General features: G+C 40.4%; 4 protein-coding genes across 4 annotated transcripts in view; 2 read left to right on the forward strand and 2 right to left on the reverse strand.

Annotated features, from left to right (window-relative positions):
- Positions 1-6367: 6367 nt before the first annotated feature.
- On the reverse strand, positions 6368-7128 carry LOC115415869 (extensin-like). Its single transcript, XM_030129528.1, has 2 exons — positions 6886-7128; positions 6368-6835 (listed from the first exon to the last, which is right to left on the reverse strand). The coding sequence occupies exons 1-2, from the start codon at positions 7126-7128 to the stop codon at positions 6368-6370; spliced, it is 711 nt and encodes a 236-aa protein (XP_029985388.1).
- Positions 7129-19379: 12251 nt separating this feature from the next.
- LOC115415879 (chondroitin sulfate synthase 2-like) lies at positions 19380-31260 on the reverse strand. The gene is made up of 4 exons (XM_030129534.1): positions 30798-31260; positions 27426-27990; positions 23317-23499; positions 19380-23141 (listed from the first exon to the last, which is right to left on the reverse strand). The coding sequence occupies exons 1-4, from the start codon at positions 31085-31087 to the stop codon at positions 21879-21881; spliced, it is 2301 nt and encodes a 766-aa protein (XP_029985394.1). The 5' UTR covers positions 31088-31260; the 3' UTR covers positions 19380-21878.
- An 8200-nt stretch (positions 31261-39460) lies between these two features.
- On the forward strand, positions 39461-56869 carry LOC115415887 (pyridoxal kinase-like). The gene is made up of 11 exons (XM_030129552.1): positions 39461-39722; positions 41033-41087; positions 47662-47766; positions 51682-51765; positions 51861-51895; positions 53195-53280; positions 53376-53421; positions 53487-53598; positions 54818-54954; positions 55071-55137; positions 55503-56869. The coding sequence occupies exons 1-11, from the start codon at positions 39642-39644 to the stop codon at positions 55628-55630; spliced, it is 936 nt and encodes a 311-aa protein (XP_029985412.1). The 5' UTR covers positions 39461-39641; the 3' UTR covers positions 55631-56869.
- An 8010-nt stretch (positions 56870-64879) lies between these two features.
- Positions 64880-68464, forward strand: part of LOC115415870 (1-acyl-sn-glycerol-3-phosphate acyltransferase gamma-like) — a 4434-nt gene continuing 849 nt past the window's right edge. The window contains exons 1-5 of the mRNA XM_030129529.1: positions 64880-64962; positions 67706-67744; positions 67936-68090; positions 68173-68342; positions 68424-68459. Coding sequence (XP_029985389.1) covers positions 64880-64962; positions 67706-67744; positions 67936-68090; positions 68173-68342; positions 68424-68459 — 483 coding nt within the window. The remainder of the gene's footprint in view (positions 64963-67705; positions 67745-67935; positions 68091-68172; positions 68343-68423; positions 68460-68464) is intronic.

A 68464-nucleotide genomic window follows, 5' to 3' on the forward strand; every position in this document is an offset into this window, starting at 1 on the left:
TAACCTAACCCAAATACATAACTAACCCAAAGATAAGACACCCAAAGATAATACCTAACCCAAAGATAATAAACCCAAAGATAATAACCTAACCCAAAGATAATAACTTAACCCAAAGATAAGAAACCCAAAGATAATAACCTAACCCAAAGATAATAATCTAACCCAAAGATAAGAAACCCAAAGATATAACCTAACCCAAAGATAAAAACCCAAAGATAATACCTAACCCAAAGATAATAAACCCAAAAACAATAACCTAACCCAAAGATAATAAACCCAAAGATAATAACCTAACCCAAAGATAATAAACCCGAAGATAATAACCTAACCCAAAAATAATAACCTAACCCAAAGATAATAAACCCGAAGATAATAACCTAACCCAAAAATAATAACCTAACCCAAAGATAATAAACCCGAAGATAATAACCTAACCCAAAAATAACCTAACCCAAAATAATAATCCCGAAGATAATAACCTAACCCAAAATAATAACCTAACCCAAAGATAATAAACCCAAAGATTATAACCTAACCCAAAGATTATAACCTAACCCAAAGATAATAAACCCAAAGATAATAACCTAACCCAAAGATAATAAACCCAAAGATAATAACCTAACCCAAAGATAATAAACCCGAAGATAATAACCTAACCCAAAGATAAAAACCTAACCCAAAAATAATAACCTAACCCAAAGATTATAAACCCAAAGATAACCTAACCCAAAGATAATAACCTAACCAAAAGATAATAACCCAAAGATAATAACCTAACCCAAAGATTATAACCTAACCCAAAGATTATAACCTAACCCAAAGATAATAAAACCAAAGATAATAACCGAACCCAAAGATAATAAACCCGAAGATAATAACCAAACCCAAAGATAAAAACCTAACCCAAAGATAATAACCTAACCCAAAGATAATAAACCCAAAGATAATAACCTAACCCAAAGATAATAACCCGAAGATAATAACCTAACCCAAAGATAACAAACCCAAAGATTATAACCTAACCCAAAGATAATAAACCCGAAGATAATAACCTAAAACAAAAATAATAACCTAACCCAAAGATAATAAACCCAAAGATAATAACCTAACCCAAAGATAATAAACCCAAAGATAATAACCTAACCCAAAGATAATAAACCCAAAGATAATAACCTAACCCAAAGATAATAAACCCAAAGATTAAAACCTAACCCAAAGATAGTAAAGCCAAAGATAATAACCTAACCCAAAGATAATAAACCCAAAGATAATAAACCCAAAGATAACAAACCCAAAGATGATAACCTAACCCAAAGATAATAACCCTAACCAGAGATAATAAACCCAAAGATAATAACCTAACCCAAAGATAATAAATCCAAAGATAATATCCTAACCCAAAGATAATAACCTAACCCAAAGATAATGACCTAACCCAAAGATAATAAACCCAAAGATAATAACCCTAGCCAAAGATAATAAACCCAAAGATAATAACCCTAACCCAAAGATAATAAACCCAAAGATAATAACCCTAACCCAAAGATAATAAACCCAAAGATAATAACCCTAACCCAAAGATAATAAACCCAAAGATAATAACCCTAACCCAAAGATAATAAACCAAAGATGATAACCCTAACCAAAGATATACCCAAAGATAATAACCCTAACAGTAACAGTATGTATATTCATGAACAATATTAACAGTATGTATATTTATGAACTCAAGTCTGTTAAAAATAGTGCATTTTGGTTTGATAAATATTGGAATAAATACTGTTCTGTTGTTGCAAGAACATACTGACTAATGATATAATGACTTTCTTTATGAATAAGCTCAGGACCATAAGGTAGGTTTGGTTTTTTTTTTCACAAAACAAAGGTGCATTAATGATCTAACTTTTCATGTTATTTACACAAACTTTGTTCAGGACATCAGGTCTGGATAAATTGCTCCTGTTTCAGGAATAATTTTTATTACAACAATTTCTCCAATGACTTAGAACCAGGCCTGTAGAATGTGAATGGGTTATGTGAATAGACGATAAGGGCTTGGAGAGGGCTTGGAGAGCAGCACAACCACTTAGATCCTTGTGATGATGTATAACACTGGATATTACATTCGTTACATCAGATATAATAATAAATGTGGCAGCGTTTCGGGGCCAGTTGCCTAGTTTGGCTTTAGAAGAGATCATCTGTCAACTAGGGGGTAGCCCCCACTGGCTCCCTGCACCTATCCATAATCAATAGAATTTATTGGTGCATATTAAATGTTATGAAATTCCTTCAAAAATAGCTGGTTCAAAACTCACCAAGGGAGCTTGAGGCCAACTTGTGAATTGGAAATCCTTTTACAGCCTCGATGTGACAACCCAGTATCAATGAGCAGTAGCAGCAGTGTGCTTTGTACGGTATCTAATGGATGTGTCTGTTCTGCCAGCAGTCCTCTGTAGCCTCTGCAGCTGGGTCGCAGTTTGCTGTTGCTGCTTTTGTTGTTCAGATTTATTATGTTAGTGTGTTTTTTGCAGCAGAACACTAACCCAGATAGTGTTTGCAGTCTTATTGTTATCTGCATGTGACTACATAATCCCATAAGTGTGTTTTGTACTAGTTTTATTAGTCTTGTTGCAATCCTACTGCCTTTTTTTGGCATGCTAGCTCAGCAGCATGGCTCTTGGGATGCCAGTTAGCTGGTGAGTCACTGGTCAGTCCACTACTTTGTTCCAGAAAAAAATATTGCAATACTTACTAGATGGAGTCCTGTGAATGTACAGACAATGACAGTCCTGAGAGAATGAATTCTAATCCTAATGACTCCAAGTTGTTTGTCCTTGTAAGCCACTGTATCACACTCTTGTCCCTGCTGCTCTCATGGACCTGCTCTTTTTGATTACATGGACTTTCTGTATCCCTTGGCAGGATACTGCAAAAAAAGACAGTATTTGAGGGATTTCTATCAAATCTGGTGCTCACAAAGACACATAGATATGCAATGCGCCACCATGTGTCTGTTTTAAAGTATTTTATGTGTTCCACTCAGGACTCCTGACCCATGGTTAGGGTTAGGCTAGCCCTAGCCCAGGGGTGGGCAATCATGGTCCTCAAGGGCCGGTATTCTGCATGTTTTAGATGTTTCCCTCTTCCAACACACCTGGTTCACATGATAAGTCTATCCTCAAGCTCTACTGAAGCCTGATAATGACCTTCAGGTATGCTGGAAGAGGGAAACATGTCAAACATGCAAGATACCGGCCCTCGAGGACCAGGATTGCCCACCCCTGCCCTAGCCCTAGCCCTAGCCCTAACCCTAACCTTGGTGTTGGAGGGTTAAGGTAAGGCCATCCCTAACCCTAACCCTCTAACACTGTAGAAGCAAAACTGTGTTTTCCCAGATCCTTTGCTTCCGTATGAATATTTCATTGTCAGCCCCTTTCTCTATTGGATATCCCTGGAAAAAACATTAAGTTATTTTTATTCTTGATGTCTGGACTGTTGCACACACTGCAGAGTTGGAGCTTTTAACTTCACACTCAAACTATTTTGAGAGTATGATCTGTTCTTTTCTCCCAAATAATGTGCCAAGATTTATCTGGTGTCAGATCAATACTTTGAGATGGAGATTGAAATTCATTTGATTCACGGCTGAAGGGAAATGAAGCAGTCAAATAAAAACCCAAGCATACACAGCCTTGTGGTGAAGGCAGTAGAAGTCTATTTGTGTTGTTAATCCGTACAGATTCACTCCTCCCAACTTCATTTGACTGCGTGTTAATTAACACCTCTAAGTGACTGGGAAAGCGACTTCCACAAAACATTAACCCTGCGAACATTTCACAGACAGACAAACACACCTCTGCCAATTAATTGCAGCCCTGATGAATGCCTGTCATCAGAGGCCTGGGCAGTATGTTGTCTGCCACAAAGGGACTCATTGATTGGTTTTTAAAGACTTTCTAAATATGCCTAACGGGTGGAGCCAACATGCTCCATTTGTCAGTGCAATCAAGGACAGACGTCCACGACGGCCCAGGCGCCGTGGATGGAAGTGTCCGTCGTGTGCCTGGCTGCCTTCATTTGGAGATGAATGATAAGCTGTGGAGGGTTGTTCATAGCCGTGGTTCCTCATTGCAGCAGACACGGGTCACTGATCATTTTGTTTCTGATTGATCAGACTCATTTTCTGTTCTCCTCTCCAGGAACTGCAGATATCTGCCCTCCCAGTAAAATCAACTGTGTTGACAAAGCACTTGGTAAGAAACAATCTTCCTTCATTTCTTTTCTCATTACAATAGATTCCCCCAAAGGGAAATGGAAACACAATCAGTAAATATGATAAGGATTTTTTTCCCTTCGTAATACAAATACCTAGAGGTACTGTGGATATTTTGAAATGACTTTTCCTCATTGTGATTGAGTCCTTTGAGTTGGGTGGCTGCACCGTCTCCATTGTTGAACTGTTCTTATTAAAGTCTTTTCCTGCATATCTAAATCCACCACCTTCAGCCTCCACTCTGACCTCCAGCACACATCACCACTGAACAAAGACTCTTTGGTTTCAGACACATTACTGCCGTCACAGTCAAAAAGGACACTTTTATAGTCATAGCGGACATAGAAGTACAATTACAATTTCTCTGGCAAATAAGTGAGAAATTTAATTATGTCTCTTCACAGGATTCACCCCCTATTTAAACATGGATGAATGAAATCTTAGATATATCCACCAAGAATGGACCGTATTGGTTGGGTCATATTCCTGACTCAAATTGTGTGAATAACCGCTCCCTTTATCAAAAGTAATACATTAAAATACCATTTATATATTTAGATATTAAAGGTTTTTTTTGTGCCACTTCAGACAAAGAATAGCATCCGTCCTGCTCCTGCATCCAAGTAACCTAACTGTTGGAGTAATAAACTACATAAATCATCAGGTTATAATTACAGTTCTCCATCTCCCTGTTTTTGTCTGGGTTGAATGCATTTAGTGTTTCAAAGGAGAGACTGGGAAAAGCTATTTACTCTGCAGTTTGCTTCGTTGGCTTGTTTTTGGAGTTGGGATTGTGTAGTTCATGCCTGCATGTTAATTGAATCTGAATCCAGGTGCTTTTTGCTCCCAAAGTAACAATTACACAAGTGTACATCATTTATTCTCTTTGCAAATACAATAACTGCAGTGGCTGGCAATTCAATGATATTATTACACAAACAAATCATCTTGTATCTGTATCATTTTTGCAAACTATATTAAATAATGAATACACAGTGGAGTTTTTTTTCACCATGTTTACACAGTAGCCTTGACTGGATTTTACAGTCTAACCTAACTCCACTGTTTTGTTTCACATTTATATTATTGCCATGTTGTTCCCTCCTGGATGATTGAAACAAAAATGGCAGTAAAAGCAGAGCTAACATTGCACAGAAACCCAGAAAATAAATGCTAATGAATGCAATTGTCACTGTATCTTCTACATATGTATAGACAATTCCTTTGCAAAAACATTCTTCCTAACAGCTTGATGAGTGGGTTATGTCACTGTTGTATCACCAGCTTGTTGCAATGCCTAAAAAAGTCGCTAAAACAAATGAATGCTGCACACAGTGTGTTTATTCCTTGATCCAGATAGCTCCGGTGTTGCTTTTCCTTCCAGATCCTGGGTAGTTAGTCTCTTCCTCTGCAAATGATAGTCAACAGATCTGCATTGAAACTGAGCCGGTGTATATCCATTCAGCCACTGTTTACATGTTCTTCCAGCTCAGCTACAGAAGAACAGTGGGGATACCTGTCCATGCGAAACGCCCTGTAATCTCACCCGCTACGGTAAAGAGCTCTCCATGGTCAAAATCCCCAGCAAGGCTCTGCTCGCTACCTCTCCAGGAAATATGACAAGTCAGAGGACTACATCAGGTAGGTTACCGACCCAAACGTCCACCTTTAACCCATGAAGACCCAAACTTGAACCCTTCAAGACCCAAATGTCCACCTTTAACCCATAAAGACCCAAACGTCCACCTTTAACCCATAAAGACCCAACGTCCACCTTTAACCTTCAAGACCCAAACGTCCACCTTTAACCCTTCAAGACCCAAACGTCCACCTTTAACCCATAAAGACCCAAACGTCCACCTTTAACCCTTACAGACCCAAATGTCCACCCTTACCCTTAAGGACCCTAACGTCAACCTTTAGTATTAGTAGTAGTAATAGTAGTGGTAGTGTGTCAGTTTTTAACACTGTGCCTTGGTGTGTTTTCCAGAGATAACTTCCTGGTGTTGGATATCTTCTTTGAAGCTCTGAACTATGAAACCATCGAACAGAAGAAAGCCTATGATGTGGCCGGTTTATTAGGTACGATCATTTTGCTCCCTTTTTTCTGAACCTTTTGGACAGGGGTGCTGGGTGCTGGGCGTTGGGTGCTGGGTGTTGGGTGCTGGGTGTTGGGTCCTGGGCGTTGGGTGCTGGGCGTTGAGTGCTGGGTGTTGGGCGCTGGGTGTTGGATGTTGGGTACTGGGCGTTGGGTGCTGGGCGCTGGGTGTTGGATGTTGGGTGCTGGGCGTTGGGTGCTGGGTGTTGGGTGCTGAGTGTTGGGTGCTGGGTGTCGGGTGCTGGGTGCAGGGTGGGTTGGTGCTGGTGTTGGGTGCTGAGTGTTGGGTGCTGGGTGTTGGATGCTGGGTGTTGGGTGCTGAGTGTTGGGTGCTGGGTGTTGGGTGCTAGGTGTTGGGTGTTGGGTGCTGAGTGTTGGGTGTTGGGTGCTGGGTGTTGGGTGCTGAGTGTTGGGTGCTGGGTGTTGGGTGCTGAGTGTTGGGTGCTGGGTGTTGGGTGCTAGGTGTTGGGTGTTGGGTGTTGGGTGCTGAGTGTTGGGTGTTGGGTGCTGGGTGTTGGGTGCTGAGTGTTGGGTGCTGGGTTTTGGGTGTCGGGTGCTGGGTGTCGGGTGCAGGGTGCAGGGTGTTGGGTGCAGGGTGTTGGGTGCTGGGTGTTGGGTGCTGGGTGCTGGATGTTGGGTGCTGGGTGTTGGTAGGACATGAACGGTGCTGCTGTGGTGGATGCTGTGTGTTTTCAGGGCCAACAGGTACTTGTACTGTGCTCTGAATGCTGTGTTGATTCCAGGGGAACATCGGGTGGGCAGATGGGCTTGTTCATTGGAGCCAGTATCCTGACATTCTTAGAAATACTGGATTACATCTATGAGGTACGCTGTCACTCACTCTGACCACAGAAAGCCACACAACAATCCAAACACATCAGCTGGTGCCTAATCAGGTCTTTGTTTTTATTTTGTCAAAGTCCTTGTTTTTTTGTTTTGTTTTGTTTTGTTTTGTTTAGCGTGGAGGTTATTTGTGGCAGATATCTGTGTGTGCTCTTCCTCAGACAGACACTTTTGCCAATCTAAGGACTGGCAGTGCAAATGTTATCACTTATTATGCATGTGAGGAGGTTTTATTTGATTTCCAGGCTGGAGAAACTAATATCCGCTGGGGACGGAGCCCAAGACATGTTCCTAACACTGATCATGAAACAATCTCCTGCCTCAGCTGCATCCACTTTAAACTTTCTAAGCAGCTCGTCTGCTGCTGCCAAAAACACATGAATAAACCCAATCAGAGGCAGGTTTTCTAATGCACACATCATAACCAATGAACTCCTCACTGTGCTGCATCTCTTGTCTCCACCCTCATCTCCTCCCACCCTCCGCCATACGGTGGATGGAACTAGGTGATCAAACACCGGCTACAACGTCTGCTGAGGCCGCAGAAAGACGACAAGAAGAACAAACAGCAGACCAGCACTGTAGCAACAGTGGGTCTGGAGGAGATGAAAGGCAAAGGTACAGTAACGGCACCTGCACCCGCCTTCCACAAACTCCACCATGTTCCTGCAGAGCTGGGAGGGCCTCAGGGAAACACAAGGGCATCATTCACAGGGAAGCAAATTAATATTTGGCCTCTTCTAAAACATTAACGAGTGTAATGTTCCAAAGGAATGTCCTGACCACTGTCAACACAACATCCTAAGCCCAACCCTGGAGCCTGGTTTGGTTATTGCACAAGTTTATTGTGAAGTGGCTGATATCGCAACAATAGACCTCTGTCATTTATGAATTACACATCTATATTATAAAAGCCAAGTGGCCTGTGAGTGTGTGTGTGTGTGTGTGTGTGTCTGAGGATTCACACTAAGTCCCTATACTTGTGTATTTTTGCTCAGTGAATGAATATATATATTAAAAAAAAAATATATATATATATATATATATATATATATATATATGTACACACACACACATACACACACACACTTGAGGTCTTGTCTGGTCATTGGGGGCCATTTTCTTGATATATTCCTGGAGGTTTTCTGTTTCCTCCTGGACAGTAGCTCTGACACTTACTAGTCCTCAGTTTTGCGTACAGCCTCAGGATGCTGGACTTCAGCTGAAACCCTGCTTGTCTCCAGGTCTGGTACTTTGTTGTTTAGCCATGACAAACAGGAGGTAGTTGCGTTCCTGTACACTATGCACTAGTTGAGTCCCCCAGGACTTCCTGATCGTCTCTCAGGTCAGCTGTCCTTGTATTCAGTCTGTCTGTCTTTAGGGCTTGGTCCCCAATCTCCATATTTGGGGGTTATGGTGAAACAACCCCCAAGCTGACTTGTTGTCCCCCTTGCCGTAGCATCTTTGTACCGTGGATGAGGTCCAACGCTGTACCTCATCAGTCTATAGCTATGATAGAAACTTTTTAGTGCGGATATTTGAACACTGAGCTAACAGCTGTTTCTTAGTGAGGATGTGGGGTTTCGAAGATCTGACTCATCCTATAAAAATTCTGTTGAGTTTTAAGTTTGTTAATGTTGAGTTTTTACTGAGGTCATGGTCTGTGCTAACGCTAACATGCGAAGTTAGCCTGTATGCTATCCTGTGGTTAAAATGCCTTATTGTGTGTGTGCTAACACTAACATGCTAAGTTAGCCTGTATGCTATCCTGTGGTTAAAATGCCTTATTGTGTGTGTGCTAACGCTAACATGCGAAGTTAGCCTGTATGCTATCCTGTGGTTAAAATGCCTTATTGTGTGTGTGCTAACACTAACATGCTAAGTTAGCCTGTCTGCTGTCCTGTGGTTAATGCCTTATTGTGTGTGTTCTCAGAGCAGAGCTTGGCAGACACACAGTGTTCACAGATAAACACTGTTTTCTGATTGGACCACAGTCCTACAATAGGAAAACTCCAATGGTCCATTATCTATCTCCGTACCAGTCCAGTCCAATTACAGAATGAATAAACTGATAAAGTTAGCACCACTCATGGAAGTAGCCTATCCAAGCTAACACCAACCTTTAAACCTAAATGTCAGTTTTCACAGTAATACAGTCAGTCCTTTCATTGGTCAACTCCACTACTCAGAAGTAGAACACACACAACAGTACACACCGTAGTGACACAATGGGTGGGTGGGGCTTGTTTTAGATTTTCTATGCTCACTGTTGTTTGTTCCATTGAATAACATGACAGTGCTCAGTTCATTTGGAGCTATTCAGGCTTACATGAACCACATGATCACCGGAGTGGAACATCGGAACATCAAAGAATGTCGTAACTCTCTTTATAGGGCTCTGATCACAGACTGGAACTGTAGACCAGAGGCATGATGGGTAATACTGACCCACAGACTGGTACTGTAGACCAGAGGCATGATGGGTAATACTGACCCACAGACTGGAACTGTAGACACTAGGCATGATGGGTAATACTGACCCACAGACTGGTACTGTAGACCAGAGGGATGATGGGTAATACTGACCCACAGACTGGTACTGTAGACCAGAGGCATGATGGGTAATCGCTTTATCCACCTCTCTCCATCCCTCTGGACCAGGGTCAACGTGGACTCCTCAGACCACATGAGGTTTTTCCATTGAAACACAGTCCAGTCTTAATGCAAACTGATGGATGTTTAAGGAATGTGCGTCAGTTAAAGCAGTGTTTTCCAACCACTGTGCCATGAGAAATCATCAGGTGTGTTGTGGAATTTCACCTGACTGGTGTAAGAGCAGCGTACATAGGACAGCACGCACCAGTGATCCACCACAACAACACGCTCCTGTTTCCCTTTGCAAAATAAAAGTGAAAGTAAACCACCTCCAATGCAGTGTGTTCGGTTGATAAAGCCCCCCCTCACTAGTGATGCGCAGATTAGCAGGTTACTCACAAACCCCAGGTATCGGGTTGGTGCGGGAGAGATATGCCTCCCATACTATTATACGACGGACCTCAAAGCTGGGGGGTCTGTCCAAGGGGTCACAGACGCACCCCTATCAGCATTTCTTGTTCCAAACGCCAGTGCACCCCCCAGTGTGCACCCCCGTGTGCCGCGGCCCCCCCCCCCCCCCCCCCCCCCCCCCCACACACACACACACACACACCACACAAGGAGAGTGTCTAGTGACTGCTGCCAAGGAGTTCCCCATTGTGGAAAGCAAAGCTGCTGCGCTTGTGTTTCCTTTGACCATCCTACTGTATGTGTGTGAGGTGGACTCTAAAAACATGACTGATATAAAAGACAAAACAGACTCAGAGCTGTCGAGGAACATTCATGAGTGTCTTTGTTCAATTCCTGCAAGAATATCAGCTTTGTGTTCAACTAAACAGGCCCAGGTTTCACACTGAGGAAGTACACTGAGACCAGATTTGCATTATATTTACAGAAATAGACCTTTAGTGACATTTTTGTTTGGTGGTGTTCCTTGGGATTTTTCTAATGTAAAATATGTGCTATGGCTCAAAACGGTTGGAAACTCTGAGTAAAAGGGTTAAAGAAGTGTGTGCTCTGTCAAACCCAGGTGGGGTCTTTTTTTACACCACACTCTGTATAAATACGTCTACAACAGCGGAATAACCAGAGTGTATAAAATGAAAATTTACCCAAGGCATTTGGGCTTTCAGATTACTCTTTCAAATCAAACCATAGCAAAAATATTGGTTAATGCAAATTGTGCAAAATGGATTTAGAAGACCAGATGTGCTTTAATTAATGAGCCTCACAAGGATTTCTTCTAATATTTCTGAAAATATGATTTTCTGAGTCATTAATTCGGTTTTATCCTGTTTGTTTAGTTTGGAGATAAACAGAGAGTTAAAAGCCTCGTGGGTTTTAACTGTACCTGTTCACTATCCTTATCTACACAATAATATTCAACTATTACTTAAAATATGAGAATATTCTGAATTTGATATAAATAACTTATTTAATTAGTGCTTGTTCCAAATGTAATATTTTCTCAGTAAGACATGGGGGATATGCTGATATCATTCAGGTTTTAGGAACGTTCTTTCAACATGTGTGCAGTTTATTTATTTTAAGCCCTATTTGTATAGAACTAGTTTTACTTATAGATGTTTGTAATGTGCAATAATTGCGGGAGTTGTCTTTGATCTTAATCCCACGCAAATCGTCCATGTCTGTAATTTGTAAAGGACAAATTCCACCACAAATCCTATGTAATCTGTGCAATTTGATGGGATATTCCATTTATTTTGTATTCTCTGTGCATTTATTCAACTTATGTCCTGCTCAGAAACCATGAGGACTGTCCTGGAGATGATGAGTTCAAGTTTTAAAAGTATTTTGGTGCATATTCAGGAGGTTCATGTCATAAACTAGCATGGATATTCACTGAAAGAGCAAACTTAAATCCTCCAAAAAACCAACAGCTCAAAAGATAATGAGATGGATGACATGTACGTCAGCTACGGTCAGGAACATTTTTCCATCTTTCAACAGTTTCCTGTCAGTGGTGAGCCTGCCCTGGACATCAGAACTGGGGAATGATGTCAGTACATCCAAGTGAAAACAGACTTGCTTGTCCAATTCACCTCATGAAACAACAGAACGGGGTTCATTTCCAGGTTCTACCAGTCCCACATGGAGGAGGCTGTAATGGGGTGTTTCCACAGGTTGTGATGTACGGCCTCTTACCTATTTATGAGTTAGGGTTAGGGTCAGGGGTCACAGGGTCAGGGTTCAAAGGGTTAGGGTCAGGGTTCACAGGGTCAGGGGTCACAGGGTTAGGGTCAGGGTTCACAAGGTTAGGGTTCACAGGATCAGGGTTCACAGGGTCAGGGTCAAGGTTCACAGGGTCAGGGTTCACAGGGTTAGGGTTCACAGGGTCAGGGTTCACAAGGTCAGAGTTCACAGGGTCAGGGTTCACAGGGCCAGGGTTCACAGGGTTAGGGTTCACAGGGTCAGGGTTCACAGGGTCAGAGTTCACAGGGTCAGGGCTCACAGGGCCAGGGTTCGCAGGGTCAGGGTTCACAGGGTTAGGGTCAAGGTTCACAGGGTCAGGGTTCACAGGGTCAGGGTTCACAGGGTTAGGGTTCACAGGGTCAGGGTTCACAGGGTTAGGGTTCGCAGGGTCAGGGTTCACAGGGTCAGAGTTCACAGGGTCAGGGCTCACAGGGCCAGGGTTCACAGGGTCAGGGTTCACAGGGTTAGGGTCAAGGTTCACAGGGTCAGGGTTCACAGGGTCAGGGTTCACAGGGTTAGGGTTCACAGGGTCAGGGTTCACAGGGTCAGAGTTCACAGGGTTAGGGTTCACAGGGTCAGGGTTCACAGGGTCAGAGTTCACAGGGTCAGGGCTCACAGGGCCAGGGTTCGCAGGGTCAGGGTTCGCAGGGGTCAGGGTTCGCAGGGTCAGGGGTCACAGGGTTAGGGTCAGGGTTCACAAGGTTAGGGTTTACAGGGTTAGGGTTCACAGGATCAGGGTTCACAGGGTCAGGGTTCACAGGGTCAGGGCTCACAGGGTCAGGGTTCACAGGGTCAGGGTTCACAGGGTCAGAGTTCACAGGGTCAGGGTTCACAGGGTCAGGGTTCACAGGGTCAGGGTTCACAGGGTCAGAGTTCACAGGGTCAGGGCTCACAGGGCCAGGGTTCACAGGATCAGGGTTCACAGGGTCAGGGTTCACAGGGTCAGGGGTCACAGGGTCAGAGTTCACAGGGTCAGGGCTCACAGGGTCAGGGTTCGCAGGGTTCTTCTTCAAAGTAAAACTCAGTCACATATTTTGACATTTGGTCAAAATAACACTTATATAAGCCTTATAATCTTCTGCTACGTCAGCTGATAGTTTACATTATAGCTCTGTTAGCTTAGCTCTGTTAGCTTAGCTGTGTTTTTAGACTCAAACATCCACAGTAAAACCACTAATCCTCTGTTTTCTGTTGGTTTGTGTTGTCAATAACTGAACTAAAGATCTGTTTGAATCCAACAAACAAGGTCAGAACTGTCACAGTTTAGTCTGAACCACGGATCAACAAACAGAAACTTAGCAAAGATAAGAACATCCCATAATTACCGTGTACCTTCATCAGCCTCAGAGTCAAACTCACACATGTAGAAGAAACTGACATTTTCCATCCAACTCCATTCTTGTCACTTTCTTTGACTGTAAAGATTGTTTCTTAATGGTTCTCATCCAATTGGATCACTTTCTGATGCTTAGCTCAAAGGCCCTGTGGTGTTTGTTTTCATCACCATGGGAGACCGGCAGACTGACTCACTACTACCTGTAGTGGTCATATTCACTTCCTGTATGTACAATCCAATCCATTGGCATTTTTGGCAGAACTTCAGAACTATAAATTCTAAACACTAATGATAATTTTATGTATTTTTTTTAATATTTCAAAGTAGAATTACTACTTATAGCTGTAGCTTGTTTAATGGAAGCCAGAATATTAGTGGAATATTCATGTTCATTTGCCATTAGTAGGAATACTGTCTGTTTTGTAACAAGGGTCTAAAACAGAATATTTTGTTCAATGACTTTGTCTCATTATAGCATTGATAATAATAATACATTGGTTTTATATAGCACTTTTCGAAGTACTCAGAGACACTTTACAATAAGCAGCCAAGGGACGAACACACAACGTGGTAAAAACAGATACAGAGTTAATACAAAAGGGCAAACAGAGAACAGTCATATTGTAACCATATATTATGCTGTGTTCCAGGCAACCCGTAACTCGTGTTTGTCCAACCTTCTACCAGTGTAAATGCTCTGGAATGTTCAGTCAAACCTGGGACTTCCACTCGTGAACTCGTACTAGATCCATGTTCTCCCAGTTCTGAGTTCTGACATCATGTAGCAATGGTGCCCCCCCGTGGATGTGGTGTTTATGCAGATTGTTTATTAAAACAAGGTATTGCTCTGATATTATTTATCTGTAAATGTTCTGTATAATCAGCAGCTGCTCTAGTGTTAGCTAGTTTTCAGTCCAGTGAGTGACAGAATAAATTAATTCCAAATACGTATTCAAATATACAAATAACAGAACATCAAAGGTAGAACAGCTTCTCTTGCCTTATGCGCTGTTTTTTCTCCTCTGTTTCCCTCAGATAAGCAAAGAGCAAACACCTTTGGCGATAGAAATGATTGTAAATGAGCACGGTCCACCATGCTGGTTTGTTTACATCTAGCTTCCACAATTCCTTGTGCTCAGGCAGTTTGGCATGACTGGCCTGGAACGTTACAAAGTCGTGAGTCGTGGTTTGAAGTCGTGACTTACGGGCTCAAAAAACGGCCTGGAACGCAGCATTACTATAATATAACTGTACTGATGTTTGTTCAGCCTGATTTATCGTCGCTGTGTTTTCAACAGGAGCCCAATGACATGACGCGGAGTCATCCGGAGGGGGCGTACGCCAACACCATCCTGCCCATGAACCACCACCCCCACCCCCACCACCATCACACAGGGCACCATGGAGTGTTTGAGGACTTCGCCTGCTAGAGCCGACCATCATCTCCAGTCCTGGTGACACCAAAAGATCAAAGTGTGTGTGTGTGGTTCTCGCTAACAGAGCCTCGGCGTTTCTTGTCAGTCCTTTGTTGTCACCAGTGAAAAAGCTACAGCCAAAGTCGAACAATAACTTGTGCTGCTAAAAAAACCCACTTAAACATACAGTACGTAGGCACAAATTGGACACCGCTTTTTCCTTTTCTTCTGTCCGGATGGGACCCCTCTCAACTTCGCCCCGCTTTAAGTCGGGCACTTTGTGATTCAGGACCAGCTTTTGGTACGTGATCATGACAAGGGAACACGAGGAGGACTGCATGTCACCTTGATCCAGAAAAGGAAAACTATGATTTATTTATTCAACTAGCATCTCAGCTGCTAGATTTTGTTTAGTTTTTCTATCTGTATCCCCCGATTTACTTACCTCTTCTCCAACTATTCCTCCACACTGTACCATATCAAGCCATCACACATCATAAATTATGTAATTATTTAAAGATATGCTATTATCTACATGTTCTATTGTATACAAGAATACTTTGGTGAGCAAATCTTATTGGTGTCACATCCATCCATCCAGAGGGGAATAATTTAGGCTGAAATGTATGACATTAGAAGATCTAGCGACATCTTTCCACTGGTTCACTTGGTCTGGTCTGTGGTTAAGGTGTTAGAGAGTAGCATTGTAATTGTACATAAAGTCCAACTTTAAAATGAGAAAGCTCTGTTTTAATGTTTGTTGTTTATATTCAGTTAATATATAACTTAACAGATTATTAATTTAGCCATTTATACATTTTAGAAAAGAGATTTTATATGACAATAGCAATCACGATTGTAGCAATTACTGTACAATTACAATCTGCAGATATGTTAGACTGCCAAACATCTATACATTTGTCCCAGTTCAGGAAAATGGACTACTTTATATTTTCCATTTCCATATCTTTGTCTCCCTGCATAAACAACACACACTTGGTCGTGTTTACAGTTGTACTAAAAAGGACTCTTCGTAGTCATCCCTCTTGACTTCCCGTTTGCTCATACCACTCTTTACTTGGTTAGCATTTTGACTTTATGCTGACATAAGCAATAAGGGACTGGATTTTATTTTTGCTAAGTCATCTCTTCAGCTTTAAGCCAGCACCACTGTAAAAGTGTTGCAGCTATTTACAGTGTCGACTCTGTGTATGTGTGTGAGATACAGTATTTATTAAGTTATGGGGACATAAATCTGTATCACTTGTGGGGACTGGGCTGCATTATGGGGACGGATTGTTCAATTCAAGGTGTAAGCGTTCATTTTAAGGTTAGGGTTCGTCTCTGGGAAATGAATGTAAGTCAGTGTAACGTCTGAAACACACGGAAACCCAACGTGTTTGTGTGTCGCATGTGCACTTTAACATTTTACACACATGACTGAGCACGTTAGACTGATGCGGCTTAGTTGGACTGATCCATGACCAAAACAAGCGTCGGAGAATCGGTTAAAAGTGCAGCTGTTGTGGCTCGGCACTCGGCTCATTGCTCCGGAGGTCGGGATATTGTTTGAAGCTAAAAGGGTGGGACAAATGCAGCACAGTTTAAGAGCACAAGTTATCAAATAAAAGTGAAACACATGGACTGGTGTAGAGCCGCTGGGCTCAACTCGACTGTTTCAGGTCAGGTCACTCACTAGTACCTTTTGCACTGAAGGAACATCCTTTACAACCTGTGACCTTCACATAACCTGAACCTTAAAGACCTGGGGAGGGCGCATTCTTCTCTTTTCCAGCTGTATTGCACATACTAAGGTGTTTTGGATTTACACTGCTTAAATCAGACCGACTGTACTACACTTTTGTGGCGTAACTACTCCTACGTATGTTGTTGTTCCGCTGCATATGCTGCTGTTCCATTTGCAGAAGCAGTTGGGGAACAGACAGTGGAAGTAGTGCCGCTCCTATTGATTTCCGTTTGCATTTTCACCAGCCCCTGGGCACTGCTGAGGCCAGCACAAACTGATTTGGGCCCCAAAACCACATCCAGTTCCTTAAACCACTTTGTTTTTCTGTTGTTTTTTTGTTTTTTTTGTTTTTTTCAGTTGCTTCATTTCTTCCACAGAAAGCATTTTGATATTTTACTTTCTATAATCTTGTTTTGTGCTTTTTGTTTTTTCCAGTCACTGTGGAATCTCCTGGCCTCGTGTTTGAGTTTGGTCTGGCCTTGTCTGCCCAAATTATAAACTATGTTTAGTTAAGATCCTGCTATGGAAAGGCTTTATTAGATTGTCCAAATAACCCCTTAATTTCTAAGACGAGCTGGATGATGCTGCATGACTTGAGCTAATTTGTTTGATCTCAAATCCAACTTTTCTGAATTCAGTTCCAGTTTAGCTTCACTGAGGAGGAACTGTACAGGAGTGAGCTTTATGTTACATGTTCCTGTAGTGTTATAGGCCGATCAAATGTGCAGAACATGCCTCTTTAACAAATAATCCTACCGCTATAAATGCAATAAACACAGTCGACTAAATCCTAAAGTTTTGTTCAGGGTATGTGGTGTTTCCATATGTGGGCTTCATGTGTGTTCAGTGCATTCTGATCACTGTGTATTACATCCCAGGGAGATTCCACTGTCTTCCATCTGTCATATCCCCTCTTCTTGTCAAGTAATCATGGGCTTTACATGGCTGTTTAATATTCGTAATCATGTGTCACTTTGACATTTTCAAAAGGTTCCCAATCACAATCTCTGATGGCATCCTGGACAGGCTATGCATAACAATCTTCTCCTCTGTCATCAATAACTGTAGCTTTCCTCAGACAAGTCACCCGGGGACTGGAGTGTTGGGATGAATACAAGGCTACGTTTTAACCCTGGAGTTTTATGTGAATGTTACTCAGAGCTCCAAGGCTTTTTCATCCCCTTCATGCTGTACTTTAGCTACACTCAAAGATCGATCCTGGAAATTCTGTAGAAAAATATGTAATACCACCAGTAGCGACTCAAACACAGTTGGTTTTCGAGGCGTGTGCGCTTTGTCGGAGGTGTCACGGGGCTGTGGGCGAGCGGCAGGTCTGTTCTGTAGCAGATGGGACATCTTCCCAGCTTGACAACATGTAGCTGACATTCCTGGGATTCCTCCAGCCTCTAATCTCAGCTCCCCTCTTGCACAGCTCTTTGGGCCCGCCTTTTATAGCTCCATGACATTCTGTTTAGGTGCGCTTATTACATTACCCATGTAAATCCAATTGATCTCAACCGCCACTGATGTTACATTTTGAATATGTACTGTTTTGTCCTTTTTTTCAGCTGCATATTTTAGCTGAGGTCTGAGAGGTCATCTGAGAAGAGAAAAATATAGTAAGTGCAGGGTGATGCAAGCTGCTGTCAGTACTTCATATGAACAAATTTCATCTCCCATCTGGCAGAAATGGAAATGGACCGTCACTGCAGTAACGAGGAACGCTTACATTTTGTACAGAAGTGTGATCTTGTGATTATTTGCTCTGTTAGAACACATTTTATATATGTTAAATATGGTAAATACAATGACTATTAAAGTTTAGATTGGTAAAACCAGTGCCTCCTAAATCCAGAGCCTTTGTAACTCCGTGTTGCCTAGTTGTATTTACTACACTTACTACACCCACATCCAAACCTTTTCACACTCCCTTGGGCGTATACAGTATAATACAAAGACATTTCATACAAAATAATAAGAATTAAAAGCATCTCAGGCTTTTGTGAAGACCGTGTGGGAGTGTAATTGAAGAAGTATCATTATCTTGTTACAATAACACAGACGATAAAGACATTTCTGGCTGAAAAATGTGTTACTCTGCTCCTTAAAAGACTCAGTGCAGGTGAACCCACATTGTTGTTGTTTCTAGAAGTCTTTTCTTGACAACATGGAACAGCTCTGTTGCTGTGTGGGAGGAGAAAGTCCTGGGATCGTATGTAAAATGAAGTACAAAATAATGACTTAGAATTAACTCCCAGCTGCTCTGTAGTTATGTGGTTTTACAGCATGCCTCCGGGCAGTGCATACGGACCCTTGAAATAACTAAAGCTGTAATTAAGGTCGCAACGTTTTCCCTGTTTTTACCCAACCCAGACATCAGAAATACCTCAGGTCTGACATGAGGAGGAATCCTAGCAGCAGTCCTGCAGCTTATGTTAAGAAGTAAGTGAACATTACAACGTTTGTTAATAGAAATGTGATTTGTGGAATTGGGAACGCTGCTCCTGCACCTCGACACTCGGCTGCAGCTCCTGGATCTGCACTGCATGAGGGCAAACATGCTCTTCTGCTGACACCTAAAGGACAAAATGGAATCTGAAGCTACAATTAAAGAGAATAAAAGCAGAAAGTATTTGTTTTTATTTATTTGTTTTTGTAAAAAAGCTCTTTATTTAAAAATTACAATTCACAGTTCATTGGGAATTACAGCACATAATTGAATGTGATGAACAATAATTCAAACATTGCTTTGGTTATACTAATACCCATATGTAGAATATAAAAATGTAAACCAAATGGTCCAAACATTAGAAGAATTACATGTGAATCTATGCATTTACCTGTTTAAAAAAAAAAAAAATCAGTTACTATGTGAAAATAAATTTCAATTGTTTCAAGATCAAACAATACACAAAGTACAAAGTGGGGTACAGCATACTTCTCAACATTTCAAAAGCTAAAAAAGGCTTAAAAATGGACTTTCTATAAAATATTTATACTTAAACTGTCTTGAAAGCCTCTGTTAGTGCGGAAGTATTCGGAATCTGCATAATTCACAGAGAAATGACAGGAAAACATGGACAAAATACTTGGGAGGCTTCGCACAGTGACGGCGGCTTTGTTTAAGAGTATTGGGTGATTCATCCGCCATGCGCCCTCAGTTTTTTGGGATTCTTGTTTCTAAAGAGGCAACGGGAATGCAGATCCCCGCAGCACCTTCATATAGGAACCTCCGCCCTCCATCTTTCACAGTGGTTTGGGTTTATTCTGTTTCTAGCAATACACATCATTAGTGTAATATATAATAATAACATTCATATTATATCAAATAGAGCACTTTCATTAGACTGATCTCGTAAAGACAGAGATGCGTTAGAAAATGAACGACAAAAAAAGTCACCGACAACCTGACCTCCAAGGTCCGTGTTTACATGGCAAAAACAAAGTACAGCAAACACTGCGTAGGACCACCACAGTTAATATCACCTTTTCCAACATACACTTTAAGTCCAATTTCAGTTCAATAAAAAGATTTGCCTTAATCGCATGTGTTTCTAAGTTAATACATAGGTGAAAAGTGTCTCGTGTCAGCAAAATACATTAAAAAGTACTGTCAAAAACATTACAGTGTATTTACTCAATGTTAAACACAAAGCATGAGTCTTAAATTATGAAATCTGAACAGTGTTATCGTGTACATGAAGCTGTTCTCCCATATTAAAAGCTCTGTCCTCTCCTGGACAGATCTCCAGTTGTGTTTCTGTAATATTGCACATCATAAGTAACTTATCTTAATGCATTTCTTATGTCTAGTACTGCTAAACTCCGCCACCACTCAGTCATGTAGTAAAGGACTCCTGCTGGATTTCATTTGTACATTTGAGCTCAGCACATGGAGGACAATGAAACCGTTCAATAACTTATAGCATCTTAAACAATACAGTCCATAACACTTTGGAAAAACACAAATCTTTGAGTATAAAAACGTCTGGACCAACTGGTGATGTAGGAACATGTTGCATACATTCTTAATTTCATTTCTAAAGTTATTAGATTCTGTTTTACAGTACCATTTACTTCATGGAGGACTCCTGAAAATACTGAAACACCTGCATGGGCCAGCACATATTAAAGATATTTACAGAGGTGTTTCTGACATTACTCACAGTTCTCTTTGGCCTCCAGCATGTACATTTCTTAAAACATCAGCACTAATCCACTCTAGGTCCACAGGTACAGACATCATCTACACTATGACCTCTAAAATCCAACAGTGGGACTTCTATAGGACTGCCATTCTCTGCTTTTAGGCACTTGTACGTGTAGTTGGATGGGATCATGATAAATCCATGCCACCTTTAAAAAACGTAAGGTTATCTGACATCCCATTTAGCTCTCCCAACAACATAACAGAGTTTAGCCACAGTGGAACATGTCTGAGCCGCTCAAAACCAGTAACTATACAGTAATTGGACCAAATTCTAATGAAAAACATCAGCTGCACATCACGTACTGAGGTGAACGGGTACCAGGTCAACTAGAAGCACATGAAAACTCTTAAGGCACACGCTGTACGTATGTAACAATGCCTTTTATAAAAAGACTCCCATCAGTAAATATCAAAAAATGAAACACCCTTAATAAAAGGGTAAACTGTGGAGCAACGTACCAAGGTGTTTCTATATGTTATGTATTAAATATATATTCAATAGGTTAACATTAAATAACATCCTAGGATTTTGGATCCTGTAGAAAAGCTACGACCGTCTTCAGCCTACACTTGTTTTTCTGTTTTGGTTCAACATCCTCACACAAAACCATGAACAAACAAACCCAACACAAACACGTCTAATGCCAACTCCCCATGTGGGTATCAGTGGAAAGGAGGATCGCTTTTACAGGAATTGGAAACAAAACAAGGATAAAACCCCAGTGACTGTTCCACTGGCCAAGCGGACTGAAAGATCACCTGTTCCTTTGTTGTCCTGTGTTTGCTGCCCATGTATGGTGAACGCCTTAACCAGAGAAACTGGATAAGGCTCTGCTGCTGTCTCTGCTCTCAAGTGGTCAAAAATTGCTTGACGCCGCTTTCAGATTTCCCAAAGTAGCAAAAACATTGGACAATAACTGTAAACATTTTAGGAGAACTTTCTGAAATAGCCTGTGCTGAGTTCGTCTTTCTAAAACCTCAACCTTTGATGCACATTAGAAGATGGAGTGTCAGTCATGTGCATAACCACTTCTTGTTCATGGGTTCATTTTTAGCTAAAACAAGCAACAAGTGGTGCTACATGTGTTGCTCTTGGTCGTAGTCCAAATTCAGGATTGCATTAAACTCCCCTTAGGCGGTGTCAGGTGCTGTTTCCTTGCTCTTGCTCAAACAGTAGCATTGCGAGCTGAGAGCGAGAACCCAGTCCTTCCAAGTTGCTTTGGACACATCGGTGGTAGATGTCTTCGCTAAGTCGCGGGTTGCAGATCTGGTAGCGGTACTGCTGATGCAACGCTGGCTCCACCGCTCTGAACACATGAAGACCTGAATACTTCACAAACATTTCGTAGATATCCAGGGTCTCCAGAATCTCCTCATTCTCCTGGACGTCCGCCACCATTCGTGTTCGTGTTGCCATGTAGTCAGAGTTGTAAAAACATGCCTCTTCAAATGACATGCGGTCAAAATGTCCTGCGTCCTTGACCAGATCAATTGTAGCTGGACGCTGCTGGTTGTGATAAGCCACGTCAGGGTTGTAGTCCTGGAAATGGATCGGGAAGAACACCTGCCAATTGTTGATTGAATTCATGCGACAGCGATTGAGAAATTCAGCATTGACCCTTGTGTCGACATTAGCCAGAAAGAACAGCGTGTCGACAGGATGCTTCTTTGAAATAATGTCCATGAACTTGATCTGGGATGGCGTTTCCGTCTTTACACTTATCCATGGGATTTTTATTGCTGGATATTTGCGTTCGTAAGTGTTTATCTGAGCCTTCACACCTGCAAATATATCATTCTGGTTCACCTGCTGGGCCTCGACTGGATCGTAAATGAACAAGAACGTTAGGATTGCGTTTTCGCTGGTCTCAAAGGCATTCGCGGCAAAGACTTCGAGGAAATGGTCAACGTAGCTCCGGACCTGCATCATAAGCGGTATAATGATGTGAACCCTGGTAGCTTCAGTGACATAAGGCATCGGAATGATCTCTATCTGACTCAAAGGTCGCACCAGGTGAACCCGCTTTGTGATGGAGCGACTGTGACCTTTCTGGTTGACCACTTCAAGCTGCAGGTCCAGGATGTACTCCATGCCCCTAATGGGGTCAAAGCGCCTGTAGCCATTAATCAGCTGCTGCTTCTTCAGGTGTAGGACAGGTATGTACTTCTTGTTCAGCTCTCCAACTGCAACATCGATAACATCCGCCACATCCATGCGGTCAATGCCGCGCAGTTCACACTTGGGAGAGCCATCTGTGCATGAGTAAATCTCCTCCTCTGTAAAGTATTCCCACTTCAGGACTTCAAAACGAGATCTAGGCTCAAAAGGTGGATTGATCCCAACCGGCCACTGGGCGCTTCGGTTTCCCTCAAAAGCAACAGCACTCACATTCTTTATTTCTGCCTGTGGAGACACAAAAAGTGTTGAAATCGATAAATGTGCCAACTTGCTGCTGACACCATTTCTACTGCACTAAAGCTGCTGTATTTTGAGCCTGAAACAGAGGTATGCGAAGGGGAGCCAAGTTTTTATTTCTGAGTGAACAACAGGTGATTTGTGGCTCTTGAAATCAGCTTACCTGCAGCTTAGCGATCTCATCGTAAGTCTTCTGGAGTTCAATCTCTGTGAAGTATCGGTGCAGCCGGTACATCTGTTCGGGGTCAGACACTGGATGGACAGTCAGAGCTTTCTTGAACTCGTCACTCTGTTCTTTACTTGGATCCGAGTTTTTCCCCAACTCATAATGGTGGTACTGAAGGCCCTGGGAGTACACAAAGAGGTCTTTTCATGAGACGTCTTCAACCCAGCATGACAGAAACATGGCTGATGTTATTACAAGCTTAGTTGTTAGGCTGCGTTGCTTACATTCAAGCAAACATTACACGCTATCTAAGCAGCATTCTGGGCTCATCTCCACTGCAAACACTGTGGTTTCAACCATAATTGCATAGTAAAGTGCTGTCTGAGATATATTTTGTTTCTATTGTTACAGAGTTTTGATATTTTCAGGAATCATATTTGTTCTAGGAACATATTCAGGGCTTTCCTTACTATAATTAGACTTGTGTGCAGTACCAAAGTATTTTTGCACAGTGCTGAATGCCTAGCGTACACAGAAAGACCTTGAAATGTCTTGTAAATACTTGTAAAAGACTGAAGTTTACATTATAAGACAATAAGTTGGAGGTTAGGTTTTAGCAAGATTTTGTAAGGATGAGAAATCTTGTAAGGATAGTAATTACAAGACGGCAACTAAATTCTTTACCAGTTACGTTTATGAGTCTTAATGTTTGTTTTTTGAGTAATTAAAATTTAATCTACCCAAGATTTTCTTAATAAAACTCAGTGCGTGTGTGTGCCATATTCATTTGAGCTTTGGATTCTTAAGTCCAACTTTTATTTAAAGAATAAAGAAAATACAAGAGGCCTACCAAGGTATTTAAAAGACCAATAGTCCTACCTGTAGGGGGTGCTAAAACTACTTTGTATTATGACAGGTGAACAACATAACAGAGCAAAACAACTCAGAACAAGAAAAGCACTCGGAGAGCATAGACCTTCGCCAAGACAGATCTGTGCCCCCCCGATCACCACTAAAATTTAATCCTTGGTTCCTTGTGCCAGTATCAAAATTTCCTGAAAGTTTTCTTGAAAATCCATCCATAACTTTTTGAGTTATCTTGCTAACAAACAAACATGCAAACACACGAAGCAAAGTGATCACAATACCTCCTGGCGGAGGTAAAAAACATCCATCCCTGAGTAAATGTTTATTCATCCTCATCATGTTTCTACAGACAAAACCCACATCAAACCGGATTATATTGTTACTTTTGCTGTAAAAATCCAACTTTTTCATCACATTTTCCCTTTGTTTTGCAACTGAGAGAGCCCTAATATGTCCACATCACTGTGTGCATGAGTCACAGATTCAAATTTACAATGATATCAAACATTTTGGATTTTGACTGAACATCAAGATGGAAGAAGGCAGACTTCAAAGTTTTATGACCACTTCACCCCAAACAATCCATCAGTAGGGAGCCTGAACCCCATCAAAACTTATGATTTCATTTCTGAGAGTGAAAATTCACCTGTGACATTGAAATGCTCAAAAAAGTCATCAAGTGTACTCCAGTAAAACTCTTAACCACTTGAGGGAAAAAAAATACCCAGTTTGTGTGAATGGACAATGCTGTTGTCTGCAAATAACATTTTTAAAAGTGGGGTCATTAGTTATATGCAAAAATTTTGTTTTGTGTCAACTTCATCAATGTTTTTAGTCAAACAATGACATAAACAACAACCAGAACACATATGCTTTCTACAAGCAGAGGTAAAACCATGATGTTACTTCATCCTTCATTTATTTCATCCATTAAAAAGTCTAATCAAAGACAACTACAGGTAAAAAGACAAGCAAAAAAAAGGAAAAAAGTCAAAACGAAACCTAACGTACCAATGGCATAACACTGGCACGGTTCTACTAAAAACAGAGCAACTACATAAGGAGCTTGAGTGATTAAAAAAACTGATCATACTATTAAAAGAACAAAGAACAAGGCTGTGCTAAGGCCACACTTTGGCAAACGTTTGCCCACAGCTTAGGGCTCAGACTTGGACAGTTGGTGAAGCATTGTCTGTGCCTCATTGTCATCAATGCTCCCCTAAACCCAAACTGATGTCAGGCTTTGTGTTCAAGCTGTTTGCTTCCTCTTTACCAGGCCTGCTAACTTCCCCTCCTCCTCCTCCTCCTCCTCCTCCTTATCTTCTCTCTGCTGGAGCTCTTCGGGCTCAGGGCTCTTTAGTTAGCCATGCAACTCACTCTCAAGTGAATAACAAGATGGTTTCCTTCTCTGGGTCACAGGCCACAGAGGAGAAAATGGAAGCAGAAGACGTCTCTGAAGCAGGCCGAGCAAGAAATCTAAGCCAGTATATGTATTTAAAGGCTACTTGTAGCATTTATATTGATCTCCTGAGCTAAAAAAGATGATAAACTTTACCATGTGTGCAGCAAACTGAATGCTGATGCAACAAACAGCAAGGTTGTTGCATGAGAGGGCACTGGGAAAGATCAGGCCTGAGCTTGTTTGACCTTAAATGCTAATGACATTACAAGAGCGGTGCATGTTGACCCACAGGGGATTTTCACACCATTGAACCTGTGCTCTACTTCCCTGTTTACCTATTCCACCGAGCTGCAGGAGCAGAAGGAAATAATAAAAGAGCTAAGGGGTATTAGTAATCTGCTCTGTAATATAAATACCATGTCTGTCCCAGCGTCATAATTACAGTTTTAGAAAGCTGTCCGTCAGTGTAAAGCGCTGTCCCAGAGGCAGCGCAAATGAAACCCCCACTGAGCCAATCACACAGATGGTTGGAACCTCAATGTACATCCCACAGCTTTTTCATGACACAAGCCCCTATTCTATCAAATTTCCAGAAACTTTTTTACCTGGGTATAAGAATTCCCCTTAATCAACGTGCTTTATTTTATGTTTCCACAACATCTCAAAGTCCCTGAAAATGTATTCAAATGAAGGTCAGTGGTTTTGAGTCGCCGACTGCTATTCAACGTGTGTTCCACAAGGTCCAGGCTGTTTGGAGCAGGTTTAATGTATTCACACGGACAGACAGACGATTGCACTATGCTCAGCTCAGCTTTAGGTAAATAGTGTATTTGTCAAAAAGGACGTCGTCTTCTGTCCACTTCTCGCAGCTTCCCTTCTTTGGCTCCATTTTGCAAATGATTAAAACAAAAAGAAGAGAAGCTTCTAGAAATGGAATAAAGAACTTTGCAGCCACACACTGGCTACTGTGGGTGAATGGAAGTGTGGAACGCTGCAAGTGTGCTCTACCAATCAGTATCCTTCAGCACACACCAAGGTTCGAATAGTTTTGGATTTTTCATTCTAGTTTAGTGTTATTTAGTTTGGACTTTTTTTTTCTCTAATTCAGTTTGTTTTAATTTGTTTTTAGAGCAGATTTGATAGTTTTTATTTGTTTTCATTTTTTTCTAAATGCTTAGTTTTAGTTTAGTTTAGTTTTAGTATTAATTTTAGTTTTGTCATGTCTTTTATCTTCTTTGCCGTCATATTCAAATAAATCCCAGACAGAACTCTGCTTTCTCCCAACTGTAGTGTCCATGTTGTCAGGTAGAGTGGGGACCAGAAGACGACGAAACGACAAGTGACGAGGAGTGACGGAGTGTGAAGTGCCGTATGGTGCCGCTAGCTAAAACTGCTAGAGTGAAATAAATCGCTTTTGTATCAATCTGACATTGACAAAGACAAAAACGAAGGGAATTTGATCCACAATTTTTATACGTTTTAGTTAGTTTTGTAAGCACACAATACAGTTTCAGTTAGTTTGGTTTTTTTCTTTTAATTATAGTTTTTATTTATTTCAGTTAAGGAAAATGTTTTTTCAATTCTAGTTTTCGTCATTTTGTTAGTTTTCGTTAACGATAATAACCTTGGCACACACGCCCCTCAAGAATTCTGGGGAATCTGAAAAGTTCTATGTAGCTCTAAGAAGTTTTTTTCATGGAAAGATTTTTTTACTCAAGAAATTTCAGTGGAAACACCAACAACAAGTTCCTGGAGCCCGTTGTGCAGTAGAAAGGGGGCTACTGTGGCTCCTGATCCATTTTGACATGAAAGGAGCTGCTTCATGAGTTCAACCTACCTCGTACTCGCTGACACAGTTTGCGCTGGTGTAATCAATGATGCATCTGCCGAGCCACTCGTCAGGTCTTGCACTCAGGATGTCATTTCTGCAGTTTTCTAGGAAAGGCTGGAGTCGGAGGAGTAAAGTACGGGACAGGAGGTACCCGAACCCACCGTAGCAGTACTTCCCTTCCATCTCTCCACCGATGAACTCCTCAGGGCTGCCCATGTACAGCTCTCGATCCATACTCAGATGATCCACCAGGGCCCTGATCCTGTCGGCCTCCGTGTAGGCGTCATCCTGGACCAAGTAAAACCAGTCATACTCATTGATGTAATGGTCTAAAATGTACCGGATGGTCTGAAACATGTTCCAAATCAGCCTCTCGTCTCCGTGAGAGACTACGAACATGCCATGAGGGACTTTGCGGTTGCGCATGCCGGTGAAGAAAACCACAGTGTCCAGATGATGGCTTATGGTGCGATTGACGGCCACGCCCAGGGTGCTGATGGTGTTTTTAGATGTCAGGACACCAACAAACAGACGCTCTCGCATTCCCAACTCTGTGCTTATGTATTTTGCTCTGAAAAAGAAGAGAAGGCAAAAGTTATTACCAATCCTGATTCTGCTTTTAGTTGTAAGTTTGGCTGACTGACTTGAATCCATCTGAAAATTCAACCCCAGAGTTTAAACCAAAATCAACATTTCTTTGCTTCTGTTCTGCTGACAATATGCAAATAATATAGACATTAAAATAACATTGACACAAGTCTAACGGGAAAATGCCAGCGTTAAGTGCTTATTGACAAAGACATGCTTGTAAAAACTTGTTTTGTGATTCATCAGAGGTGAGGAGTAATGAGATGCCACCACATGAAAGACAGAAACTGTCACACATGGGAACTGTCCAAGGAATGTTGGAAGCCTTTGCCTGTTTCTAAGAATATGTAAACACACATAGCAGAGACATGACACGCAATACAGATCTACAGGCAGCCAATGATGGTGGATAATTGTTGGAGTTTTCATCTTTCCATACCCACACGGTGACCAGCTGACACCTGTACATCTATCTTCTGTGGATTTCTATTGATTTATTAGAGGTCATTATTTATTGGGATGAGCTGTGGCCTGCTGATCTATATTTAAGTCCACTATGAATGAATGGATGTTATATTTCAGACGTATAAAAACACTACACAACCACCAACAAAAGCAAATGTCTGAAGCAAATGATCAACATGAGATAACCCCAAAAAAATAACTGTACTATCATACAAAAGACACACTTAATACAGTGGGAGAGGGAAGAAGTGAACACTTCTTTAATCCCACCCCTTTCCCCTAAATCATACATTACAATATTTCAACCTCCTGCCGTTATTGTAACATCCAAGTACATAATTAATCATGACCAAAATGGTGATCATCTCACCAGAGGAAGAAAAAAAGAAAGAAAAACAAAAAAAAAAACAAAAAAAAAACCCTGAATAATAACAACAGCAATATTGTTTTTGTTATTACTTTTTTCCGCTCACACCTAAAAAATAAATAAACAGGAGAAACATATTGGTCATCAAATGCCAACAAAATGATCTCTTTATACCTGTTTCAACTGAAATATATTTGGACATTGGTTTAACTCCATGTTCCATAATTTCACCCACAAACACATTCAATTACATTAGGAAAATGTTTACAATTACAAATTATCCTTTGAGAATGACATGGACAAGCTGACAATTCTACAGATTAGGGATGTAGTGATTACGATATACGATTATGATACGATTATAACGATAAACCCTGGTAAAAATTCCCGATGATTAGTATTACCGTTTAAATTCTAATTCTCATGATAACCGTGTTTGATTACTGCACTTTCAACTCAAACTTGATCTGGAAAATGGTCAAATAATGGCTATAAGGTGCCATCTTTAATGCATATTTGTTTGTTTGATGTTTACATGTTAATATTTGAATGTTTCTGCAACAGAAAGTACATTGTGCCTATTATTGTATTTGGTTATTTTTGTTTGTTTGTTTGTTTGTTTGTTTGTTTGTTTGGGGTATTTTTTTCAAAATACAACTTGGTTAAATTATTTCAGGTTGTGTATCAGTACTTTTTGAACATTTTGAGCACATTTCAACAATACCATTATAATAATGATAACCGTGATAATTTTAGTCACACTAACCTTGATATGAAATTTTCCTATTATTGCATCCCTACTATAGATAATAAGATAAACAAGTGCAATTTGAACATTATGCCTCAACTTATTTATTCATCTGCATTGTTTAGTAACAGGCCGAATATTGTTAAAAGTTTGAAGTTGTCATTATTTTTAATCTTTATACCACACTGACACAGTTTTCCATCTTTTCACCCACAGACACAAACACTCCAGTCTATTTGTGTCCTTCTGATCACAGTGTCCACACACTGTCCACACCTACCTGACAAGGTTATTATCGTAAACGAAAACTAATGAAATGACGAAAGCTAGACTTTTAAAAACATTTTGGTTAACTGAAATAAATAAAAACAACAACAAAACAAAAGAAAAAAAACCCAACTAACTGGAACTGTATTGTGTGTTTACAAAACAAACTAAAACGTATAAAAAATTATGGATAAAATTCCCTTCGTTTTCGACTTTGTCAACGTCGGATTGATATGAAATCAATATATTTCCCTCAAGAAATTTTTGCTGCTGGCACCATATGACATTTAATGGTTCGTCACTTGTCGTTCAGTCGTCTTCTCATCCCCACTCTACCGAAAAATAGATTAAATCTTTAGAATTTATCTTTAACAAAAAAAGTTCTAGCACCCTGGCTATTTATAAACAGTTCTTTAAAATAGACTGAACTCTCTGATTTATTTATTTTTGTTGGATGTTTTATTTTTTTATTTATTCATTTTTATACTATTATTTGTCTATTCTGCTTTGTGTCTTTAAATCTATGCATTATTTTTATTAAACTTATTGGTTCAAATGCTTCTTCCTTTTTGACATCTTCTTGTTTGTTTGTTCAAAATTTGTATGTCTTGTATACCCAAATATTTTCAATAAAGTAAATAAATAAATAAATGCTGCACCACTTAAAAAAAAAAAAAAAAAAAATCATCCCCACTCTACCTGGAAACATGGAGACTAAAGTTGGGAGAAAGCAGCAGAGTCCTGTCTGGGATTTATTTGAATACGACGATAGAGAAGAAGAGAAAAGAGACCACTGTACTACAACTGAACTACAACTACAAAAAAAATGAAAACTAATAAAAACTATCAAACCTATTCTAAAAACGAACTGAATGACAGAAAAAAAGTCCAAAGTAAAAACTAAAGTATCCTGAAAAATCCCAAACTATTGGAGCCTCTGTACCTGAACACCTTCTTGGCTGGACTCTGTTGGACCTGTTTATAAGGGACTATTCTGGGCTCGAAGTCCTCCTCGGACTCCGCATCGTTGCCGGTGAGGATGGAGCTGGGCTTCCGGGCTCCCTTGGGCAGCCCCTCCCGGCCCACGGCTCCCTCCTGGCCGCCCCTGCCGCCCAGGTAACAGGCTTCCTCCGTCCAGCTGACGCTCAGTAAACTCAGCGTGAAGCCCAGAGAGATCCCGATCACCACCGGGCCCAGCCCCCGCACCACGGAAACCACCGCCGACAGCCGCATTCCGCCTCCTAAAGCTGGGCCTCTAGTCCGCGGCGGTCACAGGACACATGAGCCCGAACGGACCCGCTCCTGTCCTCACTCAACTCCAGGAAAGTTGGTGCTTCTTCCTTAAAAATTTACGCAGGATTCTTACGTGTCAGTCGAGCCGCGGCTTGGCTCCTCCCCTGATGTGACGTCAGAGGGGGCGGGGTTTCTCCACTGAGGAGACGAACGCGTTAGAAAGGGGCCGCCATCTTGGAAGGGGATAAATCCTCACTAAGACAAAAGTAAATCCAACAACAGTCAGAGTGCACCGGAAAAAGAGAATTATGAAGAATGTATTACAGATACACCTACTGAGTCAATGTGACATTTATTTATTCATGTATGTATGTATTTGCTGACTTCTTTTATTTAAAAAATGTTTTACTATTTCATTTTTTTTTTCATTTCATTTTTATTTATTCATTCCAATCTAAATGCTTGGAAAGGTGCAGGATGAAGAAAACTTAAAATACCTGCCACTTTCTTGAAACATCTGCTTCCGTCAGATAGGTTGCCGTTACAGCTGTTACAGTAAACACTTTACATGATAGTCAATGCACATGAAATAAATCCAACATCCATAAGTTAAATGATTTTATGACATGCTTTTATAAAGCTTCTCTATTCTTTCCTTATACGACCTCTTAAACTGAAAAATATTTGTACAGCTCTTCTCTTCCACTGCCAAAGAATTCCACATTCTGACACTAACAACATAAAATACACATTTGCTTTACATTAGTCCGAACCCTTTGCTGTTTAAAATTAAACCTCCTTCTATGTTCTTCATCCTGTGATACTAAAACAAATAATCTCTGCTAATTTGCAGGCAAAAGACCATTTCTTGCTCTAACCACAATCACTATTAGTTGTAGTTGTAGTATAAGTAGTAGTACAATGTTGCCTATAAAGGCAGAACAGGGTTGCAGTGATAGAAGCATAATTATCAGTATTATTTATTTATTTAAACAAAACAAAAAAATCCTCCAGAAACAAAGATACAATCTGACCTGTTAAATAGACGCCGCCGTCTTGGAAGGGGATAAACCACACTGAGACCATGTAAACAACACACACAGTAGTCTACATGAATTATGGAGAATTTATTACCGCTACAAAAACTGAATCAGCATTAATATTTATTCATTCATTCATTCATTTAATATAATTATTATTTTACACATATGATGTTTGTTCATGTAAAACATAATTTTAGGAGCCAAGAAAGTCATGGTTTGTGGTAAAGGTGGTGACGAACCATCCTGTGTTAAACTTCTTTATGGGCTGCATTTGTTGTTGCACATTATACACATCACGAACAGCACAATGGCCACTTCCTTGGAATATTTAACTTCTATCTACAACAGCGATATGAAAATCACTACACGTCTGGTCATGTTGAAGCTGCAAAGACATCATCAGACTCTAAACAGATCATGGACAAAGACGGTTATGATGATGTCACCTCCATGACTTTTAACTGTGTAGTTTTTATATTTGCATATTTTCACAGACTGAAAGTTTAAAAACAATCTGTGACTTTATTTACTTGCCTTATTATCTGATAAATGGCATAAGTCAAACAGGATCCACATTTGTGTCTTACCACTGACTGTACTTTATTTTTGTTTTTCCCAGAAATAAAATTCCAATGGGCCATGATTGGAAGCAGAACTTCTACTCTCTATTATCAATTCCAGATCACTGCCGTGGTAAAGAACTGCAAATTTTATACAGTATCAGTCAGACATGAGGGTTTTTTTCTAACAAGGCTATATTCAGAAGTGTAGAAAGTCATAAGAACACTGTAGAAAACCCCCTCAAACTCACTGTCCTCACATCTCACACTGTTTTCAAGCAAAACCTGCAACACATTTTAGTTGACTGTTGCACCCGTTGAGTGTTTGTTGCTCACATGTCTCACTGTTATTGTTGTAATGGACTTATTTTTTTAACTGTCTGTTTCTGTAATTGTATAACCTTGTTTTTGCTTGTGCCCCCCCCCCCCCCCCCCCCCCCCCCCCACACACACACACCCGACCCCCCTACCCCTCAAGGAGCCATTGCTCTTTGATCAGGCTGCATTTGTAAATAAGAATCTGTTCTTAATTGCTTGCCTGGGCAAATAAAGGTCTAAATAAATAAATAAATAAATAGATAGATAGATAGATAGATAGATAGATAGATAGATAGATAGATAGATAGATAGATAGATAGATAGATAGATAGATAGATAGATAGATAAGAGTTATTTATAAATTAAATATAGAATAGAATAAAATAATAATAGAAGAGTCTTTTTTATATTTCCTGTTTACTCTTAATGTTTCTGCCTGTCTTTTTGCACTTTGTTTTTTGTATTTTGGCGGCTGTTAATATTGCAATTACCCCACAGTGGGATCAATCTTATCTTATCTTATCTTATCTTATCTTATCTTATCTTATCTTATCTTATCTTATCTTATCTTATCTTATCTTAAATAATCAGCAGTGATGAGACATTTTCTAAGAGTGGTTGATAGTGTAAAGAATAGGCTCCATAGAAGGACATTATTATGACCAGGTTTTTGACTGACAGGCTTCACTGTACAGATGGCAGAAGTGAAATCATGGCACTGAGGTTACCGTTGTCTCAAATTAGCTCAGAGGTGGACGACCTTAGTTTTATGTATCACGCTGCATGTCATGCTGATACACAGGCAGCTTTTTGTGGAACACAAAAAATTCCAAAAGGATCTTTTTTGGCTTGTCGGCCGGTGACTGAACAGCCTTTGCTCTATTGTCTGTCTTCTTTAGCACAAGAGCCAAAAGAATTAAAAGTCACCTTGCAACCCAAATTTATATCGTGAGTTCTTATAATGTCTTCACTATCAAAGCAATGAATGGGAGGTCATGTTAACCACAGAAACAAACCATCAGAACTAATGGACACATAAAATAAGCCCAATATATGCACAAATACACGGCTGATTGAATTTTACACTACCAAAACAGTGTCTGAAAGTGTTGTTTTCATCTAATTTTTTAACTCTTTTCTTCTATTTTTATTAATGAAAAAAACACAGACACAGTTTCAGATATGATCTTCCTATATTTCATTTGACTAAGTTTTGGAAAGAGCTCCATCATACACCTCAGTGCTTTAAGGCTTCTTTGTAAAGCTAATACTCTAATGAATAATGATAATGACATAGTTTTAACCCTTGTCTATGTGTCAACACAATACAACACTAAATACCGTTTCAATTTCTTCCACCGTATTTTGCAGCTAGATGCAGAACAGAGACCTGCTGCAAGATCTCACAAGTATTGACAGGGATCAGACAGAGTCAACTGACTCCATTTTAATGATGCAAACAAAACTGGGTTAAATGTTTATTTAGGAGAGTAGAATTAGTCATAATCTGAGCTCATGTTCAGTCCTCCCACTGGAATGAATGGGAACGGCTTGGGCTGCACGTCACGGCTCCTGCGACGCCCACGTGACACTGACACAGGAAGTTGAACCGCCTTGTTTTCCTGAACCATCTCTGGCTCAAAGTGGAGGGTTTTCAAGTCAATGCAGAGTCAGACTACAGAGAAATGGGACAAAAGCTGGCAGACCATGGCCTCTATTCACATCATTATCATGATAAAGGCCACTGGATTCAGAGTAACCTTTGTTTCTTTTCTTTTATGTAGAATAGAATAGAATAGAATAGAATAGAATAGAATAGAATAGAATAGAATAGAATAGAAGGATGGTGGCAACTTCAGCACATGACACTGAATGACACACATCAAACCATAAAACCCCTACACATTGGTTATTACTAAAATTACAAGATTCAAACATTTTATATTGTCAATTCACTGGATACACAGGATGTAGAGAACTGAGGTACTGTTTCTCTCTCACCTTATTAAATGCCATGCGCTTTAAAAAAAAAAAAAGAAGAAGACGAAGAAAGATTTAGCATATTTTGCTTTATTTACTCTTTAATTCTACCATGAGTACATTTTTCCCATATTATTATTATTATTAATAATAATAATAATAATAATAATAATAATAATAATAATAATAATAATAATAATAATAATAACCAACATTCCAATGGATGTTTATTTGTATGGTTATTGCAGGATGACATCTGTCCTTTTACTTCACAAAAACATGGATGCACTGTGTCCTATCATTTCTATTCTGTTCTGGTACAGGTCCATCTCAAAAAATGAGAATATCAGGAAACAGTTCAATATTTTTTTGTCACTCATTTCAGAAAGTCAAACCCATACATTATATAGACTCAGTAGACATAGAGTGATATATTTAAGCCTTATTTCTTCAAACTTGATGTTAATGTCTTCCAGATAATGAAAACCCAAAATTCAGTGTCTCAGAAAATTAGAATATTCCATAAAATCATTTAAAAAGAGATTTTTTTCAACATAAATGTCAGTGTTGTGTTCAGTCTGTTCATTAGTCTGAACTCAGCTGCTCAGCCTGTGGACCTGCTCAGCCCTAACCCTAACCCTAGCCCTGTGGACCTGCTCAGCCCTAACCCTAACCCTGTGGACCTGCTCAGGTGGAATGTTAGTCCAGGTTGGTCTGATGGTGTCCTTCAGCTCTTCTGTCATTGGTGGATCTGCTGTCTCTGGTCTGCCTCTGGACAGTCCTCCACAGATTCTCTCTGGGGTTCAGGTCAGCTCAGTTTTCTGCTCCATCAGTCCCAGTAACACCAGGGTCATGGTACCAGCTTTGGTTCCTTGGACAGTGCGGGCAGGAGCCAAGTCCTGCTGGAAAATTAAATCAGCATCTGCAGAAAGTTTAAAGTCAGCAGAAGGAAGCAGGAAGTGTTGTAAAATGTCCTGGTAGATGGGGGTGTGGACTGTGGACCTCAGAAAACACACTGGAGCAACACCAGCAGATGATGATAATAATAATAATAATAATAATAATAATAATAATAAATAATAATAATAATAATAATAATAATAAGAAGAAGAATGGATTAGAGTCATATAGCGCTTTTCTATGAACGCATACTCAAAGCGTGTACAGTGGATCCATTATTCATTCACTGTCACATTCCCCCTCTGGTGGTGGTAAACTACATCTGTAGCCACAGCTGCCCTGGGGCAGACTGACAGAATCGTGGCTGCCAATTTGCACCTACGGCCCCTCCGACCACCACTGAACATTCACACACATTCATACACCAGTGTGAGTAGCAGCACTGGAGGCAAGGAGGCTGAAGTGTCTTGCCCAAGGACACAACGGCACATGGACAGAGCGGATGCCATGGCACAACAAACCAGCACTGACTGTGGAAACTTCCCACTGGACTTCAGCGTGGGTTCTGTTCCTCTCTCTTCCTCCAGACTCTGGGACCTGGATTTCCAAATGACATGAAAAAAGGACTTTGACCTGAACAGAGGACTGTGGACTGTCCACAGTCTGTACTGGTTTGGTCTGCCATGGCATCTGCTGGTGTTGGTCCAGTGTGACACACTTTTATTTACCAAATATGCTTTACATTATTGTTTGCTTCCCGGACATTTCGTTTCTTCTTTCTCTTTTTCTTCAATTCAATATGTTCATATTATTACATCCTATATTTAATGTACTGAATTATTACATTGGAGCTGTAAAAAGGAAAGTTTGCTTGAGCTTTCTAGTTTGTGTACATTCTGTGCTTCCATGTAAAAAAAAACAAAACAGTACTTTTTGTTTTTCTATGCTAATATTATATCATAGCTAATAATATGATGCAAGCTTTTGTAAACATACATTTTAAATACATAAATGAATCTATAAATAAATACATAAATAAATAATTTTTCCCCCAAAATTTGTGTCGCAATATATTAATGATTAGACCAACGAAACCTTAAAAACATAAAAATACAATAAATTAATAAAAGTAACAATATAAAAACATGATGAATGAATGAATTGAATTACAGCCCGACTGATATAATATTTTTGGGTCTGATACCGATATTGGGGAAAAAAAAAAAAGCCAAATCCGATATGTCAGCTGATATATGAAATAAAAACAGTGATATCTACAGGATAAAATAATCTTTTATTAGGCTGTATTCACGCCTGAAAAGTCCTTTGGTCAACTTATTTGATTTGGATCGAATGCGGACTTTATTTTTTAAATTTAGGTTGGATCGCATTCTCATTGCACTTTTTCCTAGTTGACCAAAATGCATAAACAGAAGCACGCATGTGACGAACTGTGCTGGCATTGGACAGAAAAGTTGGGGGCGGGGTGAATCGGAGACAGCCGGTGTTGGTGAAAACAAACGTGGAGGTCCTACGTACAGTTATCATTTTCAGAATCTGTATTCTATTTTTACAGACGCAAATGTATGAAAATAATGTGACCTGTCTAGAACAGCTGATTGGAGCCAGTATTCATAATATGGACATTTGACCACATGTCCATGAGACATTCAGTGTCCTCATTGGTCCCCGTTTGTCCTGGGCTCATGGCTCTGACAACCTGTGAACCTGGGCTCCTTCCATCCGCTACGGTGGCTCATCAAGGACAAAAAGGCTCATGGTTCGTTGGTTTGTTTGTGCTGGAGGACGGTTCTATTCACAACAGAACTGAACCAGCCCAGAGTCTGTTTGGAAGCTTGTTTGTTGTTTGTCTGATTTGAATCAGAGTTCGGATGTTTGTATTTACACCTAAAAAAAGTCCGGACTGTCCAGGTAAACAAACTCTGCTCTGTTTTAAATGAACCAAATGAAGTAGGTGTGAATCCACCCTAGATAATGGTGCACATATGGATAAACAGCTGCATCTTTGTTTATCTCACAAAGATAATGTACACAACTTTAAAACATTGTACAATAATCTGATATTAGTAGTCTGATATCATACTGGTATGTGACCAGTGGAGAAACAGGGCTTCCAGATGTGGGAGTTTTTATGGCGGGGAGAAAAGATGGGAATCTATATTTAATCAAACTGTTTGGTAAATCAGTCTGTAAAATGTAAGTTACAATTAATATCCAGTATAAATATCCAGTATTAATACCAGTATTAATTTACAGTATAAATATACAGTATTAATACCGGTGTTAATATACAGTATAAATATCCAGTATTAATACCAGTAATAATTTACAGTATAAATATACAGTATTAATACCGGTATTAATATACAGTATAAATATACAGTATTAATACCAGTATTAATATACAGTATAAATATACAGTATTAATACCAGTATTAATATACAGTATAAATACCAATATTAATATACTGTATAAATACCAGTATTAATATACAGTCTAAATACCAGTATAAATATACTGTATTAATACACAGTACAAATACCAGTATTAATTTACAGAATAAATATACAGTATTAATACCAGTATTAATATACAGTATAAATACCAATATTAATATACTGTATAAATACCAGTATTAATATACAATCTAAATACCAGTATAAATATACAGTATTAATACCAGTATTAATATACAGTATAAATGCCAGTATTAATATACAGTCTAAGTATACAGTATTAATACCAGAATTAATTTACAGTATAAATACCAGTATAAATATACAGTAGTAATACCAGTATTAATATACAGTATAAATTCCAGTATTAATATACAGTCTAACTATACAGCATTAATACCAGTATTAATTTACAGTCTAAATACCAGTATTAATATATATATATATATATATATATATATATATATATATATATATATATATATATATATATATACAGTACAAATATAAATACCCAGGCACACCTGCAGAATAAAATTGTGAGGTAAACAGGAAGTGCATGGGGTCGGGGGTAGTGTGTTGGACTGTATTCCTCTAAGTGTGTGTTCAGCACAGACACACAGGAGCAGAGCGCCAGATGCCCTACACAGCAAAAAAAAAGTTAATGCATCGGTTACATATTGGTCGATGTTGATTAATCACTGATACGCTACTATCGGCCCGACTAATCGGTCGGGCTCTAGGATCAACTGATGAATGATAAGTCCATGAATACCTTTTTTCAAATTTATTGGACTATGATTCTTTTTTTTTTTTCCAACTTAAACCTATAATGTGACTAAAACATTTTTAGAGAATTAAAAAATAGCCTTTCTATCAGACCATTTCATTTTATTTATATTCTATACAGAATGTACTGATCAAATCACAAACAACACCAGTACGGTAACATTATTTTATAATGAATAAACTTGGATAATGTTTCACTACCCTGAAAAATAGACATTTCATCACTTTTCCGTGAAAGGGAAGTGAACTCTGTACTTTCCTGATGTTCTCGGTGATCCCTGAACGCACCACTGTAGGTGTCTTAGTAGCTGCCTGAGAGAAAATCCGCAAATGTCAGCAGCGGCGTCGTTTCTGTCCTTCAATGCTGGACTTCCTCACATGCCAAGTTTGTGCGTGTCAGAGCCGGAGTCTGCTCGGTGTCCGTATTTGAATGCTGCTGTTAGATCCGTGTCTTTGTTCGGTGTTTTCCCGGTGTGAAGTGCGGACATGGAGTGTCGTGTGTTGTCCATTCAGAGTCATGTTGTCAGGGGATACGTGGGGAACAAGTCTGCAACATTTCCTCTGCAGGTAAAATCTGGAGCTTATTCAGGCTTATTGGGTTAGCGTATGGGGCACGGGGTATGGGGTATGAGTATGGGGAAGGGGTATGGGTATGGGTATGGGTATGGGAATGGGGTATGAGTATGGGGTATGGGTATGGGTGTAGGTATGGGTATGGGGTATGAGTATGGGGTATGGGTATGGGTATGTGTATGGGAATGGGGTATGGGTATAGGTATGGGGTATGGGTATAGGTATGGGGTATGGGAATGGGGTATGGGTATAGGTATGGGGTATGGGTTTAGGTATGGGTATGGGGTATGAGTATGGGGTATGGGAATGGGAATGGGGTATGGGTATGGGTATGGGGTATGGGTATGGGTATAGGTATGGGGTATGAGTATGGGGTCTGGGTATGGTATGGGGTATGGGTATGGGGTATGGGTATAGGTATGGGGTATGGGTATAGGTATGGGGTATAAGTATGGGGTATGGGTATAGGTATGGGGTATGAGTATGGGGTATGGGTATAGGTATGGGGTATGGGAATGGGGTATGGGTATAGGTATGGGGTATGGGGTATGGGTATAGGTATGGGTATGGGTATGAGTATTGGTATCTTCTTCAAAGCTGTGTTAAAATGATGACATCGTTTGAGAGAATCCCTGAAAACATCCCATAAACCGTGACCCCCTGGTTTGTAAGAGGAGTCTTGAATGGATTCTTCATCCTCTGCACAGACATAAGTAATACCAAACACATGGGATACTCAGTATTTACACAGTATGTTGTGTTTTCCTGTTTGTTTTTCATGTAATTTATCTCCTAGTCAGAGGATTGTTTCCCTTGATTTTATAAGTCATCCATTTTCTGTGGATATTCAGGGAACATTGTGTGCATGAAGTGCTATCCAACACATTCTAAAACTGAAGGTTATTTGAATCCATTGTCATAAAGTCCCGTAAATGCATGGTAAGAAGGGTAGCACAACCAAACAGACAAGTTAAAACATTATTCCATCATGCTGTTGTTCTTTAGATTTCCTTTTTACTTCTGCAATAACAAATACAAATATAAACTTTGAAACTCAGGTTTACATTTGATCTCATCCTGTCTGCACTTTACCCACTTTATTCAGACATTTAATGTTTTTTAATTATACAGTTGTTCTTATTGTTTATGTATTTTTAACTTTATTTTCTTAGGTTTCTTGGGTTGTATAAAAGTACACTTTTACCCTCTGGGGACAAATAAAGTTTTGTACATTGAACTGAATGCACTTTATTTTCAGGTCATTGTTGTCTTTCTGAGCCCCTGTTCTGTGGTTTCTGTTTCAGGTCCTGGGCTTTGAAGTGGACTCCATCAACTCTGTGCAGTTCTCCAACCACACAGGTCAGCTGAGCGCTTTCATATTCAACTGTAGGCTTTGAAAGGGTTGACTCTGACAGCATTTCCATGGTTAAATGGACGGTCCGCTCTGCATCAGCTCCATGTCCTTTCACACACATCCACAGCTGGGCCTAGTTTGCGCTGTAAGACGACCCATGTTTCGTAACAGTCATAAATCAGCTTCAGAGAAGGTTCATTGAGTAATGCCCACATTCATGGCTTTGTCGGCCTTTAGAAATGCACAATACAGAAAAGACACAGTTTCAGTTCACGGAGGAAGTACTTAGTGTTCATGTAATGGTTTTGATTTGCATGAGGACGCCAGTAAGAACAGATGAACTGAGTGAATATGTTAGTTTGTATGTTTAGTATGTATATACATACACATATACATATACATGTGTAGAATGTATGTTTGCACTTTGCTCCCCCAGAGGTGGTGGGATGGACTCTGTAACTGAGTCAGTAAAATACAGCAGTTATGGGGGTCAGCAGGGTCCAGGGCTTCGGTCTCATACTGTGATCATTAAAGCAGCACTATCATTTAACACAGACTTTTTGGTTTTTCTGCTTTAACTCATATAAAGGACTGGACTTGAATTGTTGCTTTTTTAGAGTCTGTTATAATAATTGTTATTAAGGGATTGTAAACCATTTGTTTGTCAGTTTTAAGTAGCATGAAGTTAATAAAGTTCATAATTTAATGTCCGGGGTTCCCCTGCTGCAGTCCAGCATCCCTTTGAAACATAAATTAACATACAGTAGGTTTATCATAGACTGGTTAATTGGTTCAGATGATTAACTAGCACTAATAACAAATCTAACCAACCATCAGTATCAGTAGATGTTATTAGTTCACATGAATGCTCTTGACTGTAGATATTGACTGTGAGAGGAAATTACTGTCAAAAGTCGTCTCAGCTTGGGTTTTTTACACACATGCATTTATACACATTTTTTAAATCTGGTTTCTAATCAAGTCAAATATATTTTCATGTCAAAGGTGCATAATGTGCTTTCATTGTGAAGAGTCAACAGGATGACGCATAATAAAGTATAGAATACAAAAGCAAAGACACTATACATTATAAATTAGAATGATTAAAAAAACAGACCTGCATAAAAAAAAACTGGATAATTCAACTGTAAGATGCAAAATAAAGAGTGTTTAGTATAATGAAGGTGCATTTATGTTATGCACCGACTGCAAACACCATAAAAGGACATTTTGGCTAACAACCCATGTTTCTGTTTCTTTATTTTGTTTTGTTGTTGTTTACCTCCCTTAACAAAGAAAACTTCACTTCTGATGTAATAATAATTATTTTTAATTTCTTCGTCATGTTATCTTTCAATGGACACACATTCAAACATACACATTTGTGAAAAAACCTCTAATACAACAAGACGGACAAATATTTGCCACTAACATCGGTGAAAACACATCTTATATTCTTAAGCCGATAGTGGCAGAAAACAACAAATACTGGCGTACGCTCCGTATATCGGTGCATCAGTAATGGAAATAACAGCAGAAGATGAATCAGTTGTTTGTTTTTCCATGCTCCAAAATACTGCTCTGTAAAAGTCCGCCACCTGCTCTGTAGTTTCAAAGCTTGTCAGTCATCAAGAGATACACTTAAGTATTATGCAGCAGAACACATTACAAATGAAGAAGTGCAGCATTGTGCTCGTACTCGTCTTCTTCCTCTTACATGTGTCCAGGTGTGTGTGTGTGTGTGTGTGTGTGTGTGTGTGTGTGGGTGGGGAAGGGGGCTAGACAGCCCCCCCCACCCACCCACCCACACACACACACACAGCCCTTCCCACCTGCTGTTCCAGGTGAACCCTGAGGCATTCCCAGACCACAGACCCTCCCCCCCTGTGGACAGGGGGCTGCTCAGGTACTCCTTCCAGGGCCAGTTTTTGTCCCAGTCCGGCCCTGCGTGGAACAATGAAGAATTTCTGTCAGACATTCATCTGCTTCATTTGACACTTGTTTGAACCCCTGCAGAGATCATAGGATTATAATCAGAGTTCCATGGGGCAAAGTATGTGAAGAATGTGTTTTCACCACAGGGGAAGGAGACGTTTACACAGAAACTACCTGAAACTTCTTCTCCTCCACCCATACAGACTCACTGCTACTTCTGTGGCACTTCTAAAATACTGAACTTTTCTTAAGTGCTTTATCACCATTTATTAATATTATTCTCTGTATTTTTGCCTTTTTTCAGTGTAAATCCTGTATTTTTCTTATATTTAATTCATTGATCATGTAGACATTCATTAAAGCTCAGATTAAAGTTAAAGGTCATTATATAAAAACAGATCAAACTGAATAAACAGTGTCTTTTTCAGTCCAGTCTGTCATGAACTGAACATAAACCCAGTGTGTCCATCCACTGGCACTGATCCAACTGCATGGATTTGACTGGAGAATCAATGTTGGAGAAGATGACGGTGTTTCCAGGGTAACTACAGAGTGTATGAGCGTCCAAATATGGTCATATCTGATGACCATGAAAAGATGAAGAACTGTATTTGACACCAATTATTGACATTGATTGATAGGATTAAACAGTTTAGATCAGTAGATGGATTAGGTTAAAGGTGGACATTTGGGTCTTTAAGGGTTAAAGGTGGACGTTTGGGTCTGTAAGGGTTAAAGGTGGACGTTTGGGTCTTTAAGGTTTAAGGGGAACGTTTGGGTCTTTCAGGGTTAAAGGTGGACGTTTGGGTCTTTAAGGGTTAAAGGTGGACGTTTAGGTCTGTAAGGTTTAAAGGTGGACGTTTGGGTCTGTAAGGGTTAAAGGAGGACGTTTGGGTCTGTAAGGGTTAAAGGTGGACGTTTGGGTCTGTAAGGGTTAAAGGAGGACGTTTGGGTCTTTAAGGGTTAAAGGTGGACGTTTAGGTCTGTAAGGGTTAAATGTGGATGTTTGGGTCTGTAAGGGTTAAAGGTGGACGTTTGGGTCTGTAAGGGTTAAAGGAGGACGTTTGGGTCTTTAAGGGTTAAAGGTGGATGTTTGGGTCTTGGGTCTTTATGGGTTAAAGTTGGACGTTTGGGTCTGTAAGGGTTAAAGGTGGATGTTTGGGTCTGTAAGGGTTAAAGGTGGATGTTGGGGTCTTTATGGGTTAAAGGCGGACATTTGGGTCTTGAAGGGTGAAAGGCGGACGTTTGGGTCTTTATGGGTTAAAGGCGGACGTTTGGGTCTTTATGGGTTAAAGGTGGACGTTTGGGTCTTGAAGGGTTAAAGGCGGACGTTTGGGTCTTTATGGGTTAAAGGCGGACGTTTGGGTCTTTATGGGTTAAAGGCGGACGTTTGGGTCTTTATGGGTTAAAGGCGGACATTTGGGTCTTGAAGGGTGAAAGGCGGACGTTTGGGTCTTTATGGGTTAAAGGCGGACGTTTGGGTCTTTATGGGTTAAAGGTGGACGTTTGGGTCTTGAAGGGTTAAAGACGGACGTTTGGGTCTTTATGGGTTAAAGGTGGACATTTGGGTCTTGAAAGGTTAAAGGTGGACGTTTGGGTCTTGAAGAGTTCAAGGCAGACGTTTGGGTCTTTATGGGTTAAAGGTGGATGTTGGGGTCTTTCAGGGTTAAAGGTGGACGTTTGGGTCTTTAAGGGTTAAAGGCGGACGTTTGGGTCTTTATGGGTTAAAGGCGGACATTTGGGTCTGTAAGGGTTAAAAGCGGACGTTTGGGTCTTTATGGGTTGAAGGCGGACGTTTGGGTCTTTATGGGTTAATGGTGGAAGTTTGGGTCTGTAAGGGTTAAAGGTGGACGTTTGGGTCTTGAAGGGTTAAAGGCGGACGTTTGGGTCTTTAAGGGTTAAAGGCGGACGTTTGGGTCTTGAGGGGTTAAAGGTGGATGTTGGGGTCTTTATGGGTTAAAGGCGGACATTTTGGGTCTTTATGGGTTAAAGGCAGATGTTTGGGTCTTTATGGGTTATAGGTGGACGTTTGGGTCTGTAAGGGTTAAAGGTGGATGTTTGGGTCTTTATGGGTTAAAGGTGGATGTTTGGGTCTTTAAGGGTTAAAGGTGGACATTTGGGTCTGTAAGGGTTAAAGGTGGATGTTGGGGTCTTTATGGGTTAAAGGCGGACGTTTGGGTCTTTATGGGTTATAGGTGGACGTTTGGGTCTTGAAGGGTTAAAGGTGGACGTTTGGGTCTTTATGGGTTGAAGGCGGACATTTGGGTCTTTAAGGGTTAAAGGTGGATGTTTGGGTCTGTAAAGGTTAAAGGTGGACGTTTGGGTCTTTATGGGTTAAAGGTGGATGTTTGGGTCTTGAAGGTTTAAAGGTGGATGTTTGGGTCTTTATGGGTTATAGGTGGACGTTTGGGTCTTGAAGGGTTAAAGGTGGACGTTTGGGTCTGTAAGGGTTAAAGGTGGACGTTTGGGTCTTGAAGGTTTAAAGGTGGACGTTTTGGTCTTTATGGGTTAAAGACGGACGTTTGGGTCTTTAAGGGTTAAAGGTGGACGTTTGGGTCTTGAAGGTTTAAAGGTGGACGTTTGGGTCTTTAAGGGTTAAAGGTGGACGTTTGGGTCTGTAAGGGTTAAAGGTGGACGTTTGGGTCTGTAAGGGTTAAAGGTGGACGTTTGGGTCTTTAAGGGTTAAAGGTGGACGTTTGAGTCTGTAAGGGTTAAAGGTGGACGTTTGGGTCTTTAAGGTTTAAAGGTGGACGTTTGGGTCTTGAAGGGTTCAAGGTGGACGTTTGGGTCTTTAAGGGTTAAAGGTGGATGTTTGGGTCTGTAAGGGTTAAAGGTGGATGTTTGGGTCTTTATGGGTTAAAGGTGGATGTTTGGGTCTTGAAGGGTTAAAGGTGGACGTTTGGGTCTCTAAGGGTTAAAGGTGGACGTTTGGGTCTTGAAGGTTTAAAGGTGGACGTTTGGGTCTTTATGGGTTAAAGGTGGACGTTTGGGTCTTTATGGGTTATAGGTGGACGTTTGGGTCTTGAAGGGTTAAAGGCGGACGTTTGGGTCTTTAAGGGTTAAAGGTGGACGTTTGGGTCTTTAAGGGTTAAAACAGGTTTCAGTGTTGATGATTGGATGCATTACTCTGTAACTGTGTGGGTTTGTGTCAACAGTATTAATAAACACTTGTCCCCTCAGACAGGACTTGTAGTTCACCTGGGCTTTGCTTGGAGCTTCGGTGCAGGAGGTTAGGGTTTGGAACAGGAACAGGCTCAGGGTTGGACATAGAGGAGCATGTGAAAGAACCGATGTGTCCGTTGTGTGTCCCATCATTTGCAGTCAGAGCAGCGTTTGAAGGTTTATGCCAGTTTATTAAGGGTGAAACGGGCACAAAGGAAGGGAGGAGCTGGTGGCGCAGATACAGGGATCCCATTCAGAGAGCGTGGAGGCCCCATTTGGCACCGGAGTGGAGCTCAGCTGAGGGCGGGGGGGGGGGGGGTCCACTTCAAGGAGGGAAGGACAGGATTGGATTTGTGCGTTTTAGGGTCACCCCACAGCAGGGCCAACACAATATGGCACTGGTTTTCCTGAGTTTACAGTTGTGAAAGTGTGTGTCCTGATAGTCCACACCTGTAAACTGGAAACATCCTGATCCTTCATGTCAGTGTGTGTGTTTAAAACTGTCCTGATAGTCCACACCTGTAAACTGGAAACATCCTGATCCTTCATGTCAGTGTGTGTTTAAAACTGTCCTGATAGTCCACACCTGTAAACTGGAAACATCCTGATCCTTCATGTCAGTGTGTGCCTGTTTAAAACTGTCCTGATAGTCCACACCTGTAAACTGGAAACATCCTGATCCTTCATGTCAGTGTGCCTGTTTAAAACTGTCCTGATAGTCCACACCTGTAAACTGGAAACATCCTGATACTTCATGTCAGTGTGCGTGTTTAAAACTGTCCTGATAGTCCACACCTGTAAACTGGAAACATCCTGATACTTCATGTCAGTGTGTGTGTTTAAAACTGTCCTGATAGTCCACACCTGTAAACTGGAAACATCCTGATCCTTCATGTCAGTGTGTGTGTTTAAAACTGTCCTGATAGTCCACACCTGTAAACTGGAAACATCCTGAGCCTTCATGTCAGTGTGTGTTTAAAACTGTCCTGATAGTCCACACCTGTAAACTGGAAACATCCTGATCCTTCATGTCAGTGTGCCTGTTTAAAACTGTCCTGATAGTCCACACCTGTAAACTGGAAACATCCTGATACTTCATGTCAGTGTGCCTGTTTAAAACTGTCCTGATAGTCCACACCTGTAAACTGGAAACATCCTGATCCTTCATGTCAGTGTGCCTGTTTAAAACTGTCCTGATAGTCCACACCTGTAAACTGGAAACATCCTGATCCTTCATGTCAGTGTGTGTGTTTAAAACTGTCCTGATAGTCCACACCTGTAAACTGGAAACATCCTGATACTTCATGTCAGTGTGTTTGTTTAAAACTGTCCTGATAGTCCACACCTGTAAACTGGAAACATCCTGATACTTCATGTCAGTGTGTGTGTTTAAAACTGTCCTGATAGTCCACACCTGTAAACTGGAAACATCCTGATACTTCATGTCAGTGTGTGTCTAAACTCTGGGCTTTTGTCTTCCAGGATATGCCCACTGGAAGGGACAAGTACTGACAGCAGAGGAGCTCAACGTGCTCTATGAGGGAATCAAACTCAACAAAGTCAACCACTATGACTACATCCTGACAGGTGGGTGGAGTCCAGGGGTGTTCGGGGGCCAACTCCTCCCACTATGATCTGAAATCGGCCGGACCAGGAAAATAATGACATAAACATGTAGAAATAATGACAAGTCCAAACACAAAACACTGAACCACATATAGGAAATGATTTATTATTATTATTCTTTAAACCTTTAAAATTATGACTTAGGCCATTATACATACATATACACATACATGTACATATACACATACATATACACATACATGTACATATACACATACATATACACATACATGTACACATACATGTACATATACATGTACATATACACATACATATACACATACAGAAATATACACATACATATACATGTACATGTACATATACACATACATATACATGTACATATACACATACATATATATGTACATATACATATACACAAAGATATAGAAATACATATACACATACATGTACACACACACACACACACATATATATATATATATATATATAATTATATATATATATATATATATATATATATATACACAGGGTGGGGAAGCAAAGTTTACAATATTTTGAGGCAGGGATTGAAAGACAGTGTATGACCAATTAGTTTATTGAAAGTCATGAGAATTTATTTGCCACAAGAAAATTTACATAATAGAAAATGTTTTTATTTTATGTGTCCTCCTTCTTTCTCAATAACTGCCTTCACACACTTCCTGAAACTTGCGCAAGTGTTCCTCAAATATTCGGGTGACAACTTCTCCCATTCTTCTTTAATAGTATCTTTAAGAAAGTGGACATTGCTGTGTGATGTTCTATTGGTAGCATGTTCTAAAACGCCCCAAACAGCAGAATCCAGAGGGTTTAGATCTGGGCTAGAAGGCGGCCATAAACATGATTCCCAAAAATTGCTAAAGTTGGATTTGTTGCTGTTGTCAACAAGTGTTTTGGTGTTCTTGTGTAAGATTTTAACTTCAAATCCTATTTTACTGCATTTCTAACGGTCTTGTTGTCTACCTCAAGTTCAATTGCCATTTTTCTCATGGATTTGGTTGGATCCTTTAGGATTTTGGATTTGAGAGCTTTGATAAAAGTTTTGGTACGTTTTTTGTTGCTTCCTCCACTTCCAGACTTTCTGGTAATAGTTTTGCTCATAGTCATTCTCTTCTTTCCATTATAAACAGTCTTTATGGACACTCCAACTATTTTTGAAATCTCCTTTGGTGTGACGAGTGCATTCAGCAAATCACACACTCTTTGACGTTTGCTTTCCTGATCACTCATATGGGCAAAAGTTTCTGAAAAGGTATCTGGATAATAGTGTTAGGTATGATTATGACATCAATATATGTTTGGTTTCAAAACAACTGACGTAGTGCCTGCTGAGAAAAAACAACTAAATGTTCATTGTAAATTTTGCTTCCCCACCCTGTACATATAGACAATATGACAATATGTAAATGGATTACATTGTGTTACGCTCTCCATTTGTGTTAGATTTCTATTTTTTTCTTCAACCACTTGTTTTTTTCTTTCTTTTTTTCTTTCATCTTTTTACGTATTTGAAACCAAATGTTGAATTTGGCAAAAATCAAATTAATGATATTGTAAATACACACCCACTCCTCATATTCAGGCTGCAACATATTGAAAAAAAAGTTAGAACAGGATGACTTTGAGACTAATATTGAGTTAAAATACTGTAATTATGTGATGTGAAACAGGTGATTGTAATCATGGTGTACAAAAGCTGCTTTCAGGAAAAGTGTGGTCCTCCATGAGCAAAGGTAACTGAGGTCAGGAGATAAGAACCCTGTATTGTACATGATAGACTTAAAACATTGAATGTATTTCAGTGTATAAAGGGCATCGTCATCTCTGATCCCCTTGACAACACTGGAACCAGAACCATAATTCATCTAGACCTAATAGAACTGAACCTTCAAGAGCTTCAGTGCATATTTGGATCCAAACCTGAGGGAACTTTATGTATATTATTAATAAAATGGTGAAAAGCAACAAGAAAAAAGAAGAGAAGGGCAAGGCACAACAAAACAGAAGTGGAAAGTGTTGCAAGAAAGAAAACGTGCAATCGTTGCCTTTGATTCTGAGGTTTCTGGTGTCCAAACTGCAGCACTGACATGATTAATTTGATCTTCTCTTACCCTACCATGATGGTGACGGTGCATTTACACGACCAACAACAGCAGGATGTCTCCTTCTGCCAACTGAAAATGGGTTCTTTAAGTGGTAAACTGGACTAGTCAACTCATTTTGGATTTGGATTATTGGATGGAGGGACAACAAAATATACCTGACAGTCATTTTTTAAATTCACCCGCCAATAGGACTTGAACTGTTGTGAAGGCGCTGTGTCATCGTCTTCGTTGGCAGTTTCCTCAAACATCTTCTCTGACAAAACTTCTAGTTGGAGTCATTTCAAAATGTTCCTTTCCTTCTACTGGTCCATATGCTGATGGTTTAGAACATGTAAATTGTTCCAGATATCAGTCTAGTTCCTATTGATCACTGATAGAAGTCATATATCAGGGCTCTCAAACTCATTTCTTTCAGGGGCCACATTCAGCCCGATTTGATCTGCAGTGGGCCGGACCAGTCAAATAATAGCATAATAGCCTATAAATAATGACAACTCCAAATTTTTGTCTTTGTTTTAGTGCTAAAAAAACCCAATAAAATTATGAAAATCTTCCTTTTATAATCTATCAAAAAAGAGTGAATAACCTGAAAAAACTGAAATTTAAATTAAAAAACTTAAGAAAATTTAGTGCAATTTTAACAATATTATGCCTCAACTTATCATTTCTGCATGTGCATTATGGATCAGATCTACAATGACACTAAACACCGAGGAACAGGCAGAAAATAGTGAAAATTGTGCTTAATTTTCTTTAGATATTTCTGGTTGTTCATATTTATTCAGGTTATCCATATTTTATTGTTACAGGATAGTTTGAAAAAGTAAATATTTTCATAATTTAATGTTTTTTTTTTGCAGTAAAACAAAGAAAAAAAGTTGTTGTCATTATTTATAGGCATAGTGTAATATTATTATTGTCACATCAAAGCAAGAAGAAAATATGGAGTCATTATTTTTGTAGGTTTTTATGCTAATATTTGACTGTAGATCAGATTGGTCTGTATGTGGAACCGCAACTAAAATGAGTTCCACAGCCTGGACTGTGGAATTTTTGCACTTTGCAAATTCATCCCTCGGGCCAGGTTGGAACCTTTGGTGGGACGCATTTGGGCCCCAGGACACATGTTTGAGACCCCTGTCATATATGGACTGTGATTGGATGAGTTGAATTTTCCTCCAGTGAAAGTCCCGCCCACTTCTATTGTTAGATTGATCTGCATCCAGACCACAGGACTGGAACATAGAGAAAGGAACCTGATGACCTCACACATTCAACTGGGGATTGATGCACATAGAACAGGACAACTTCACACATTCAACTGGGGATTGATATGCATAGAACCTGATGACCTCGCACATTCAACCTGGGATTGACCCACGTAGAACAGGACAACCTCGCACATTCAACTGGGGATTGATCCACATAGAACCTGACGACCTCACACATTCAACTGGGGATTGATCCGCATAGAACCAAACGACCTCGCACATTCAACTGGGGATTGAGCCGCATAGAACCAAATGACCTGGCACATTCAACTGGGTATTGATCCGCATAGAACAGGAAGACCTGGCACATTCAACTGGGGATTGATCTACATAGAACTGGACAACCTCGCACATTCAACTGGGGATTGATCTACATAGAACTGGACAGCCTCGCACATTCAACTGGGGATTGATCCGCATAGAACAGGACGCTGGCATTCAGGAACACTGGGACAGTTTTTTTTTTCACTTTGCTTTCACTGTATTTTCTTGCACAGGGTACAGCAGAGACACATCTTTCTTGGAGATGGTGGTCGATATAATTCAGGAGCTGAAGAAGGCCAACCCCAGTTTGGTTTACGGTGAGCGCAGGAAGTCCATTTCACCTAAAAATGAAGTAACTTTCCTGAATGTAGTTGTTCTTTCCAGGCTTTTAACTTGAGTTTCTGTTTGACAGTGTGCGACCCCGTTATGGGAGACCATGGTGCTATGGTAAGAATCACCTTGTGGGATGATCTATACCAGGGGTGTCAAAAATACGGCCTGCGGACCAAAACCGGCCCACGGGATGAATTTACAAAGTGCAAAAATTATCCAGAAGACATTGACAGTCAAGGGTGTCACTGAGTCATGACAAGTTATTTTGATCATAAAGTTAAATGCTATAGTTTTCAGTTCCAGATGCCTTTTACTAAATGTTTTGTGTATTTGTAGATCCACTGTGATCTGTAAATTTTAATGTACATGTGTAAATGATAAACTGAGGCAGAATATTGTTAAAATTTCATTTGTTTTTCTTGAGAAATTTCAGGTTGATGGATTCATGTTTTGGGAAAGAGTAGTTTGGAAACATAAACATTTTCATACTGCAATTAAAATTTTTAGCACTAAAACAAATAGAAAAATTTGGAGTTGTCATTATTTAAAAGTTATAGTGATATTATTTGACTGGTCCAGCTCGTTTGATGGTGAATTGGACTGTATGTGGCCCCTGAACTAAAATGAGTCTGACATCCATGAGCGATCCAGTCCTCATCAACTTCACTGTTTTTTCCCCAGACTGGTGTATCTGCTGGTCGAAAAATACATTTTATTTTCTTTGGTTAAATAAAGGTTAAAGAAGTCCTATATACACTATATGAACAAAAGTATTTGGACATAATTTTCTTTCTTATCTAACCATCTACTGTCATCACATCTGACTGAGGAAGAAAAATCTACCATTAAACTATAGTGAAATATTGATGTTTATCATCTATATGGACATAAATATGTGGACACATCATGTCTCCAGCTGTCAGATGTCCTGTCCATGAGGATCAGACACAGAAACATCAATATTAATAATCAATAGGATATTTATCCTATAATATAAAACTCTGTTCTGACATAAGTCAGTATTGTTCTGGATCCCAGACCCTGTTTAGAAAAGAAACACCTGAATTCAGTGCGTCCACAGACTTTTGTCCATATATTGTATTTCATCTGATTCAGATCTGCTTAAGTTTCATATCAGTAAATGTCCTGGTGGCTCTAAACCAGGGGTGCCCAATCCTGGTCCTCGAGAGCTACTATCCTGCATGTTTTAGATGTTTCCCTCTTCTAACACACCTGCCAATCATTATCAGGCTTCTACAGAGCTTGATGATAGGCTTATCATTTCAGTCAGGTGTGTTGGAAGAGGGATACATCTAAAACATGCAGGATAGTAGATCTCGAGGACCAGGATTGGGCACCCCTGCTCTAAACCATACTTCTGTGAATAAATGTGTATTTGCGGCCTGTTTCCAGTACGTCCCAGAGGACCTGCTGCCGGTCTACAGGGACAGAGTTGTGCCTTTGGCTGATATCCTCACCCCCAACCAGTTTGAAGCAGAGTGAGTGCTGCACCCATAACCCTGAACCACTAAACTCCATGCATGTGCTGTGTCTAGGGTTCGTCTGTGATTGACAGCTGTCTGTCGTCCCATAGACTTTTAACTGGGAGGAAAATCACGACAGAGGAAGATGCTGTAGAGGTGAGTAATTACATGTGTCTCTCTGAAGTAAAACACTGAAGTCAAATGTCTGCTGTTGTGTCCAGGTGATGGACTTGCTTCATCAAATGGGTCCAGAGACCGTGGTCCTGACCAGCACAGACCTGCCTTCAAAACACGGGGACCAGTTCTTGGTGGCCCTTGGAAGCCAAAAAACAGGTAAATACAGCAGTGAGAAAATCTGTAATAGTACTAAAAAGCCCAGTGTTAATCCTCCTGTTGGAGCTATTCTTAGATTTACAGAGAACAATGACCCTGGTGGAACCTTGTACAGTGTTTCATTTCTTTTATGTCATCCTCTCACTTCTCCATGAACTTCCTATCACATGTTTAGGACCTCTCAAGGTCTAGGTCTTTACCATTAAGGTCAGGAGATAAAATTTATCAATCAGTAAAAGCTTGAGATTTAAAAAAAAAGCTACATGTAATATTTCTACCTTCAAATATTTTTTAAAAAATCACCTGAAGTTATCATTAGTGTGTGGATTATAGAGCTGTGAAGTTCAGCCAAAAATGCCAATGAATTTGATTTTAGAGATAGGAACTGAATACACCGACAGGCTGGTGGAGTCATGTGACCACTAGAGGGAGTAGTGAGTCAGTCTGCTGGTCTACCATGAGGAGGAAAACTAACACCACAGGGCCTGTGAACAAAGCATCAGGAAGTGACCAGATGGGATGAGAACCATGAAGAAACAAGTTTTAGAGTCAAATAAAGTGATCATCAAATGTTGAATCCCTGTAGTTGTTTTCTCCACTGGACTCCGTTTGAAATGAACAGATGCAGTTGGATGGAAAATGACAGAGTTTCTAATACACAGGTGAGTTTGACTCTGAGGCTGATGAAGGTACACAGTTATTATGGGATGTTCTTATCTTTGCTAAGTTTTCGTTTGTTGATCCGTGGTTCAGACTAAACTGTGACAGTTCTGACCTTGTTTGTTGGATTCAAACAGATCTTTAGTTCAGTTATTGACAACACAAACCAACAGAAAACAAAGGATTGATGATTTTATTGTGGCTGTTTTAGACTAAAAACACAGCTAAGCTAACAGAGCTATAATGTAAACTATTAGCTGTCAAAATAAGCAGCTATGACTTTTAGCTTGACCAAGAAAACTTGATGATACCATTAAACAGATGTGTGTAAACAATGACTTTTGTTCTTTATTCACTGGGTGGTTCAGTCTGTGGACACAGGGTTGATTCACTGGTGATTTTGGTCCTAAGTGTGTTCACTTATATTGTTTCCCCCTGCTGGTGAGAGGTCAGTTTGATTGAATAGGATATTCTGATTTATAGAGCTGTAAATGTCATCTCACATGGTTCGGGATGTATTGAAACCGTAGATGAACAGTCTTCTTTCTGTCCACTGTAGTGAAACCAGATGGGACCAATGCCACTCAGAAAATCTGCATGGACATCCCCAAAGTGGACGCTGTGTTTGTGGGCACTGGAGACCTGTTTGCTGCCATGCTGTTAGCCTGGACTCACCATCACCCCCGAGACTTAAAGGTCTGCGTCCGGGATCCGGTCTACAATCTGAGCACCACTGTGATCAAACCCAGCGTGTTGTTATGAATGCTTGAAAAGAATAACTCCAGCTCAGTGTAATCCTCTGATTCCCACAGGCCGCCTGTGAAAGGACTGTCTCAGTCATGCACCACGTCATTAAGAGGACCATTAATTATGCCAATGGTGGGTTGTGTGTGAATTTGTTTGGTTCTGGTAATGTGGTCTTCAAATTGGAATGGAGCACTTTTGTTCTGCACTGTTTGCCACCATCTGTTTGTAATACTTTATTTATGACCTCAGCTATATTACATCAACCACTAATAAACATTATTACAGTAGTTAGACACCCTTAGTAGTATTTCAGATACTTGACAGTAGCATTCTCCATAGATTACAGTACTCTAAATGGCTGTTATTGCCATGCAATTGATTATTATTTTTAGGCCACATGATGATGAACGGTCTCCACAGAATTCCCATTTGATTGACTGAATATGTAGTGTAATGAAGTCCAAACGACTCATTTTCCATCCTGGTCTCTGTTTCAGAGATGGCTGGCCCTGGGAAAAGACCCAGCCCTGCACAGCTGGAGCTGAGGATGGTTCAGAGTAAGGCTGACATCGAGAATCCTGCCATAGTCGTGGAAGCTCGAGTTTTACACCAGTCCTCCCACTGACGGCGCATTTGTCAACACTCACATCATGTCGGTACAAAACTGTAGGAAACTCACCGGATATGTAGGATCTTCACGTCAAAGACTTTCCCATGTGTTTGCCTTATAGAACCTCTGAATGAGTACAAGTGTATTTGATGAGGTGGATGGGCAGTATTTCATGTATCTGCACCCAAACACAAGGGGATCACTGCCATCTGTATCTGTGATGTGGCCTGTGTAGACGTCATCTGCCCATCGGTCTAAACAACACGATTAGGAATTAGATCAACTATGCTGTAGGTCAACAAAAACCCTACCTTACTGCTATTAGAATAACTTCGTACTATGATAAACTCATCTTTAATCTGAGTAGATGATTTGTAAAACCATGCATGACCAAGTCTCTACTTGTTTTGACTGAGGGAGCACAAATAACATGTACTTGACAGTATTTTGTTCACAAGGTCACATTATAAGTACATCAGTACTGAAATATGATCAATTTGAAAAGAATAAGACAAGAAGAAGTACATAACGATGTCAGATTCATAGCAGATTTTATTGCATTTTGGATTATTTTTTAATAAAACGGTATAAAATCCAAATAAAGTGCTTATAGTGAACTTGGGTATTCCTAAAGTTAAAAGTCACCACCTTGGACGTGCAGGCTGGATATGTTATAAGTGCTGAGATGAGAATTGTTTAATTACTAAAACATTTTAATTTATTAGTGCAGAGAATATGTAAAATAGTAATAATGCCTTCACACTTTTGTAACCCTAATTCATGTCCTTTTTTTGTTTCAGATATATCCTATCTTTAATAATTAATCATAATAATACTTTATGTATTGTTGTTTTAATCTTTTTTCTCAAAATGTTTTTCACCTCTTTTTTATTAAAATTATGCAACTGTATCTTGAACTAGCAGATGTATATCATGTTAGATCCATGTCTTAAACATCTCAAATTGAGGTATTTGCACAAATAATCTTTACTATATTTACTAATGGATTGCTTTATTTTTGACTCTTGTCATATATCTCAAGGAAAGGCCTAGTAGGACAGACTCTGCTGTATAAAAGCCTTCAAGGGCTTCGGGAGAATTCAACCAATAACATTGGTCGTGAATGTTTTTGTGAACCAGTGTAATAGCTGATGTTCGGTAGTGGTAGGAAGTCAAGTGCCAACCCTTGAGCTGCTGCTCTGATCTAGAGGAATTAATGAACACAGAAAATAAAGGATTAATCTTTTACTGAAACTGTTTTCAGCTTCTGTTCTTTTGTCTGCCTCAGTCACTGGGAATGTTTATATTTCCCATTAAATTTAGAAGCAGTGCATGATTTTTTTCCACCTTTTGCTTTAGATCTGAATACATGTTCCAATGTTATCTAGGTCACCTGGCTGCATACAAATAAAAATAAATTTTGTTTCCATTACACTGATCTATAATGTTTTGGAAATTATCTGCTTCAGAGATAAAAATGTGCAAAATCTAACTTTCTTTAATCAGATGGAGTGAAAAACAAATGACAGAAGTGCTATTTGGCTCATGTTGTTGCATATTCACATAACAATAATCGTAATAATAATAATAATAGTGAAATAATAATTATAAATTGCATTTATAAAGGAAAAGAAACTCCAACAAGAAAAAAAAAATTGTGTTTTAAAGTAAAATGTTAAATATAAAACAAAGCATCATGGTGGGCCATAAAAAGCCTCTACACAGAAATGTCTTCATTCTCTCTTTGAATGAGTCCAGTGACAGTGGAGGTCTGAGGTGGTTAGGGTTAGGGTAGTTCCAGATAAGGGGGGGGTTAGGGTAGTTCCAGATACAGGGGGGTTAGGGTTAGGGTAGTTCCAGATACAGGGAGATTAGGGTTAGGGTAGTTCCAGATAAGGGGGCAGGGGGGTTAGGGTAGTTCCAGATACAGGGGGGTTAGAGTTAGGGTAGTTCCAGATACAGGGAAATTAGGGTTAGGGTAGTTCCAGATAAGGGGGGCAGGGGGGTTAGGGTAGTTCCAGATACAGGGGGGTTAGAGTTAGGGTAGTTCCAGATAAGGGGGGTTAGGGTTAGGGTAGTTCCAGATACAGGGGGGTTAGAGTTAGGGTAGTTCCAGATAAGGGGGGTTAGGGTTAGGGTAGTTCCAGATACAGGGGGGTTAGAGTTAGGGTAGTTCCAGATAAGGGGGGTTAGGGTTAGGTTAGTTCCAGATACAGGGGGTTTAAGGGTTGGGGGGGAGGGTCCTCACACATAGGTGTAAGTCTATATTTGTGGAACAGATTTCTAGATCTTTCCTGTGTATGTGACTCTAACCTGATCCAGGGTCAGAGTTCAAAACAAACCCCCATGTCACTCTTTCCTGAAACGAACAAGCAGCCACAGCTGTGATTCTGAGGTCAATGTGGTTTTTACTTCCAAAAATGAAGAAAAACCTGGTAGAAAGAGAAGCAAAAATTTACATTTTAACATTGCCTAGAAGATTTTTTTATGACAGTGAAAGACAAGTCTGTCATTAGCAATAGCAGTGTATAAAACAAAAGGTGAATTATGCAACTTCATGTTATTCCTATTACTCAGCACCTTTGGAGGTTTAACTAATACCCACTCTTTCATTAATTCATAGAATTAAACACTTTGACCCAATACTGCATCTTAAACTAGTGTTGACCACAACTTTTTAAAACACTTTTTATAATGTTAGAATAAACCACCAGTGACTCAAATATTAAGTAATAACTGACAGTAATTGCAAATAATAATCATTTATACATATTTAATAAATCTTGAATATTGAAACAAATCTAGTTTTTGTCATTTCATTATTTTTCGTTAACAATAATAACCTTGATTTCCAACCCAGTGAAAGGAAAACAATGGAATGAAAGAATCCATGTTATTATTATTATTATTATTATTATTATTATCACTTCTTCTGTCAGTGTTCAGAATGTTATGGCTGACTGGTGTGTATTGAATGGCTGCCAACTAGTACTTTTGACTAATTTTTTTTTAAAATTATTATTAGTGACCCAAATGTGGTGCTTTTTACTCTGGAGGCATTTTTCTTGTAGATGAGTGTGCATAAGGTGAAGATTTGGAAGTCTGGGGGATAAAAGAAAACAAAGCTATCAAAACTAAAATAAACATGCAAAGGTTTTAAAAATATTAAACATACATTTTGTTTGTACATAATGAGCCTAAACACATGAACCACATCTCCAAGTATGGTAGTGGTTGCTGTTGTTGTTTGAGCCAGTTCTTCCTGTTATGTGATTAGGCCCAGGTGACAGCTCCGTTTCCCTGCACTAATCCACTGGACCTATAGCCAGCATTAACCCAAATAACTGGACTGGCCGGTATGTCCAGGACCGAAGCCTTTAAGCAAGGCACCTGAGTACAGTACACACAGGCCGCCTTGGATGACAACACACAGGTAATGTTGTAAAAGTAATACTTCAATCAGACACACAACACTTGTACTATTACAGCCCATAATACTCCTGCTCAACATGTGACGACCAGTGCGTTTCCATTCAAAGCTGCAGATATGCAAAAGCACCAGCAGAGGGCTAAAGAGGCCTAAACATGCCCTGGCATTGAAAGAATGAGGAGACTGTGACATGACACAGGCCATGTGTTTAGAGGGGATCCGGAGAATGGCTTTAGCTGATGTTCAGGAGGAAAATGTCTGCGGTTGGACTGGGGCTAAAAGTGCGCACATGAGTCACAATCAAACTGGTGAAGACAAAAGATGCAAATAAATGTACATATAATGGATAATAAATGTGTAATCTGGAAATATGTGATAAATGCACGCAGTAGAATTAAGAAGATTATAAGAAGTAGCAGACCCCAAGGCTACCCCCCCCAAGTTATTGGTAAATGCACTTTTTAGTGTTTTACATTCACAGTTGAAGCACGTGGATGGGCAGGTGTGGATCTGCACACATCCAGCTGTCTGTGCACATTTGATTTCGGTCATTTAATTTCTGTGTGGATGATTATGAGGGGCCGGACCGGATGTAGGACATGCCACCTTCAGATGGGCTTTGAGGAAATGTGGGGCTTTAACCGACAAACAATAGCGCTCCTGCAAATCGCATTACCTCAAGTCAATTTGATAGCGTTTCGGGAAACGGGCGAGGCGACGAGGCGTTTGTAACAGAGCGGCTTTTAAGGCGAGGAGGCCGCGGAACAAGTATTGAAAAAATCTACCGACTCGCCCCAGTGTCAAGTGAATCCTTTGCAGGTAAGCTCACAGTACCGTTACATGCACCGTGCGCTAGCGATAGCTGGGCTAGTTAGCTTAGCATAGCCCTAGCGAGCGGCTCAGGTCAACTCATGCATTCATGGTGTTTGGCAGCTTTACCACAGAAACAACCGATTGTCTTTCACTCGTCCTCTTATCCAAATGAAATATTTAAAGTCCAACAGCCACGTTGGTTTTTCTGTGTGGACTCAGAGGCGTTCACTGTTAGCTCAGTGTGCCCTTCTGTTAGTTAGCATTAACAGCTTCACCGCTTCTGACTGCAACAACCGGACATTTAGAATTATATTAGAAATTATATTATGAAGTCAAATATAGCGTTATCTGTTTTCCCAACTTTGACGGGCTGCTATGTTATCTGACGCCCCCCGGCCCCAGTGGAGGCATGTGTGGACAGATAAGCCCGGTGCCCGGCTGGGTTACGCAGACAGCTGGACTGGTGCATGTCGTCCACGGTGGGGACCAGGCCGGGCCTGGGTCGGGTGGTACACAGGGTTGGGTTCATTCTAAAACAGCTGCTACGAGACAAGCAAGCCGTCTGGCGTCCCGCTGCATGTCATGTGAGCCAGCTGGCTCCGAGTTGACCTGCGTAAAGATGTCGAACCACTCAGACAAAGTCAGGTTACTGGAGTTCATTCAGGTCTGTGGTCCCGGAAGAGCCAGGGGACCAGTCCATGGCCCAAAGGGACTGGTACTGAGGCTGTGGTCCCGGAAGAGCCAGGGGACCAGTCCATGGCCCAAAGGGACTGGTACTGAGGCTGTGGTCCCGGAAGAGCCAGGGGACCAGTCCATGGCCCAAAGGGACTGGTACTGAGGCAGTTTACTGCTTATTGGTGGACTGCTGGAGCTGATCTTTGGCTCATGTGCAGTGATCATTATGTAAAAGAGGCAGCTCTAAACCTGACCCCCTCACTAACCCTAATCCTGACTAACCTTAACCCCCTCACTAACCCAGAGTAACCCTAATCCTGACTAACTTTAACCCCCTCACTAGCCCAGACTAACCCTAATCCCCTCAGTAGCTCAGACTAACCCTAACCCTGACTAACCTTAACCCCCTCATTAGCCCAGACTAACTCTAACCCTGACTAACCTTAACCCCCTCACTAGCCCAGACTAACCCTAACCTGACTAACTTAACCCCCCCCCACTAGACCAAACTAACCCTAATCCCCTCACTAGCCCAGACTAACCCTAACCTGACTAACTTTAACCCCCCCCACTAGACCAAACTAACCCTAATCCCCTCACTAGCCCAGACTAACCCTAATCCCCTCACTAATCCTAATCCCCTCACTAACCCAGACTAACCCTAATCCCCTCACTAACCCTGACTAACCCTAATCCTGTCACTAACCCTAATCCCCTCACTAACCCAGACTAACCCTAATCCCCTGACTAACCTTAACCCGCTGACTAACCCTGACCCCCTGACTACCCCTAACTCTGTGTGTTCTCTCTACACACATCTGCACTAGTACACCCTCAGCTCTATAACTGCTTCACTCACTCACACTTATCACCCTGAACCACTATGTAAAGTTTGTATTTTTTATCTTACTGCCTCTGCTTTCTGGAATCCATCTTTACACTTTTCACAGGGACATGGATATGAATTGTCCCATACAGAGTTGTGATTTTTGCACATGGACTTAGTCTTCAGATGACCCAAACAGGTGCAGGCTGTATTCTGTTGAGCTATTTCTCTTCTTTATGCATTGTCTTATTCTCCATGGCATGACTGGCTGTGATCATGCATGTTCCATGGGGCTGAAAGATGAAGCCAACACACCTGCAGCTCCTCTAACGGCCACTTGAGGCTGGATCTAGAACTGAGACAACCCCATTGACCCCCCCCCCCCCATAAAAAAAAATGCTTAGTTTTATGACAGCGGTCAATGTGTTTGCAACCTGGCACAGAGACAGTTCTGGTAAAGTTAATTTCACCATTCACGTCAACTATCCTAGGAGTGAAAGTGTACACGTTGCCCTTTAAATGATTTCGGTTCCATCCATGTGTTGTATGGGTTTTGAGCTCGCCTGCAGAGTCAGACTCATGGAGCCTCTGTTTAGAGCATAAAACATATTTTTATCTGACAGTTCTTATTGTGTGTAAAAGGTTACACTAACACAACTGTCAGAGGATTCCATCTGAGGGTTTTTACTTGGTCTGTTAATGTTACTATTAGTCAATATTTGCAATAATTTACCTAGGTTTATCTAGCCTGTCAGCACTGATCAGTGTATTTATGAATAATGCACGTTTATCTTACTGAAATAGATAAACTGTATGTGTTAACATTTGATAAGCAGCTGAAAAGACTTGACTGGATTTAATGTAGCACTCCAGATTGTCAGTGTTTTCAATAACTGATTTTCTTTGCTAGCTTTACCTTCATATCCAAATGTGGGCTGTTAAAATTGTAAAACCAAGATAGTGGTGGCCTAAATTCCAAACAGGAGACTGTGTCGTATATGATCTCAATGAAAATACTAATTCTAAAAATGTCAGTTAATATTGTTATCCAGCCTGTTAGGAATCCTTGTCCTTTTTATATATTCTTTATGTATAAGTGGCTGTAATGGCTCAGTTGCTCAGTAGGAATAGCAAAGCCAATCTTATTTAATTTCTTTTTAATAATATACCGTCGAGTCCATGGTCCACTGTACATTAAAATTCTGCAGGATTATGTTGTAATAGAGTAAGACTGTAATTAATGCATCAACCTAAATAGTCTGCAGTGTAAAATTAGTACCAACAGACTCGCTTTAGAATGTACTTATTACTTTCACTTGTTAACGTAATGTTTCAAAGTCTAGGGCGTAGATGTTTATACTCAGAAATCTTTAAACTAATCTACTAGCTATCAGCTAATTAAGTCAAAGAATTGCTCTATCGGGACTTTGAGGCATACATATGTAGATAAGCCATTATCTCAGCAGTGCCATCTCATAAGGTAATGCTTTTATTATCTAAGGCTTTCTTAACTTCTTGCAACTTTGGTACATTATGGTAAATTGTGAAGAAACTTGGCAGTCTGGCAGAATGATCCATTAACCCCCCCCCCAGGCCATTACACTCAGTTCCACAGTGTTTTCAGTTGCTCATTATTGCTATTGCTACACTGTAAGCCTAGGGGAAGCATTGAAAGAAGTGCTACTATGTTGAAATGTTTTTTTTATGCCATCTCACTCATTACCCTTTGCTAAACACCATATGTGTTCATGTGATTTCCACAGGATTGTTTAATTTGATGCAACGCTTCCACTGAATTTCATCTTGATAGAGTTGTTAAGTGTGCAAGTGATAGTCAGCAGATCTAGATATTACCAGTGAAACATAACCAAAGTATTTGCATGTTGTTGTGCCTTGTCTAGTCTGGCTTTGAACATACATGTATGAAAAGTTGCTCAATCAGTGGTTCACAGATTTTTGCAGCTCAAGGCTACAAAAATTTGGCATTTCTCCGGACGTAAAACTGACAAAACTACTGTCGTGACTTGTGTAATATTGCACTTTTCAGCTGCGTTTCATTGTCAAGTTAATGTGAAAGAAATGCCTTGAAATCGTGGATGAAATGTTTGAGGGTCAGTTACAGCAACATTGACCTGATACTTGGAGTGTTTTTAGATTGATAGATAGATAGCTATTATGTATTTCACTCTGCCATATGTTGATCCAATAAAAATGTCTTGGTTGGGAAGGGCACTGCATAATAAATGCAAATCCTCAAGTTATTGCAGTGTAAATAAACAAACAGAGTGAATGGATACTTAGTTTAATAGTCGCCATTGATATTTTAACACAAAAACGGGTACAAAACAGTTTTGATGTAGTGTCTTAACTGTTCCGGATTTAATAAACAAAAATACAGCAGAAATATTTGTCTCTGCATTAAAACCTGTGCATGCAGTTTTACATCCTGGATTGAGATCCCTTCACGGCTTTCAACATGAATGACCTTCATGATTCCAGCCATCACTACATGTTTTTGGTCACTTTTTTTTTTTGTTTTAAGATCCAGTGGCGAAGCCTTAGGCTGTGCTCTAACCTCTGACCCATTTGCTTCTGTAAACACTTGACAGTTATTTCTGCCTCTCTGGACCAACTGGTCTGAACTACATTTCACATTGGCTTTGTGCTGCATTCAGAGCTTTTGTTGGCTTGCCCACTAACTGTGTTTGCCCTCTGTGTGGCTGAAACCTTACGGACCTGAAAATGAAGGTACGTACATAGCTAACAATACTATCAAGAAATCAGATAGACAGAAGAATGCAGGGGCATCTGGGAGATAACACTCATTGATTTCCAGGATTTTCATTAGCTGCATTTACCAAAAAGAAACCAACAAAATGGTCTTTTCCTTGTGTTGTTTTCCACTAATGTGATGATGATATTTGGCCAATGGCAAGGTGAAGCAGGAAATTCTACATTATGATTGGTTCCTTTAGCAGAGCGGATGGCGTTCAGCTAACTTCACTGTGGTTGGAGAGTCCAGCCTTCTTTGTTAATGGTAATGGATTGTGACATATCCAGGGTGCCCATAGCCTGCTAATCAGCACTAATCTGATCCACTGGATTAGAGGATGGGAATGCGTGTAAGACATCGCTTACATGTATGCCACCCTCCTTCCAGAAGTGAGCCATCTTAAAGTCTTCCTTACATTCGTCAGTGGAACCCTCTGATAATCCATCGTGGCCTTTAAGGAATTTTTTTTTTTTTTTTTTTTAATGTACTTTTATTAAAAACCCATCCATCCAGGGCATAGTCTGATACCTTGGCCTTGGAACCCAAGGCCATTGTTGCGCTGATTAGGCAGTTCCTCCAGCAGGATCTAAGATCTAGCTCTGTGTCATCGTCGTAATCTGCCCCTTTCCTTCTGTGGGATTATCATCGCTATGAAGCAGGACACTCTGTGACCATCCACTGCTTTCTGCAGGCCTTTTTAAAGGTTTTTGATTCTGGCTGTAAATTGGTGAGAGACCAAGAGCCAAAATGTTGAACCAGAGTGCTGTGATGATCTTTACTGGGATTTGTGGGGCGCTGGTGGTCATGGCCATGGCCTACTACGTCTACTGGTAAGTTTAAGACGCAAGAAGAGGTTTGTCCACTGGAGGCTTGGACGGGTTTGATAGAATTTTTCAGAGCCATTTAATGGACTAGAGTTAAAGTCTTGTGGTTATAGTGTGTTTTAAATGGAGGACACATGCCAGTCAAATTAAGTTTTTAGAACTCAGTGATCTTCGTGCCACCTGCTCAGGTGGGTCTGTCGGACTTGCAGTATTTAATCGTCTGGTTTTCAATGTTTATGTGAGCCATTTTTGTTTTTTTTTCTCTTTGATCAGAGGCTTGCAGAAAATAAAATAAGCTTTTTCAGGTGATGCAGGGCAGAAGCAGCTGTCCAGCCTTAAGCAGCTTTAACCCAGTCAGCGTCCCTAATCTTCCCTCGGGGCTGAGTGGGTCACAGGTTGGCCTTGCTTCAGCAGGGAGGTGGATGTCGGCCTGCAGTTTTCACAAACTAGTCTTTATTATTCAGCACTGGTTTATGTACAAAGGCACTGTTTGTTTTTGGTCTTTTCCTTCTCCGTCAGTGTTCTGTCTAAAACCCTGAAAGACTTCAAACTACAGTTGTAAGAGGCACACATAAGACAACACAGCTTTGTGCTACGATGACCATTTTAGGCCTTGATTGCCCATTGAGAGGAAATTTGTGGTTATTGTGAGTAATATGACTCTACAAATGAACATAGATGAGAGCGGAGACGGGAGAGCCGGAAGGAAAATGAGAACAAAGTTCATGGCGCGTTTTAAAAAAGTCTGTGAGCTGCCACAGCAAAGGCCAGCGAGGGAACGTAGTCTGCTATTGGACAAACACGAGCTGAGAAAACATAATGCTGTCAAAGCAAGATAACAGGCCTTTACTAGTCTTGTTGTGAAATACAAAGGTGAAAAAATAAATGCTTTGTAGGAGAATCTGACACTCAGAGTGCAAGGTTTTTTCCCTCTGACTTAAGTTTTTTATTATAAGTTTTTTTTTTTTTTTTTTTTTTTTTTTTTTTAATTAAGATTCTTTAGTATGTTCTTAGAAAGGGTGAGCTTCTGTGTGTTTTCAGAAATTAAGATGAGGATTTACACCTTAGTGATGAAGCACTGTTGTAAAAGTTTCAGATCTAAGACATAAAAGTATGGCTTTCTAATGAGATTGAATCAGGTGGTTCATTAACATGAAATCCATGTTTAAATAATTTATGTTTGGTGACAAATTTGAGAAAAAGCTTAAATATCCAAACCAACTGCACAAATGTGAGTATGCGCAAGAGTTTCACCTCTGAAACTGTAGATCTTCACCCATAAAAGTTTCTGTGTTGATCAGGTTAAAGGAACTGAAATCAAATCACATCCATCAGTTATAATCCAGACTGTTTCAATAATCACTCCGTCTTGTTTTATGGAGTGTTGGAGCTCTTCACCCTTCCAAAAAAGTGAAATGTGCAGTAATGCATCTTAAGCACCTGCAGTCAGAATAAAGGTCATATCTGTAACACAATGCAAAGAGAACTGTGGATGTTTGGACTTACAATCAGCGCATCGGATGATGTATGCACACGTGGCAGTATTTCAACACACCACTTTGTCCCAGGGATTTTTCCTATTCATTGGCCCAAGACTCTGAGCAGAACTACTGTGGATACACATGTAAGGTTTAATTTCCTTCACACTGAGCCACTTTATTATTCTGTGTATTGTGTTGCACTGTTTAAGGGGATTGATTTCAGTGGATGGAACTTGTTGCCAACAAACTGTGGACAGGGTTTGTTTTAGCTGTGGCTTAAATTAAACATGCTTTTGTTGGACTCGTAGATAGGGGGTTGTGTTTAAATAGTCTCTAAGTTGGCTTTTAGAAGCTTGTGTTTTGTTTGGCAGGATATAGTGTTATCCAGCTATCTGCCCCTAGACTAGACTGGAGAGTTTTGCTCTTTATTTGTTCTGTTAAAAAATGCTGAACAGTATCAGGATAAGGACTAAGTAACTAGTTGATAAACACAACACGGACAACCAGCGTCTGTTGTTGCGGACCGTTACGTCAGTGTGACTCCCAGACTCTGTGTTTGTGGTCTGGTTTCTACCATGCAGCCTCAGTCCCATACATTGTTGTGTTAAAAGCGAATGGCACGCTGCCTTTTTTGCTGATTTGCTGATGCAGTTCTAACAGTGAATGCAAGAGAGGTACGGGCAACTGTACATTTGTATATGGTGCTGGTGCTGCACAGTAATTTATCTAATAATCCACTTTATGACAGTGAATATGTTTACAGGCTTGTTAAAACAACATTTCATTTGTATATTGTTAGCTGAAATTGTGACATGTTTTGTGCAGTGAATGCTGTCATGTCTTTTAGAGTTTCTAGTTTGCCTGAGGTGAATGTGTTTCACCTGTAGGCAGACAGTGGAGTGAAGAATTCTCACAAGAACACTACATTCTAGCAGCAGGTCTGTCATTGTGGCAACCTATGACCTACACTGTGTCAAGGGTTAAAACTAAGGTTCCACATAAATGTTTTGAGGTCACATTCCTCATTTTATCTGATTAAATGTCGAAAACAAACTGAAAATTGCAACCAATGGCCTTTCACGCTTTCGTAACAGGCTGTCTCTGACCTTTTTCCGCCTTTATTTGCCATAGATTCACCTTTTTGATGAAGCGCTGCACAGTTTATATAATTGAATAATTGAATTTGACTGTTCTGTCACAGTCTTTTATGTTTCATGTCACTCCTGCCACCGTTAACCTTTCTGAACCTTTTCTGCTGTTTCTCACAGGACCGTAGTATTGGCTGAAGGACCGTGTAAGCGCGGCTTGTAAAAGCATCCCACCGTGGTGAGTAACAGTTTTCCATCAGGTTGTCATTTTTCTCCTTGAATGTTTGTGTTGTGAGTCTTTTCACTCTGCTTGTGTGTGTTGTGGTGTCTCAGGTTGGTCGTAGTGTATAGAGAGGAGCCTGCTCTGCTCTCGAGGCTCCTCAGCCATGGCTCTCCTGGCTTACCTGAAGAGCCTGTTTCATCCTGCAGCTGCTGATGGGCTTTGTGTTCGTGGTCAGTGGCCTCATCATAAACTTCATCCAGCTCTGCACCTGCATCCTGTGGCCGATCAACAAGCAACTGTACCGCAGAATCAACTGCAGGCTCTCCTACTCTTTATGGAGCCGTGAGTATAGTCCCGATGCCTCGGTAAAAGTGTCATATGGTCACTGGTGTCTTCCTAACCGTGTGCGTCCATGTGCGGGCAGAGCTGGTGATGCTGCTTGAGTGGTGGTCGGGCACAGACTGCGTTCTATACACCGACCAGGCCACGGTGGACAAGTTCGGCAAAGAGCACGTTATCATCATCCTCAACCACAACTATGAGATCGACTTCCTCTGTGGCTGGACCATGTGTGAAAGATTTGGTGTCTTAGGGGTCAGTAAAGGACCAAAGTAAGCCTATAAATGTCTCTCTGTCTGAAAATGATGCTCACACCTTTCTTCTTTACCCCTGTAGAGTTCAAAGGTGCTAGCCAAACATGAGCTACTGAAGGTCCC

The sequence above is a fragment of the Sphaeramia orbicularis genome, unplaced genomic scaffold, assembly GCF_902148855.1.
Source record: "Sphaeramia orbicularis unplaced genomic scaffold, fSphaOr1.1, whole genome shotgun sequence".
NCBI classification, from domain to species: Eukaryota; Metazoa; Chordata; class Actinopteri; order Kurtiformes; family Apogonidae; genus Sphaeramia; species Sphaeramia orbicularis.

Coding starts and splice junctions, on each gene's coding strand:
- LOC115415879 (XM_030129534.1), bottom strand. CDS start 31,087: ATGCGGCTGTCGGCGGTGGTTTCCGTGGTGCGGGGGCTGGGCCCGGTG. Junction 23,500..27,425: donor ACTGTGTCAGCGAGTACGAG/GTAGGTTGAACT, acceptor GTGTACTCCCAG/GGCCTTCAGTACCACCATTA. Junction 23,142..23,316: donor ATGAGATCGCTAAGCTGCAG/GTAAGCTGATTT, acceptor GTGTCTCCACAG/GCAGAAATAAAGAATGTGAG.
- LOC115415869 (XM_030129528.1), bottom strand. CDS start 7,128: ATGTTCCCCTGGAATCAACACAGCATTCAGAGCACAGTACAAGTACCT. Junction 6,836..6,885: donor CACTCAGCACCCAACACCCA/GCACCCAACACC, acceptor CCCAACACCTAG/CACCCAACACCCAGCACCCA.
- LOC115415887 (XM_030129552.1), top strand. CDS start 39,642: ATGGAGTGTCGTGTGTTGTCCATTCAGAGTCATGTTGTCAGGGGATAC. Junction 39,723..41,032: donor CTGCAACATTTCCTCTGCAG/GTAAAATCTGGA, acceptor TTTCTGTTTCAG/GTCCTGGGCTTTGAAGTGGA. Junction 51,766..51,860: donor CAACCCCAGTTTGGTTTACG/GTGAGCGCAGGA, acceptor TCTGTTTGACAG/TGTGCGACCCCGTTATGGGA.